Genomic DNA, 71,301 nt, shown 5'->3' with positions numbered 1-71,301 from the left:
GCAAGAGTGAGACTGTGCAATTCAAGATATGAGACAGGTGAAACCTACAGAAATAAGTAGGGTAAGATACTTGCTGTTGATTATTTTGACATTAGTTGTGTGTAATACAGTCAGTATCTCATTGTCTAATAAGATTTTGGTTTTAAATAGTTTGGTTTAAAACATATTCTTAAGAGTTGCTATTTTCTGGAAATTCTGTAAGACTTATCCATGAGAATTGTGCATAGTTCCAGTTCCAGTAGAAATGGGCATACTTAGGGCTAAGAACTGCACTGTTATATTAACATCAATAGCAGCTGTGCTTGAGCATCCAAGGACAGACTTTTTTTCGTCAGGGTATGTTCTACTTTGATGTTCCTAGAGTCTATAACCCTTTGAAGTTAATGGGAGTTACATACTATAGTATGCATCAAGGAAAAAGATATACCCTGCAGTTAAATATGATAACACTCACCTTCATAGACCAGTACTGGGCACTGTGTTCCCATTGCTGAAAAACATACCTTGAACGAGGCTCTGAACTAGCGATTTGTGTAGTCATTTGCATCTGTCAATGTAAACAGAAATAGATATATTGAGTTTGTCATGGCAATCGGTAGACTAACAATAAGTTCTTACTGCGCCATGACAAATCTTTAGCATGGCAAATCAGCAGTTCTTCAGCCTGCAACTACCAGCTCCCTAGCAGAGTCCTGTCGGAGACAGGGACTAAACCAGAAAGTGCTTACCTTCCCTCATGATTCTGGAGGCATGTGTGTGTCTAGGACTCCTCTTGCCACTATATAGTGTGCAGACAAGACTAGATTTTCTATTTTTATATTATTACGTATGTCCCTGGAATAGAATTTCTTCATAATTTTCCATCATTCCTTTTAGCACTGCCTAAGCATGCATGTGTGTGTTTGTGCACACTTCTCAATGAGTTCCTATGCCTTTGTCAAACCTCTTTGCCTGGCTGCGAGACCAGCTAGTTCTTACTCTCATTACTTGTGAAGCTCGCCACCTATCTTCTTCGAGCTGCTGCTGCATAAGCACTTTGGTTTGGTGTGATTCTTTGTTTTGTTATAAGACACAATATCAATAATTATTTAACAACATAACCAGGCAGTGCCCCAGAAATGAGAATATGATGTTTACCTTTGAGTATATAGTATCATTTTATCTGCTTGCTCTGAATGACACCTTTTGTATTCAACACGTTTTATATTGATGAAGCAATGCCACACCAGCTTCCTGCATCTGCTCTCTCTGCTGCCTGAAAGTGGCTGTAATTATTAAGATGATAGCTAATAAAAAAAAAAGCTGCCAGACACTATTTAATGGCCTCAAATTTCTTTTCTCCAGAAACTGAGGACATGAAAGAGAAAATGAGTGTGCAATATGTTCACTGATTGCAATATGTTCATTCTTCTCTCTTACGCATTATGTGTTGAAATCCAGCAGCATTGTTCCACTGGAGTCTGAGCCATGATATTGAACAAGAACCTGTTCTACAGTACTTGTTAAAAGGAGAATTAAAACAAAGCCTGCGGATACCACTAACTTGTGATTATCTTCCTTAAAAATATCCATCTTACACTGTAGTTGTAAACAAGTGGTATGCATGCTATCTGCTATGAATGGTCATAACGCTATTGTTTCAGTTGAGTGAGCTTTATATTTTAAACAGTATTGCCATCTTGTGGTTCTGACAAGTTTTATCATTCTGTTTCTTTTTTCAACCCTTTTTTTTTCCATTGTGTTGGCAAGAATTCCTGAAATGCCATGGCACATACAACAGAATTGGTATTGCCCCAGTTGCAAAACATTCACAGAAAAAAATTAAAGCCTATATCTGTCATAAATTATTTCAACAGTCTTTCAACAAGATAATTTATCTCCTTCCACTGAAAGGAAGGGAATAGATAGTTAAGGTTTTTATTAGAAAGGTCATTGTGAGACACCTGATTGTAAGAGCTGCCTTATTAATTATTGCCCACTTTTGAAATGGAGTTTGTTCCAGACACATATCCTTCAGCAAGTGTCTGCACTCTTCATCTGTGGCTCCTGCACCACTGATAGTCCACAAGATCATCCACAAGACCATCCGCAGTCCAAAAAGTGACCTGTACTATCTTAAGAGTACTTTTATTTCAGACATTAATGATAAGAGTTCAGAAAAATGTCTGAATTCACAGTAGCAGCAGTCCAATTTTTACTTTTTATTTCTCAAAAAAAAAATTGTTTTCTGTGTTTGCAAAGTGCTAGTGTTAAGGGACCATGCTCTCATTCACTTGTGGACAATGTTAATCAATAATAATGTCCCACTGTCACTGGCCTCAGAGGACTCCCTGTCAGAGTTTGAGACATACAGCCCATTTGGCAATGGACGGGACCCCTCAGTACTTCAGAGTGAATGTAATTAGCCTCCTGATCCAGAAGACTGAAGATACAATGCCTTTGTCACTTTTGGTGACAGGAAAGGCTCAAGCCTTTTTACTGTATCAGTCATTTATCAGATAACTCAAGAGCTCTGCCTTGTCAGATGAGTTGCTGAGCACTTGATGTTACATGGTCCCACTGAAAGAAAGAGGCTGTGACTTCTGCTGGAGTTTAAGAGACAAGCAGGATTTTTTTCCCCCTCCTTTCTATGAAAAATGTCAAGCTGCTTATTGTCTGCTCAAACTTTTATAGAAAATAGCAAGTCTCATATCAGAACTACCTACATTATTGGTATTAAATCTTTTGGTGACCCCAAGTGAGTGCCACCCATCATGCCCAGAGCCAGGGCTTTCCATATCTGAAGCCAAGGCCCTGCAAAAAAGCGATGGTTTCCCTGGGGCTTTGCACTTTCCCACTCATCTTGGAATTGTTCTGCCTGGTATAAGATCAGTAGTTTTCAATATTCTGGATTTGAGGTCCTGTAGAAATCTGCCAGGTACTGAGCAGGTACCTCTGAAAATCCCACCTATGTAAAACACTGTAGTGAACATGAACTCACGAACTCGCCAATTTTCTTTCAGGACACTGTTTCTGGTTGAGCCTATGAACAAGGATTTCCTGTTTTGCAGGTAGATTTGAGGGACACCACATTGTCAGGGAAGTTTATTGACAAAGAGCTTTTCTTGATAAACCAAGGATTCCTGACAAACTTTCTCCATATTAAAGCTTATCAAAGCTGTACCTGTCTGTGAAGTATTTTGCTCTTCTCATGAAAAATCCCCATAACCTCCTTGATTTACAGTATGATGTGAGAAGAGATATGTATATTTGGCATCCATGCACTTCACAAGATTATGCTCTAGAAGTCTATGCTGAATATTTTGTATTGCTAGTAAAAGACAACACACATCCCCCATCTCCCCCGCAGGCGCTAGGAGTCTACGACAGGTGCTGTGACATGGTGGTGACTTCTCAGGCTGTACTATAAATCCTACACCATACTGGTAGTCACTTTACTCTCACCGTGTTGATTTTTGGTCAAGTTGGTCCAAGCTGAAGTATTCTGTTTTAACTTTCCTGGCAATAAATCTAAAAAAGATGAGTTTGTGGAAGTACTATCTTCAGACTGGAAAGTCCCAAGATGAGTAGCCTTCTAATGGAAGTAAGCTAAACACAAACAATAGGATCTGTGTTTACACATGAGTTTCAGGGCTGAGTTATAATACTTATTGACATGCATTTTTTGTGCTTGAGCAGCGAGCACTGCTAGAGGACCTGTGCTACATAGTTCCTATGTTTACTCCTAAGATGAGCAGCCTATCCTGAAAATACCATTTTGATTGGTAAGAAGCTTTGTCTCTGTAATAAACCATAAAGCAAATATATGAAAATAAATTGAGATTTTAATAATCTTTATGTCTTCTGATGGATAAAAACAGACGACATCATTCTTTCACTGTACTGATACTAGAAAATGAAGAGTTATCATGGTTCAGGTTTCAGAACACACTACACGTGACGTACTGCACATCCTTTACACTTTGAATCCAGATTGCGGAGAAAAAGGATAAGGATTATGTTTATTTATGCATGAATGTAGTGAACATCTGCCAAAATCTATCTAGTTATTTTAATTCTCCATTTCAACAAAGTTGACCATCTGCTCTGTCATCAGCAAAGATCTTGTTCTAAAAGCTAAATCAAAGATCACCTGTCTTGTGCACCTTGTTCTCGCTTAACACAAACAAAATTTTAATGGTATCCATCTGTAGGTATGGTGACCTGAAGCAGGTACATGCTCATTGAGTCAAAATTAGCAGCTGGAGTTGTAGTAAGCAGAATGACAATTAAAATGTTTAAACTCTATCAATAACTAAAAGGCATGAAATTAGGCGTACTGCTTAAAACAGTCACTCTGTATAATTGTAATCTTCAGACACCTACAAAAGCCAGTGACACAGAAATTAAAATATATAAATTTTCCTCAAGATGATGCTAAAGTCTGCAATGAAACTGTTGAACTTGTATTCTCTTTATGTTTTAGGGTACACATTTAATAACACAGAAAGATTCTATCACTGCATAAATATAAAATATAACATAATAATACAACAAATTGCCAAATTAGTGTTTAATAGAAGAAACTGAGTTTTTTAATTTTCTGATTTCTAATATAATTGCTCAAATTACAAAATAGTACGTTCCATTTGTTACTTTTTTTCTTGTTTCCTTCCCTGCCAAAATGACAGAAAATAAGAGGCAGGTGTTAGAACCTTTACATGACTTCAGTGCTCACTAACAGAAAAGAAAAAAGTTAGAGAAGAGGATATTATCATATAATTTGAGTTAGTTAATGGGCTTTTATATTGCTTGCACAGCCGTCACTGGCCTTGCAGAATTTTATTGTGTTCGTTTTAACAAGAAGAAGGTGGAAGCTTTGCAGGTCCATAAAGTCTTTAATAAAGTGTTAGTTTCTCAGAGGAGGAAATCTGCCAGAGTCAGCAATCATTAGGGACCCTACCTGAGGAGCTGCACTAGCAGGAAACTCCGTGTGTTATTGCAGCCCAGGCCAGCTGAACCTGGGCCTCCAGACTTCTGCCAACACTTACAATGTTTTGTTACTGTTGTCAAAACCTGAACTTTTCTCTAATTGAGGCTGCAGATAACAGTGCATTGTTGATGCTTAGCACTTAGCAAAAAGGCAGCATTTATGTTATCAGCTTATTTTCAATTCACTAGAATTGTTTTGTCTAGCATTGCAGTAAACGTGTTTCTGTCCACTAAGTACAGTACTATCAGCAAGAATTACATGACTTCATCAATCTCTCTCAATACCAATTAGTGGTTATTTTCCAGAACAGTCCAATTTAGACTAAAGCTAAACTATTACATTATTAGTACTTACATTATCCTGATGATCATGATCCGCCTTCTTTAATTAGGCACATCAGCATATCTATATAAGATTGCTCTTTTGTAGACAGTCATTTCAAATTATTTTGTTAGAGACTCATTAGCCTTACTGACACATCACATCATTGTGTTCCAAGAAACACCTCGCAATTGGACCTTATCTCTGAATGACACATGATCTTTTTGAAATATTTTTTAATTGAACAATCACAGGATTGCATTCAAGGAGTAGAGATGATTTGAAATAAAAAACAAATTCTAGTTATGTTTTACTACATGCAAACTTAGGCTGTAGATTAGTAGAGGTAAGACTAAAGCATGATATTTACCCGTGATGAAAGTCATTTTCTTTTCTCTCATACGAATTTACCATGTCTCTTTCAAAATACTTTTCACCACAGCACATTCACCGGGTCCACCTGCAGGACCGCATGTCACGGCAAGGCCACGTGGGGCCCATCCGGCACAAGGCAGGCAGGGCAGGGCTGGCCAGGGAAGCAGCCGCAGCCACCACCACAGCCCAGTATGGCCAGGCAGGTCCTTGGAGAGGCGGCCAGGCTGCGGCCAAGGCAGGCAGGCCAGGCGGTTGGGGTGAGGCTCATTGAGGTGCAGGGCCGGTCAGGTGTGTGGCTGGGACACAGCTCAGGCAGGGAGTGAGCTGGAGGGCATCTCTACCTGCTCCAGCGTGGAGTCCTCCATGGGCTGCAGTGTGGATGTCTGCTCCACCCTGGTCCTCTCCACGGGCTGCAGAGGAATCTCTGCTCTGGCACCTGGAGCACCTCCACCTCCCCTTCCTTGTCTGACTTTGGTGGGCACAGGGCTGTTCCTCACACTTTTTTACCCACTCCTCTGCCTGTACAGCATTTTTGTCCTTTCTTACATACGCTCTCACAGAGGCGCCACAGTTTTCACTGAGGGGCTCAGCTGTGCCCTGTTGTGGGGCCGTTGTGGAACCGGCTGGAACCGGCTGCGCCTGGCACGGGGCAGCCTCTGGCCTTGCTCACGGAGGCCGCCCCTGCAGCCCCCCACTGCCAGCACCTCAGCACAGACACTTGATAAAGTCCTTTTAAGTGATATACCCTAAAATACACACTCTAAGGCATTGCTTTCTTGTCCATGATAACAACATCTATGTTTTAATATTTAGGTTTGCCAGGTCATGGTACTGACTGCCTTCAGCGACCGAAGGATAGCAGATCCAGTATTTAGCTTTAAAGAGTTTTAGGCCTTCCACATTTTCAAACACAGAATAGGGATGACTGCTTAATAATGCATGTGAAATAAATATAGGTGTTGACTGACCGTCATCAGCAACTGTTACAGGGGCAGTTACTCACGTGACGTTAATCTGGTAAGGCCCAATGCACAGGACTGTTTCCGACCAGAGTCCATGGTGAGAGGCAGACGATGAGAGACCATCCAAGGCAGGGTGAGGCAGAAATCCTAGGTGTTTTTTTCAGGTAGTGTTTTAATAACCTGTTTTTCTCTTAAGTTTTCTAGAGACTGGAGCCACGGCCAAGTGACAAAGAAGAGGTAGTTCCTGGTGTACGAGGTCCATGCGTACTCCCTGGGGACCAAGCTCTGTCACAGCAGCAGGGGTTTCCCCAGGATTCAGCCCGTCCTCCTCAGCCTCTGGCCGAGTCACTGTAGTTAACTGCTCAGATGGATAATACTGGGGAAAAAGGCCAACGATATTTAATATATACTTGATGCAATTTTTTTCCTCTATACAGAATGGCTTGTTTGACTATATAGATGTTCAACTAGATGACATTAGCATACTATCTCTGAACAAAGCACTTCCCTCTGTACTAAAGTTGTCCAGGTAATGGTAAAAAGTAATTTTGAAGGTTGATATTAAGTATAATTGAATGCATTCAGGGCACAACTGCAAATCTCTTGAAGCTGTCATAAACCATGCAAAACTACTTCCTTAGTGGCAGTTTGTTGAGCATAAAAATGGAATTTGAAGAGCCTAAGCTATTTATTTCAATTCAGTGGGATACTCAGTAAACCTTACAATTCTGTTACATTCCATAGAAACGCAGTGTCTCCTGAACATACAGATGGTGCCATCCATATTATAAATATAGATACAACACTGCCTTTGTGTATATGTCTGTGTATATACAATATATACACATCAGTAGCTAGAGTAAGAATATATCTATTATTTTGCACAATTTAAATACTTTCAAAATTAGAGAGCAGCAGAATTGTGGTTTTATACACTCTCTCTCTCTGGTTTAATGCATATTGTTTCTAAAGTAAATAGCAGCATGGTTTAAAATACCAGAATTATGACCATGACCTCAATGGCAGCACAGATGGCTTCTCTAGAATCTATAGATATTTGTTTTAGAAAATTTGTTCATTCCCACATATTTAAAGTTTGGGAATTCCTCAGTTTTGCTGATACAAGCATTTGTGGATCTGTGTGGTATGGCTCCAAGTTAAAAATAAGCAAAAAATGTCATGAATGTAAAGAGTATCTTTTTTTCTCTTTTTACATATTGTAGCACTAAGAAAATTCAGTTCACATCTGAGATCATAGAATCATAGAATCATTAAGGTTGGAAAAGACCTCTAAGATCTTTGAGTCCAACCATCAACCCAACACCACCATACCCATTACACCATGTCCCTAAGCGCCTCATCTACACGTCTTTTAAATATAGAATCATAGAACAGAGATACTGTAGATGATTGGAAATCCCACGCAGATTTAATTTCATGTAATCACTGTCATTACAGCAATAATTAAACATAGTTGTGAAGAAAATAGTTTTCTCATGACATGACACAAGGAAGTTGTTTTTTGATGGTTTGTTTTTTTGAGAGGAGACTGCCTATTATTTTTCAAGAATTATAGAATATGTATGGAACCATAGACTGAAGAGATGTTGCCAAGGTGCTCTACAGCAGCACATTCCTAAAACTCCAAAATAATTTTAATTAGTAGCAGCACAAATGTTTTTTGAACAGCTGAACAATATTATTGTGAGTCTGCAAATACTAATTAGTGGTCACTTTGTTCACATACAAACTAAATGAGTAGTGTTTCCTAGGAATTGCTTGAGGACAAAATACTTCACCTAGCTCATTTATAAAACATAATTGTAAAATAATAGATTTATTAATTATCCATTTTCTGGTGGGCAAAGATGCCAATAAAATATCTTTATTTTCAATCAGAAGACAGCTTTTCAATAACAGAAAATTGAGCTGTAGATTTCCTTGAAATTTTTTCATTAGGTCTACTCTAAATCTGGCTTGAAAACGTACACTTTATTGCACAACAGTTAAAGCATAAAAAGGCACAGTGTTTTGAAGCATTATTAAGAACCTGAGAACAAGAATAAGAGGTTATATATATAGTTAATCAAGTAGTCAAAAAGCAATAAAGTCATGAGAATAGACCATTGTGACAAAATAACTATCTCATTCTCATAAGATTAATTTCTTGATGTTGAGTTGATGTTTATTTTTTATTGCTGTCTTTGGCATTTAGACTGCAGCTTTATCCATCACTGTGATCAACTTACAGAACATTTATTCCCTAAAAATAAAGCACATTTTGTTGAAATGGATATGGCTAATATCTTGCCATTGAGGATGTAAAATATTTTACATTATTTATCATTCCATTGTTTTAAAATGGGGTACATGCACAGTTGAAAACCTTTCTATCAAATATCTTCTCTTCCACATATTGCATGAGAGCAGTGGGTTCAGTATAAGAAAGGAAAATTAATACAATAAAATTAATGTTATCTTACACTCCTAATTCTTAACAATTTCCAAAAGGGAACATGCGAATCAGGCCTCCAACATTGTTTGTTCTCAGGTATACAGTCTAGGCATGACTCAGACTGTCTGTTTTAAGTGCCCCAAATAGATGTTACAGCACCTAAACAAACAGTAGACGACATTCAACAAAAAAGACTTAGGTGGTCCAGAAAGCCACAGACTAAGCATAGTTACAACTTAGCCACCAAGATGGACTGAAAACAGACTGGTTTGTGTTCCTGTCCTCCATTTTGAGCTTAGATTCATTCAACCTGAGGTCCTCTTCTGAATGCAGGAAATACCAGCAGAGTTGCCATGTGCCTTTGGTACATGAGATGAGTGGTTAGAGGACCCATCCGGAGTGGGGGGGGGGGGGGGGGGGAGAGAGAGAGTTTGGGGGGTAGCCCTATCTAAGGCTTATTTCAGACTTGGAGGGGTGTCAGTGCTCTGCTCCTATATTTTAAGACATTGCTCTACCAGGCTGCAGATTATTTGGGAGGGGCAGGAAAGGTGTCCTTTATCTTTTGTTGAAGCCATGCCACTGACTGGCCAAAGTTCAGCGACAGAGAGAGAGACTAAGCAAGAGTAAGACTGATTGTGGGCCTAAATGAGCTAAAGAGCAGTTTCCTTTAGGAGGAGGAATGCCAGGACTCTGGCTTCACATAGGGCATTCCCTTGAAATACTTTTTGGCCTAGTGTTTCCTCCTGGGAAGAGATGTGTGGCTTCCAGTTTCATGTTTGGAGCATGGGACTGTCCTACAGAAACACCCATGGCTCCTGTACAGGTCATGATTTTCTGGGCCTTAGTGAGCTGTTCTAAGGCTTTCATGACACTGCCCTATTCCTTCCTGAGTCTGTCCTGACCAAGTCTTTAATTTGACAGGCTGAAGACCCGGCAGGTCCAGGCTGTTTATGCCTATTACCCTTCTGTAACACAAAGCCTTCCCCAACACAAGTTGCCGTGATGATAAATTCGTTCATATTTTTCAGATATTTATGTATTAGGAGGAAAAGGAAGGGATAAGACATAAATACAGAGATAAATAGAAGTGGCTTTATTCCACTCTCAGCCTTAAACTGAACTCAGTTTAGGCCAAGTATTACTTTAATTAAAGTAATTATTTCATTCCGTGTGACCGCCTTGTAATCAGACACACCTGTCAGCTCCCATGCTTGCTTTATGAGACTCTTCCACATGGGCTGTTCCCCAACCACAGTATTGGCATTATAAGCACTTGCAAAGTAACTCCCTGGCTCCAGGCTGCACACCAGAATGAGCCATGATGCTGCTTAGTGCTACAGTAGTGGTGTTGTTTCCTGCTGCGATCCCTGAACTCAAAAGCATCCTGCAGCACAGTCTACGGCACCTGACAAGTCTCATGATACCATAGCTTCATCATCAGATCCTTAAGTGTCTGCCATCAGAGTTTACAGAAGGTGAGAAAAATCATCTGTCTGTTCTCTTTTCCTTCTTCCAACCTGAAGTCACCTCCCACCACAGTAAATATTTCAAGTAGCCTTATAGAAACAGACTGTACACTGGCAAAATAGTGAAGGCAGAAGGACAGAAGTCAGGTTTGCTTAAAGGACCCATAAATACAAGTTTGAAAAAGAACTGCCATTTCTGTCATTTTTGAGGAATAGAAGAGGGAGTAGGGAAAGTTCAGACTGCAGGTATTTTACTGTGTAAAGGGTGTTGGGCTTCAGTAAAAAGTTCTCCATTTATTCACTCATTTGTTAGGATAAGGGTGAATTAAAATACCATCTCGCTGCAAAATCATACAAGCATCTTAAAAGTTGAGATTAGAACTCAATATAAAAATAAGACTCATTATTTCAAAAAGATTACTGTATCTGCTCATTCTGGTCTCAGTGCTATTTTTTTTCCCCCATACTGATGTCTACTTGATCTCAATGAAAAGTATGGATGCACAAGAAGTATCAGACTGGACCATTGATTATCCCAGAAATAAAATCTTATTTGCTAATTCAGATCCCTAAACAGTTACAGCAGAAATTGAACATAATGGGATCTATAAATATTTCATATAATTTCCAGCTAAGTGCATAAGAGATGTCCTGCAGACATAAGGAATGAAAAAATATATATTCATATACATGTAGATGTGTATATATATATATCTATGGATACACACACACATATATATATATACACACATATGCTTTTGTGCTTGATTTTTTACATTAGTCAGACCACTAGTTTCCTGATCTTTTCAGGGTAGACAAATACATTGAAACAAGGGTATACCTGCAATAATTACAGGTTAATTAACAAAGTTTATAAGTGTATAAGTATCAGATCATGTGAGGCCAAAAATCTACTGAATCATGCATGATTAGAAAAATTCTATTACCAGATTTTTATGTCTACCTAGATAAAAACGAGGAAAGGAAAAATGAAAGTGGCTTTCATTTTGTGACTGTGGACTTAATTCTCATTAATCTACACATCACTGACATACACTGACATTCAGCATACACTTAGTTTCTTGGCTACTGATAGGAAATATTGTCAGGGGAAAGGCAAGGCATTATTTAAGGTGATTAAAGTGTAATGAACTATAATATAAAAATACAAATTTTAGCTTACTGATAAAAGGAAATCTGCCCATAAAGTCCATTAGGCAGTAGAGTAGCTTTTCAATAGATTTCACTGATGCATCCACAAAGCTATGTTCAAAGTAGACCAGGTAAAACACTTAAGAAAGAAGTGGAGAGGATCATCTTGCAATTACAGTGCAACAGAAATGGCCCCAATGGTCTTATTCAACCTTCTGATCTCTAAATGTGGAATAAACTGCATTTGAGTGTGAAGATCAAGTGAACAGAAAGCCACCTGTGACACACAAATATTTTTCCAAAGTCAGCAGACATGGAAAGAGCAATTGTATTGCCTCCACAACAAATGGGAAGATAGTAGTAGTAATTCAGGGCTGGATTATGTGATGTTTTCTTCTTTTAGAAAAACACTTCCCTCCATAGTGAAGTTACATCACTTCTCCAGTTTGTCAGCTTTGTAAATAAGCTGCAGACTTGTTGAGACAAACCTTCTCCAATCTCATGTGAGGTGAAAAAAAAAGACTTGACTGGTTGTACAATGAGTTTATGATACTCACACAGTGCCACAAGGGAATATCGGCAGAGACCATACGTGTCTTTCCTCATGAAGAGGGGTAGAAGGCATTTTCCCACAATGTAGAAAATCAGGAAAGTGATTTTTTTGCAGCTATTTTGACTTCTATTTTTGCATATATAGGGGCTTCTTACGCGGAACCGTCATGTTCACTTCTCTTGGCAAGCAACAGGGTACTTTTCTAGAGGCCACAACTTAATTTGTGATATCGAGGCTGGCGATGAATGTGGCAGCTTTTATATGCAAAAGATGGGTAATTTTAAAAAATCTGTAGAAGCAGATAGTGAAATGGATTCCAAATAAAAGTAGAAAACTAGATCCAAATCCACTGCTCAAATTTTTCTGCCACATTTCTTTCAGTCTTGTATCATCTGAGGTCTCCTATTAAGAGGTTTTAACATCCCATTCCTCTTACAGAGCATACAATCCTGACACCAAAATGTGGCAGTCTATTTGTCAGCACAAGGTCATTACTTTTATTTTCATAACGTAAACAGACAATTTGCTATAGGTTACAGCATGATAAAGTTCTATCAACCACAGCTGTTTTGAGATATAATTTCCCAGTTAAAGCATGAAAGTCCTATCTACAATACATAAACTTGGTGCTTGCTGATCCACTTGCTTTAGTCCTATTTTTCTGTTGTTTCAATCATCTGCAATTCTTACCCATGGATACAGAGTTTGGTGCTCTAGGCTAGTCATCCAGGAGTTTGCCTATTCTCTGTTTGCATTCTATCATCTTGTTATCTATCATTTGTGTATATTCATCTTGTCAATATCGTATTTGTCAACATTGGTATTCATTCTAGCTTACCACCTATCTAATTGTTCTGCCATGTTTTCTGTCCATCACTGACTACTCTGTCCTGTCACTGTCATCACTGTGCATATCAGCTGTCCGTCGCTAACTGCACTGTCTAGTAAAGGGTAGATTCAAGGAGTATATTCAAGGCAGAAATGTGCACAGAACCCAGATCAGAAAAGCTAATTTTTTTTCCTTATGTGATATTAGCTTTTATTACCGCTATACTCCTTATCTGTCCTGATAGGGTTGAGAGGAACTTGTTTGAGTTGCAGTGAGATTAGTTCATAGAAATCCACATTCACTCTATGCCACTTTAGCCATCCTAGGGTCTATCTCGACAGGAAGGTTCCGATGTGTTATTGATCTTGCTGCAGCTTCACAGTAAGATACTGTCCTGCCATTTTCTACCAGACTATGCAAATTATATATGTTTAAATACAATCAAAATGGCAGTTACAAACGCTGAAAAGCAGGAAAGTAAAAGACAAATGTAGAGATATTCAGGTGTCCATACAGAGGTGTGGATATATGTTTGTGCAGCTACCATCATTTCCAAGAAACTTCCATTTAGGAAAATGCTATTCTTGCAATTGTATTGCTTTGTGGGAAGCATTCGTATGTCTACAGACCAATGCTCCTGCTGCATCTGTTGTGCTTTTAACAGTGGTATCTGACCCCATGACTTTTTAACAAATGCTTGTCTACTTCACTTTTCTTGCTAACTAAGGCTGTACAAGAGGCTTTTTACATTCAGTTTGGTTTTAGTGCCAGAAAAGGAGACCCAGGAAAAAACAAGAAGAAAAGACCTGGAGAAAAAAAAAAAAAAGAAGCCAAAATTACTCTTTTTGCACTGGTGTTAATCAATGTTCTTTTCCTCTTCTTTTTGTTGTTGCTAAACATTCTGACTGGTGAGATTCAACTTGATTAATATCTAAATGACCTAAATTCAGTCAATGGCTATTCTGCAAGTGAATGTTTTTATCCTATGAGCTCAGGCAGCAATTATTTGAGCTTAGTCTTGACAATTTCCAAGAATGCTTACAAAATCTTAAAGACAGAAGACTTTGGACAATAATGGTGTAACAAACAGTTATTTTAAATACAGATGAATTCCAATACTTAAAATATACCACGAGGTCCTGCAAGATAATGAATCAAAAATTTAGCGACTGCCTGCCACATAAGCTATAAAGGAACAGCTCAGGAATAATACTAATATAAATTAGGCCAATATCTGAATGTTCATTATTGTAAACATAATGAGCTCCCTGTAGTCATCTTGCCCAAATTCTAAAGGTTAACTTTCTTCAAGAGTCTTCTGACTGAATTCATGCTCCACAGAGTATTCAGAACATTGCAGAAATTAGCATCCACAGTTATTACCATTTGTCAACTATGAACACACAGAAATTGCTAAGCTTCCAAAGGCTTTCTTCACAACTGGAATGAAAAATAAAATATGATGGTAGTGGTGTATATTTACCATGACATCACCATTTCTTTTTTTCTGGGAGGGGGAGAAAAAAAAAAGAAGAAAAAAAAATCCTTGGAATAATAAGGAAGTATAATGCAGTTAATTAAGCTGGCTACTTCTCAGTCTTGGTAGCTGGATGATGCAATCTAATTCTTAGTTTAGGACTAAGGAACACAATGGAACTTCATTCTCTGACAAATGTTTGGTATTTCCATTTTCAACCCACAAGTGCCACAGAATCTCTCACACTTTACTGCTCTCCTACAGGGTGTAAGTCACTTTCTTAATCCTACATTAAATCCTCTGGTTATTTATCCCAGAGGACTTGGTGTGCCAACTGGGTGAAAACCCAAGCACTTTGACTCTAGTAACTGGAGATAATTCACCACTATCATCTCAAACAGTGTCACCGAAATATTTATGACCAAGACCTTTGTATTAAATGTCATCTGAAAGGCAACATATTTAGTAGCATTATTTCTAGTAGCATTCTTTCTTACCACCATTCTGATTTAACATTAAGGCAAAGTGAAAATTGCCATGGCATGAAAACATTTGCGAAGGAAATGTCTCTATAGCATTCAGAACACGTTGTGCAGTGAGACTAATAGACTAAAGACTGTTAAAAACACAGATTGCAAATAAAGGAACCAAACACACGATCAGCAATTAAAAAGTTAGTGTTATGTGTTGAGTTTTTCATTTGTTTCCTTTTAAAACATAATGATAACTTGAATAAAATTTTCACAGTCTCTATAAAAAAGACAATAGACTGCTAGCTTCCCTTTACAGAACTCTTTCTTCTGCAAGAAAAATAACAGTGATTCAGGGAAATAATAAGCTGACACAGAGGCATGCAAGGCTGAACAAAAGTTTACATTTTTGCTGTTGTATTGAGCTGAGAAAATAAATTTCCATGAATAATTCAGTAAACTTAACCTTCTGGTCCACTCGTAGACAATCCACTAGAAGTTCATGTTTTTTCTAAATACACTGTTTATTTCTCCTTATCTGACAAATACATAATTTTAACTCTGTGGATTAAAACCACTAAAAGTACAAATAATCTTGTGATTTATGAGACCCATCATTTCTCTTTTCTGATCGGGTGACTGTGAAAGTGTTTACTGCCTGAATGTGTCTATATATATAACTTAAGTATTCATGAGCAGTTTCACATACAACGTATCCATTCACTTTGCTTTATTGTGCATCACTTCCATTAAATTCTGATCACTATTATGCTGAAAGCTACATATAGAGACAGAACTACGGTGAGAAATGAAAAAAGAAAAAGGAAAAGGAAAAGAGGAAGAAAAAGAAAAAAAAAGAAAGAAAAAGAAAAAGAGAAAGAGAAAGAGAAAAAAAAGAAAAAGAAAAAGGAAAAGGAAAAGGAAAAGGAAAAGGAAAAGGAAAAGGAAAAGGAAAAGGAAAAGGAAAAGGAAAAGAAAGAAGAAAAAAAGAAAAAGGAAAAAGTACGAACAAATTTACGAACTTACTATGATTTATACAATCAGAGATCAATTTAGACTGAGACAACCATTCCTCCCGTTTATCAGCTTACTTGCTTAACTCCTTTAATCTCTTCTCAGTGACTGCTACTTATGGGCCATAACAGTTATGCTCTGAGAAGGCATCCTCATATGTTGCATAGAAATCAGCTCCAAATAAGTTACTTAAAACTGAAAAGTTGGAGCAAAAAAAATTCAACTACAAAGCCAGTGATTTTTATTGTGACTTACATAAGATAAAAGATATCATCAGAAAACTCTTATTGCCTGGAGTCAGTCCCTTAATGTGTGAGCTTTCACACTACCAGTATGGTCTGTGATTACAACAATCTGATTTTTGTGTGCAGAATTATACTAGATACGAATAAAACCACTAGTAAAAAGTTATGCAAGAAACAACTATGTTCAATGCACAGGGTAAGAAACGAAGCAATGAAATACATATTATTTGAAATAAATAATGCTTATGAATTTGTATTTTATGGTATTACTTGGAATATATTTTTGAATGAACAAAGAAACTGGTCATCTCCATCTCTGAGATCCTGCCATGGTCAAACGGCTACTTAAACTGAAGACCTCTTGGTTAAATATAGCAAGTGGCATTTTTTCACTGACTTTTACTTCAAGAATGTAACATTTCACTTGGTTCAAAGTAGGTGAAATTTCTGACAGGATATATTTTTTCAAGAGCTATTCATTTTCTTGCGTTTGGGTGAATAGATATGCAGAAGGTTAATAAAATGTCACACCATGTTTTTAACAGGCCTTTTAGCCAGTCTCATTTTGGGAGGTAGTTGAGGCCACTAAGATGCTAACTCTGCTGGGTTTATTAGTTTTGCATTTCTCAGTTACAAAAAAGGAATAGGAAACATGCTTTTAAGTTTTTTTAATTATATGGATATAAACAATGCCATAGTAGCCAAATAGAGAAAGGTGAAATATTACACCACATTTTCTTTGAATCCCATCATTGTCTTTGAGCCACTTGGAATACTTTGCTTTGCTTTCCCTTGTAGTCAGACAAAATATGGGATTTGACACCAATTCATTAAAACTGACCTTATTGAGAACATGTTTAGCTGATATTCATGGAAAGCTACACAGGTAGTTCAGAAAAGTTGCACAGCTCAGTAGTGAATTATTGTTCCTTGTTCTAAAGGAAGTGCTTGCTGAAGTCTTCAATTTGATTACTATTGTTTTAGTCTGCACAAGTAAAAGTATTATACCATAAATATTCACCAAAAATATAATACTGCTGTGACCAGATCAGGCAACCCAATAGCTGACAATTTATAGCATAATAGGTCATATAGCTCTAGGCTCAACATTTCATGTTAGATTCTAAGCGGACTGAGGAACTTTCCTTTTGTGAGGACATTTCTATACTTTACTTTCCTCACATAATCTACTGATAACATTAAAGATGTCCAATTTATAACTTACCTAGATAGCTTCTCCACTAGTAAAACACTGTGTTCTGCTTCATTCAGTGCAGTGTGCTTTGTTTACACATATTCAGAGAACACACGGACAAAACAAATGGACATAACAAGAAAATGACATTTATTGCTATGCTTCATTTTTTTGTTCTTTTTCTGTGTTTTGTTAGAAGTTTAAGTGAACAGTAAGTGTTTTATACTTACAAAACTGACAACATTCCATTGCCTTTCCCACCCCACTACAATTAAAACACCTCATCACAGCATTTATTTAGAAAGCAAAATACATTCTTTCTTTATCACCCAATTAAACACAAGTACAATTAATTAAATGAGAAAAATATAAATTATTCCTCATTGCTTTTGCTAGTGTTAACTGTTCAGGATCTAACACTAGCCCCAAAACTCTCCTAGTGTAGAAATGACAGAAGTTAAGATGGTCAACTAGAAGACCATAATAAAGTTTACAACAAGAATCAGTAAAGTCTTAAAATTTCTCTGTAAAACTATTTAACTATTGTCCCCAAAATGTTCTCTAAGGGATATCATTGCCAATAACGGATACTTACAGACCATCTAGGTGAAATAAGTCAAGGAATTTTTCTCATACCTACACTGCACATTAATTATCTCTTCATTGATCTTCCTTCTGTTCCAATCTACTTCCCTTAAATGCCTCCGTATGTTGTATGGCACAAAACAAACCACGCTTGAATAACATGTTGATATATACAAAGTTTTTCTTAGTTTGAATTATGGTACCTATGAAATGTAGCTATTCCAAATCATACCATTATAGGCTTCATATTGCTTGAAGAAGGTATTTACAGGACAGTAGTTACAGTCTCATTCCATTCTTGCTCCAGCACAGTATAAAGAAAATATCCAGCTTATTCTTTATTTAAAGGTTTCCTCAACACTCTCCATTGGTAGCTAAGTTACTTTACCATTTGGTGCACCATAAATGCAAAAGCTTCCATAAAATCGTCATTGCTTTGGGCGTTGTTTGTTTTCTATATTATCCAAGAGGACACTATATTTCTATCAAAAAATCAAATTGCTCAAACAGTGGAGGTGAAAATGCCCCTTATATGGGCTGCAACGTTTCATATGTGTTTCCTGTCTCACAAACTAAACAAATATGAAGAGCATTCCCTCTTCATGGCTGCCTGAATCTAACACAGTTCCTCTGAGCTTTCCAAAGAGCACAAAGGAAGAGCTGACTAAGATTGAAATGGTTTGAAATGGATTGAAATGTCACTCGGCACATGACAGAAAAGGCAGAAGAGCAGGAAAAGCAAAACTGTGGCAAAGGTGTGGAGGAAAGAAAGGCAGATTTCTCAGATACACTATTATCTTATTTCTCATAAGTTAAGATAGACAGATTCACCTTCTGCCCCACAAATGTCAACTGAGTGGTTCGTCATGACCCAGCAACTGCATTCATGCTCTTCTGCAGTGAAGGAACTGAAAAGGAAATTGTATAACAGAGCTGCTCTCTGGAAGAGAAATCTCACAGATCCCAAAGGAAAAATAATCTATTACTATGCATCATCTTTGATTCGCTTTAAACAGTCTGATAACCTGTTAGTATGTGAAAAAGGTAACAGTATTTACCTTTGCTTGGAGTCAAGTTTCTTCCAGTCAGCTACATGGCATATCCTTAAAAATGGAAATATTTATTTCTATGTGCTTAATGCCAGCTGGTTAGGTTTGGGGGCTTTTTCCATGTTTAAATTCTAGAACAAATTTCAAAATAAAATATAAAAACAAGAAGAGAGTGTACCTGGAAAACTCAAAATTTGGAGTGAAAATAAAAAACAACTCCAAACCATTACTTTCTTTCAAATCTCAGAATTTCTAGGGTTTGAGATATTATTTTGGAAGGCTTCAGACTGGCAATATTGCAACAAAATTTAGAATATCAGCCTATAACAGGTTTTGACATTACTCAATTAAACTTACTGTTTAGCCAATGAAAGTCAGGACTACTTTGCAACAGAAAATGAAATATTGCATGATGCCCACAAAATTCTAAAATCTTACACTTCAGCAAAGTTAGACATCTGTTGTGCCCCAGCAAATACCTTACTTTAAACTTGATAAATTTCATAACAGGATTTCAAATTTCCACTCATTACTGGCATAGAAAATTAAGGCCTTAGTGCCATTACTTTACATATAGAAGAGTAGCAATAGAAATGATAAAAATAATGATAAAAATTTCTTAGTGCTAATAATTTTTGGAAAAACTTAAAGATCATCAGTAAAGCTGTAACTCTGGGTTTCATGACTCATCTGAAAGACTTGGTGTTGCTCTGGATGACACCGTTGCTTTCTTCATCTTCTTTGTGTTCAAATTATAAGGCAATGTGCCAAAAAGCTTGAAATAAAAGGAACAAAAAACAAAGTCTGGATGCAGGTCTGGTCCTTTCAAAGCAGTGAACATCTGGCCCACAAAGTTTTACTTACATCTAAGGAAACTGTCTCATTATTTCTTTTTTCTCCATGTTGTGTTTAATTCCACTGTTAATGCAGAGCTAAGACTCAATCTACATCAGGCAAAACATTCACTGCACTCCAATGTAATTGAAAAGTGGATCCACATATGTTCACAGGCAGAGACAATCTTCTCCATATTCAGCACCTCCTGTTTATTTATGGACACCTCAGATCAATGTGTGTCATTTCAATCATTTGGCACAATAGCTGGGGGGCTTGGTGGTGGATTTGTAATTTCAAGGGTAGACTGACTATTACATTTGGGATTAGGTGATGTCTGAATAATTGCTAGCATAGCATAGAATCATACAGTTTCTGAGGAACAGAGCTGAATGCATGGCTTAAACAAACAAGGGTACAGTAACCAGTAACAGCAGGCAGGGCCAATCTATTGCAAAGAGACAGGAGGGCTCTCTGACCTGACCCTGGGGGCAAACGACAGGTTTGCAATGGCTATCAACGTCCTGCCACACGGGTCTCCCAATCTTTGACACCGCTCCAGTGAGCAGATCCAGGGGCTGCGTTTTGCCAGCAGGACCCTTCTCCTCAGCAAGGCGGTGCTGGCCACAGTGAGCAAGGGAGACAGACGGTAGGTCCAGCCTCTGGGCCAGGGACACTACCCGGCCCCTTCCTCCCACACCATGATGGCCTTGCCAGACACTCCGAGCCCTTGGGCACGCTGAGAGCCAATATCCGCCCCCAACACCCGTGCACTCTCTCTCCTGCCACAAAAGGGAAACAGCCCTTAAAAGTACACTGACCTCAAAAATAATAAATCTGGGCATTCCTCTTCCATTTGCCCATCCGGACTGCGTCGCAACAAGTACTTTTGGCCAAGCAGACATTCTGACTTAAAGCAAGGGCTGCACTCTCACATTTACCTCGGCATTTTCTCACGACTGACAACGAAATTGGGAGAGCCGCCAAATCTGTGCTGCATCTGTGTAATTCTCTGAGATACTACAGAATAAGCGAGCCTCGTGCACCACGGAGACAAGAATATGCCGTGCTTCAGCCACTGTCACGAGGTCTAAGCGATGCTTGGACATACAGCTCGCTTCTCAGACACCTTCGGAACAGCCACAGTGAACGTTCGTTTGCAGCAAGCCACTGGGGCTAACGATGGAAGACCTGTGTTTTTGATCTGTGACTGACTGTGAACCAGGCAACCTGCTGGCTTGACTGATGTCATGGGCTGGAATAATTGATTGGCACGGCCCAGCTTCCTCTGCTGACCCAGACCCCAGGTTTGGTTTGTTCAAGAAACGGATAAACTGTCTGCGTGCGTAGGCACCGCTCCTAGCTGACTGCCCACAATGTGGCTGCTCTGGGATACAGATGTGTGTGTATGTATCGGCCTTGGAAATACTGCATTTTAACTTACCCAGGTGTTGGTTTGGGGTTTTCTTATTCGTTTTATTTTCTCCCGTGTTTCTGTGATGTGGGAAATGGAGTGCTGCGTTGCCTTAAAGCCCACCACCGCATTGCCGCTAGTTATGACGTGTTAAAGTTACAATCCAATTCACTAAGGGGAAAAGCATTACTTTTCCATTTGATTGCCATTTATTATTCACTAGTTACAGAGAATCACTCATGCTCGAATACCAGGGAATCACATATGGGGGAAACAGTAATGCGCAGACCAAACGGAGAAGGACATTTCTCCTGAGTTATAACTTGGCATTAACGTGAATTGCAACAAATGGATCTTCAGCATTGTTACTAATCTGGAAATCAGCCATTCCATCACCAGAAACATACACCTGTTTTCCAGTACATTTGTTGCCCTCCTTTTGTCCAGAAATAACATCACAGTAGGTACCAGCAGGCAGTCCAGTTTGCAAATGGACGTTCATATTCCTATGTGAAAATAAGTGAACGCTATTTATCCGTTGTTTTCAAAACAGGTATTTCAAACTGCGTATAGGATTTTTGAACCTGATGCTACTCCCTTACTTTGAAGGGCAATGTGAAGTGTGAGCTTTCTGATCCTATCCCTGCTTCGCTCCCTACGCTCCCATTTTGGCTCTCTAGACCTGGCATGCAACCAGATGACTCCAGCTCAGGCCGTAGTGATCGCTCTCGTCAGGAGAAGAGGACATTCCCCTTCCCATCAGTATTGCTGATGAGGGGTGCTATGCTTCTCCCTGGGGACACGGTCTCTCCCACTGACTTACCAGTCGTCATTATTGAAAACGATGAAGCCTTTATTACCACGGCCAAAAGCTACTTGGTTGCTGCCGTTGTCCCACCAGTTGGAGAAAGGCTGACCGTCTACCACATTACGGAAGATAACCATGTTCCTGAAAATGCAAGGAACAGCTGTCACTGTGGCTGCAAGAGCTCTAAAACCATGAGGAACATGAAGCAAAAGCAACCGCTTTTACTTATTTTTCCTCCAGTGTCCTACTTTATTTGACGCCAGCGATGTTCACAAACCCAGTCGTTGCCACAGGTAGTGTCTGCATTGATTGTAACAGGCTTTGTTGATCCATCCGAGTTACTTGGTGGTCCAATCCAGTCATTGACGTCCTGTAATTAAAAAGAGAAGTTTAAAACTTCTTGCTGAAAAGGCAGAGAGCCGATGTGGAGAGAAAAGCTAGATGGAGCATCAAATTTCCACCTGCTAGATTCAACATGGGACAGAGAAATCACTTAACAAATTTAAATGCGCTGGACAGTTTCTCTGGCACTGTTCTGGTCCTTATTCACCGCGATTTTATCTTGTGCATTACGAGCTTACCCGTCCATTTACAAAAGATCTTGGCCAGCGAAAACTTGACATCACACGTGTGAACCCATATGGATGAGCAAGCATGAAACCAACTGCCATTTTATAAAGCCTGTTCGTTAGACAAAAAAAGTAATGAGACGTGGAAAGAGAAACCGTGCCAGGGAACCGATAGACAAACAAGCAAAAGGAAGAAGCATCACCCAGAGAAGAGCAAGCCCTTACCTGGGGTCCCAGAAGGTTAAAATGGAAGCTCCACCGGCCCCGTGGCCCCGCTGGTTGTCGTGATTATCCACAAAGACCAGGGCTCTGTCGGAAGGCACAAAGCCCCAGCCTTCTCCCCAGTTCCTAGCCAAAAACACAAAGACTTGAAGCTACCTTGTCAGCTGGCACATCCAGCATATCCCGAGTAAGTCACGGGATGTTCATCCTTACTTTAAGTAGGCCATCTTTTCTCCGTTCCACTTGCGGATCACTGTCCCCAGTTTTGCCCCGTATTTGAATTCTGTCACTCGGCCATTTCCAAAGTAGTCACTGCCTTTGATCGGCTCTCCGCCCAAGTCAATTACCTGGTACAGGAAAGAGAGAGCATTCCTTTCTACTTAAAAAAACAAACAAGTAAAAGGCATTGCCCTAGGCATTGTTTTTATGAAGAAGCACTGCTTGAGCTAAGTATATTATTTGGCTGACTCGCAAAATCGTATTTAAAGCTATTTTCTTCATTTTATCTCAGCCTAGCTGTGAATTTGTTTTCCATCTCCATCCTAAGTCTCCTTACCCTGATTAATCGCTACCGCATAATTAAGGCTTGGGCCATACCAACTTTATATTTACTCTAGTCACCAGTGCCTCTGCTTCCAGCACGTGGGCAACCTCATTTCACTATGTAGCTAAAGAACGTTTCGCTATTTGCCCTAGACCTTGCAGGCAACATACTGATTTAATAAAACGTGTCTAGCAACTTTAGCTTCTGCTGACTGAAACCAACAATTACCTGCTTCTGAGGTCTTGTTAGGGTTTGTTACTCAAACGTAAAACACAAATTCAGAACGTCAAGTAACACTGGTTATGCCATTGGAAAACAAGGTTTCAGAGCGTAACCACCATTTATATCTTCCGTTGCAATTTATTATCCAGAATTTGAAATTCAGGGAGTGAAATCTCTTTTTTAAGCCCATAGAATTTTTACACTAACTTCGATGCAATAAATTTCATCTCAAGTGAAATTTCCAGGTTACCTAGTTCCAGAAGGTCCAAACAGCTGGGGTGTTTTGCATGCCAATGACCATTTGCGGGCAGATTAGATATTTGTAAGTTATGGTTATTAGATCTCGATGACGATTTCTATAGATCTTGAGTCTGAAAGCTGCTCGGGCACAGCTCAAGCAAAGCATCGCTTCCAGTGTGGGACTGAGTCTGTACTGTGCCTGCAAGAAATATGTTTTTCAAGTACAATTAAAAAAAAAAAAAAAGATTACCTCCTGGTAAATGAAAGGTTTAGTTCCTGCAGAAAACCATTTAGTATTTAGATCCTTCAGCTTGTCTAAAATCGCCTTCACATCTCCAGGCCACATGTGCTTGGCAGCATCAATCCGGAAGCCTGCTACGCCAATATCAATGAGGTAGTTCATGTACTCAGCAACTTTTGAGCGTACATAGTCCTTCTCCAAGGCCAGATCAAGAAGGCTAACCAAGCGGCAGTCTCGCACCTATATAAAAATTCTGAAATGAAACATTTTTCACCTAATAAACTAAATGCAGTGTTCTACGTACATTTTCAATTTTGTTATCTACATTACAATGCTAAAATAAAACCTTCACGAGCCACTATTCAACACACATATCTTTGCCTTGGACAGTTATCTTGGACAGTCATTTACACAGAAGGAGCGTTAAGAAGTCTGCACACACCCAGCTTACACAGCTGTAGGTGCTGAAGCATTATAACAGAGAGTCAAACCATTAAATCTAGAATCGACTTCTTAATGCACGTATAGGGCAAAAATATGATAATTTATTTTTACTCCGGTGTACTAAGGAACAGATTCATTACTATTTCAAGTGCACTCAATTATTCTCTGATGGAGGAAAGATTTCTAGAAATCATATTTCCAAATCTTTTAAAAACCTGGAGTTATTATAGCCTTACGAAACATTAAACTCTTGTTTTCTGTCCCCTTTTTGCCTTTGTTTCCTGTAAATAGAAAACGATGGGCATCGATTTTCATCAAAAGAATACTTTGAACATACACTGAATATACCAAAATGTTTTTTCTTAATAACTCTTATGAAGGGTTTCCATGGCTATGCACATCTGCCCAGAGAGAGCAAGGTGCATCAGCCTGTGTTGCAAACTGCACTAAAGAAGTGGCTATAAAGATGCTCCTTTAGAACTGCTCAAGAATTCAGGGACCTTTAAAGTCTCCCCTTCTTCTGCCATTTCTCCAAAACCCCTCTCCCCTCAACTTAGATTCAGGAAAGATCAAATGCATTTGAAAGGCGTAAGACATTTTTCAAGGAAGATAGGTATTCATCTTTATAAAATAATTTTTCATTCTGTGGTAGTTGTAAAGTCCTGACCTCGTAATCTGATAGAGAGGAACAGACAGACTCCTAGGAAGAGAAATCTCTAAACAGACGGTTGAGTCTCAAGATTTTAGCATTACTGTTTTTCTTTATGAAATCCTAATCTCTCTCTTCCAAAATTGAGACCAAAGAAAACTTCCAAATTACAATAAAAGGCAAAAAATAACTCTTACTTTTCTTTTTAAACACAAAAAAACCACACAAGATAATCCCTAAATAGGTTTTAGGAGCTTTAAAACTGTCTTTATAAAGTACCTAAGCACATTTGTCTAAATCTGAAATTGAGCCATTGGCTCAAGTAGAGCTATCCCGTTAAGAAGTGGTGTTCCTGACAGCAACGCTAACCTCTATTATCAATTTGGATTGTTTTCCATGAGGGGTTTTGTTTTGTTTTTAAAAAATGTCTGACAGTAAAGGGGAGCAAAAAAACCACAGCCCAGGAACGGATGTACATGAAAAATATATTTATAGTTCTAGGTTTACCTGAGATATATCATGATAATTCTCAATGTCTCACTCTCAATGCCACACATTCCATCTACAAAAAAAGAATAAGTCGCTCAACCAGGGTACCACCTTGCACTGCTGTCAATTTTCCAAGGGGGGTCCTTATCAAGATCAGCTGAGTTTAAAGCTATAAGAAAGAGCTCACCGGCTGAGCTGTGTACACTGGGCTCAGTTCAGGAGCAAACTCCTGCACATGCCCACATGAGACACGTGGGGAGGGTTCTTGATTTCTCAGTACTTAGAGTGCCTTTCCTGTACTTATGGTCACTACTTCATTCACTTGTCAGGTTACTAAGCACAAGTTTTGTGAGAAACTACTCCCTTTGTTTGGCCTTACTGTAATGTTTACACAACAGGTTAAAAAAAAAAGGAAAAAGATTTCAAACTTTTGCCAGAGAAAGTTACCTGATACATATCACCATAATTTTCAATTTCTCCACTTCCAGTTCGACATTTGCCATCATTGAAATCCCAGCCAGAGTATGGCACGGCTGGAAAATCTCTGTTCCCAGCATTAAAATAGCTTCCACAGGTAGAATGGGTGCCTGAGCCACCCGCAGCCCCACACATGTGGTTGACAACAGCATCCACATAAATATGAACCTGGAAAAGCAGTAAGTGCATTTCAGTATCTTTTGTAATGATGGTGAAGTGATAGCCAGAGCTTTACCACATCCCAGTTAATTTGATCTTTTTTTCCCCTTCAATTTATTCTCAGTTTATGCCTCCTTTGAGGACAGCAGTAGTAACTTCCCTCAGCTGAAACAGCACTTCTTGCCGTATCAGATACAGATTTTCAAGGCACTTACTCCAGCGTTGTTGCACCTGGTCACCATGTCTCTGAATTCATTTTCGTTTCCTGATCGAGTGCAGAGCTTGTAGCTGATGGGCTGGTATCTTTCCCACCAGGGTCTGTTCGGGTTAGTAATGACAATATTTTCATTTGGAGGTGAAACCTGCAGGTGAAATTATGTACTTTGATAAGAAAACAATTGGTTTTATTTCAATGTTTTAAGGGCAAAATCTGCGCTCGGCACCTCTGCCCTCAGGCAGCGCCCAACCCGGTCTCTCTCTCCCACAGCATATGCTCAGGTCTGTGAGATGTCCATCTTGTAGACTGGCAAGAAAGACATTTTCTTTTGTTCCTGTGGGCTGCCCAGGTCCAGCACGGGCCTGCTTTCAAGGACACGCACATGGGAGGGCTGAAGCCACAGGAATTATTTTTACCTGGAACAGTGACATCCTTAGAAAAGCCAAAACTCAATGCTTATGCACTTCCCTCAGAACAAGGTAAAGAGGAAAACTTAACGTTTCAGAGGAAAGCGTGCCCCTTTGTAACTGATCTGCTAGAGATACAGTATCGTTCATTGGCCGTGCAGGATCTAGGGTTGCATCTGACAGCAGTTACTACTTCCATCCCCCTCTTTCCAACACCAGAGTTACTTGGACCTGGCTGTCTCCGATTCAAGTATTTTGATTTATTAATTGAATGCTACAATACCATTTTCCTACCTACTCACAGGAAACAACTTACCTGAACTCCTCCAAATCCATTAGGAGCTAAATAACGTTCACACTCAAGAGCAATATCGGCCCAGCGCCATTCAAAGAGATGTACAATAGATGTCCTCCCAGCCTGAGTGTTGGGGTTGTACTGCCCGCAGCAAAACCCTACAGCTGCGAGCAGGAGGAGGACTTGCATGATGCCTTCAGTATAAGGCTGTGGTCTCTCCACTGGCAATTTATACTCCTGCAAGATGACAAAGTTCCTATTGCAGCTGTCAAAATTCACTCAGATCAATGCTATCAGTTATTATTTGGCTAGCTAGCTCGATATCATTCTTCTGATTTGTTTTTTCCTGGATTGCCCAACAACTGAAGATAAAATACCTTTTCACAATGATTATACATTATCATAAACCAAGCGGTCTGTGAACAGTGCACCTAAGTTCAGAATTGTACTCTTTCCTATCATGTAAACAAAGATATTTTTGATAAAGTATTCCAAAACAACACATAACCCGCAAAGGGGGCTCTGGAAGGCAAAAGGAAAAGGAGGTGATTAAAAGACAACTGGAAATCTAACAGCTCTAGGAGAATCAATGTGTTTGCCAGCATTCAGAGGCGTCTAGCTCTCAGGATTGGTCTGAGCTCAAACCAAGGTACCTGATCAGCCACTCTCAGTCAGTAACAGATGTACCACACCACACGTCATGGGTCTTCACCAGGTGAATCACACTGGTAACTGGAAACTGACCCCTTTTCATGCCTGAAGTTTTTCTAGCCTCATTGTCCAGTCCCTGCTAGGAACTGTTCCTGGTTTTCCTCATACGGTCATGCAGAGCAACTGTTGATCTACCTGACTGAAAGTGATCAGAGCTGCAAGTGTTTTCCTCTCCAACAGAGACTCTGCATAAGGTTTCATCTTACTTTAAATGGCCAATGATTCATCTGAGTCAAGGAAGGAGACCCAAAATCAGATGATCAGTAAAGTGATACTACAGATGAATTTTAGCTGCCCGACACAAAACTGAATTTGAAAGCGTGGAGTCATGCCAATGATAAAACAATACTCTCAGAGAATACGAAGACCAGAAAATCGCTGACATTTGATGAATATCTGTGAGAAAAAGAAAAAGGCCACAAAATGGCACACCCACTCCAAGAGAAAAAAAACCTCAGTGCACTTTGTACCTGAACTGCCTCTACTATGTTCCTTCTGAAACTAGCCATGCCATTGAATATGTCACATGCATCCTTCTCTTTCCCAGAATTTGTCTTCAAGGACAAAATGTAGAAGCAGGTCCCATTTGTCCACCTGTTCATTTTCATATCACAGACCTTATCAAAGGTCTCTTTTTCCACTACAACAATGAAATAGAAAATTACTGCGAATGACCTTGCCTACTCGCTAACAGCAAAGAACCAGTGAGATGATTGCACCTTGTGATTACCAATTCAGTGAGCACAGCCCCCGCCATTCCTCAATATTACTGAGAGCAACCAAATGTGCCCGAGGTTAATTTTTACACCACCATTCCCTGTGCAGTTCCATTGATGTGATGGCATGTCACTGCATAACATTCAGTTTCCAATGACATGCGTTTTCCACTGAAATACACTGCTATCAGCCAAGGAGAGTAAGGACCCACCCTTGACAGCCCGACGCAATGGATGGCCAACCCACTGGCAAGGGGACTGGGAGCCCTGACGTGACAGGCTATTCAGCAGCTCAAGCTGAACAGGCTGCAGTATTTTAGCATGCTGAGGAAATGCATGAGGGCAGGAAAGAAGGTGGCCATCCAGCATGGACCATTTATGAGTCTTCCTGAAGTATAACACCAAGTAGAAAGTATTTAATGCAGTTTCAAACATAGCATCACTTTTGGTATGGTAAAAACATCAGGTGCCTAACAAATTGTCTGTGATTTTCAGGGGAGTTTTAGGGGAGTTGAAGCTTTGGGCAGACGAGACATTGGAGGTGTTTGGCTTTGTTTTGAAATCCTGTGTTTTAATCCACTTGATTCCCCCAGTATCATTGGAAACCTGGTTGTGATGAACTGGAGGATGCGGGTTCTAGACATTGAAATGAGACCATCTTATTTGCAAAATTTTACACTGCAAAACTAAAAAAGCAGGCCTGCTCTTATATGTCCCTATGTGGTCATAGCACAGCTCTAACAATTGAAAGCACAATTGATACTATGCTGCAAGGGCAGCGTTTTCCCAATACACTGCTGCAGTGTCAATGCGTACACAAGACCTACCAGCATGTGACTGACCAATAAACCCCTCCAAAGCAAGAAGGCTCAGAGGAGAGAGGCAAGAGTGACTTGCCCATGAAGCTCAGGGAATAATGCAGGCTGTAACTGTCCACAGGTATTGCAAAGAATGCTGACTTTATCTCAACACCAAGAGGGCTGGAGGGTGACCTTTATTTGAGATAAACAGCTATGTCAGTTGAGTGCATCAGCTGGCAGTGTAACTGAGTTAACTAAAAGAGTGTGAATGTCTCCCTGGTTTAGCCAGACCAGCATGGGGAGGACACATGGCTCAGCACAACAGAGATTATAAAAAATAAACAACTAACAAGGAGTAAATAAACAACTAAAAAGGAGTAGGGAGGTGATTGTGCCCCTGTACTCAGCACTGGTGAGGCCGCACCTCGAATACTGTGTTCAGTTTTGGGCCCCTCACTACGAGAAGGACATGGAGGTGCTGGAGCGTGTCCAGAGAAGGGCAACGAAGCTGGTGAAGGGCCTGGAGCACAAGTCTGATGAGGAGCGGTTGAGGGAACTGGGGTTGTTTAGCCTGGAGAAGAGGAGGCTGAGGGGAGACCTCATCGCACTCTACAACTACCTGAAAGGAGGTTGTAGTGAGGTGGGTGTTGGTCTCTTCTCCCAAGTAACAAGTGACAGGACGAGAGGAAATGGCCTCAAGTTGCGCCAAGGGAGGTTTAGATTGGACATTAGGAAAAATTTCTTTACTGAAAGAGTGGTCAGGCCTTGGAACAGGCTGCCCAGGGAAGTGGTTGAGTCACCATCCCTGGAAGTATTTAAAAGACGTGTAGATGAGGCGCTTAGGGACATGGTTTAGCGGGCATGGTGGTGTTATGTTGACGGTAGGACTCGATGATCTTAGAGGTCTTTTCCAACCTTAATGATTCTATGAAAAGATTTTCAAAGATAGCAATGGGCTTTAGCTGGTTTCAACCCACATATTCCTTTCCAGTGACTGGGGTCGCCCAGCATCCTGATGGTAAGTGTATTATAGACATCAGTAACGGAGATCATGTCCATATTGTGATTGAACTGTATATTGCAATTGTTGTAATTTGCTAAGTGTAACTTACATTTGTATTGTGATTTCGATATATTTTGTACCACTCTGCTAGAAAAAGTATCTATCATCAATTATCTTCAAATAAGTAAATTTGTTATTAAACATTATACCCTCCACATGTAGAATATCTAAAAGAAGCTGGTCAGAGAGTATTGGACTCTAACACAGTCAGAGCAATCTCAATGCAGTTGTCCGCCTCGCTGCTATTTAGCTTGATCAAATGAATAATCAATATTGTTGTGCTTTGTCATAACAATGGCTTGAAGGATATGAAAAGGTGGTTAAGTGTGCTTGTGTATTAAATGCAGCATTCAACCATTCCCAGACAGGTTATTAAAAACAACATAAAAGACTAAGGGAGATGACACTTTTTAAGATGCTCAGTTAGAGATATTAGACTTGAATTATCATCTTTAAAAAAAAGAACATGTCTACATTTATTGCTACTCACCAGACAGGTGAGTATCATAACATGCTACAAAGTTGAGATTGTCCTCCTCTCAGGAAAGAAACAGTTCCCAGTTCTCAACTTTCAGTGGTATCTGCCATAGCAAGTCCACTGCAAATCCCAGGAAGGGTGGCAAACAGTGGTTTCAGAGAAGCAGAGAAAGAGCCAGTACAAGAAAAGATTAAGCTGTCAAAGCTGTAGGACCTAAAAAATCACGCCAGTTTCCACAGCAGAGATATATTCATCATCTTGATTGTAAGTTTTCAGCTGCCAGGATACTGCCACTATCACACACTACATGAGATGTTATGCTTTTAAACCAGCTTTCCTGAAAATTGACTTCAGGGATGTTTGAGCACAACATGGATGTGAATCCATCCCTTTGCCACCCGTTTGCACAAACAAGTGGAGACAGTCTGTTTCAAAGGGGCAGGAGGGCTCTCTGACCTGACCCTGGGGGCAAACGACAGGTTTGCAATGGCTATCAACGTCCTGCCACACGGGTCTCCCAATCTTTGACACCGCTCCAGTGAGCAGATCCAGGGGCTGCATTTTGCCAGCAGGACCCTTCTCCTCAGCAAGGCGGTGCTGGCCACAGTGAGCAAGGGAGACAGACGGTAGGTCCAGCCTCTGGGCCAGGGACACTACCCGGCCCCTTCCTCCCACACCATGATGGCCTTGCCAGACACTCCGAGCCCTTGGGCACGCTGAGAGCCAATATCCGCCCCCAACACCCGTGCACTCTCTCTCCTGCCACAAAAGGGAAACAGCCCTTAAAAGTACACTGACCTCAAAAATAATAAATCTGGGCATTCCTCTTCCATTTGCCCATCCGGACTGCGTCGCAACAAGTACTTTTGGCCAAGCAGACATTCTGACTTAAAGCAAGGGCTGCACTCTCACATTTACCTCGGCATTTTCTCACGACTGACAACGAAATTGGGAGAGCCGCCAAATCTGTGCTGCATCTGTGTAATTCTCTGAGATACTACAGAATAAGCGAGCCTCGTGCACCACGGAGACAAGAATATGCCGTGCTTCAGCCACTGTCACGAGGTCTAAGCGATGCTTGGACATACAGCTCGCTTCTCAGACACCTTCGGAACAGCCACAGTGAACGTTCGTTTGCAGCAAGCCACTGGGGCTAACGATGGAAGACCTGTGTTTTTGATCTGTGACTGACTGTGAACCAGGCAACCTGCTGGCTTGACTGATGTCATGGGCTGGAATAATTGATTGGCACGGCCCAGCTTCCTCTGCTGACCCAGACCCCAGGTTTGGTTTGTTCAAGAAACGGATAAACTGTCTGCGTGCGTAGGCACCGCTCCTAGCTGACTGCCCACAATGTGGCTGCTCTGGGATACAGATGTGTGTGTATGTATCGGCCTTGGAAATACTGCATTTTAACTTACCCAGGTGTTGGTTTGGGGTTTTCTTATTCGTTTTATTTTCTCCCGTGTTTCTGTGATGTGGGAAATGGAGTGCTGCGTTGCCTTAAAGCCCACCACCGCATTGCCGCTAGTTATGACGTGTTAAAGTTACAATCCAATTCACTAAGGGGAAAAGCATTACTTTTCCATTTGATTGCCATTTATTATTCACTAGTTACAGAGAATCACTCATGCTCGAATACCAGGGAATCACATATGGGGGAAACAGTAATGCGCAGACCAAACGGAGAAGGACATTTCTCCTGAGTTATAACTTGGCATTAACGTGAATTGCAACAAATGGATCTTCAGCATTGTTACTAATCTGGAAATCAGCCATTCCATCACCAGAAACATACACCTGTTTTCCAGTACATTTGTTGCCCTCCTTTTGTCCAGAAATAACATCACAGTAGGTACCAGCAGGCAGTCCAGTTTGCAAATGGACGTTCATATTCCTATGTGAAAATAAGTGAACGCTATTTATCCGTTGTTTTCAAAACAGGTATTTCAAACTGCGTATAGGATTTTTGAACCTGATGCTACTCCCTTACTTTGAAGGGCAATGTGAAGTGTGAGCTTTCTGATCCTATCCCTGCTTCGCTCCCTACACTCCCATTTTGGCTCTCTAGACCTGGCATGCAACCAGATGACTCCAGCTCAGGCCGTAGTGATCGCTCTCGTCAGGAGAAGAGGACATTCCCCTTCCCATCAGTATTGCTGATGAGGGGTGCTATGCTTCTCCCTGGGGACACGGTCTCTCCCACTGACTTACCAGTCGTCATTATTGAAAACGATGAAGCCTTTATTACCACGGCCAAAAGCTACTTGGTTGCTGCCGTTGTCCCACCAGTTGGAGAAAGGCTGACCGTCTACCACATTACGGAAGATAACCATGTTCCTGAAAATGCAAGGAACAGCTGTCACTGTGGCTGCAAGAGCTCTAAAACCATGAGGAACATGAAGCAAAAGCAACCGCTTTTACTTATTTTTCCTCCAGTGTCCTACTTTATTTGACGCCAGCGATGTTCACAAACCCAGTCGTTGCCACAGGTAGTGTCTGCATTGATTGTAACAGGCTTTGTTGATCCATCCGAGTTACTTGGTGGTCCAATCCAGTCATTGACGTCCTGTAATTAAAAAGAGAAGTTTAAAACTTCTTGCTGAAAAGGCAGAGAGCCGATGTGGAGAGAAAAGCTAGATGGAGCATCAAATTTCCACCTGCTAGATTCAACATGGGACAGAGAAATCACTTAACAAATTTAAATGCGCTGGACAGTTTCTCTGGCACTGTTCTGGTCCTTATTCACCGCGATTTTATCTTGTGCATTACGAGCTTACCCGTCCATTTACAAAAGATCTTGGCCAGCGAAAACTTGACATCACACGTGTGAACCCATATGGATGAGCAAGCATGAAACCAACTGCCATTTTATAAAGCCTGTTCGTTAGACAAAAAAAGTAATGAGACGTGGAAAGAGAAACCGTGCCAGGGAACCGATAGACAAACAAGCAAAAGGAAGAAGCATCACCCAGAGAAGAGCAAGCCCTTACCTGGGGTCCCAGAAGGTTAAAATGGAAGCTCCACCGGCCCCGTGGCCCCGCTGGTTGTCGTGATTATCCACAAAGACCAGGGCTCTGTCGGAAGGCACAAAGCCCCAGCCTTCTCCCCAGTTCCTAGCCAAAAACACAAAGACTTGAAGCTACCTTGTCAGCTGGCACATCCAGCATATCCCGAGTAAGTCACGGGATGTTCATCCTTACTTTAAGTAGGCCATCTTTTCTCCGTTCCACTTGCGGATCACTGTCCCCAGTTTTGCCCCGTATTTGAATTCTGTCACTCGGCCATTTCCAAAGTAGTCACTGCCTTTGATCGGCTCTCCGCCCAAGTCAATTACCTGGTACAGGAAAGAGAGAGCATTCCTTTCTACTTAAAAAAACAAACAAGTAAAAGGCATTGCCCTAGGCATTGTTTTTATGAAGAAGCACTGCTTGAGCTAAGTATATTATTTGGCTGACTCGCAAAATCGTATTTAAAGCTATTTTCTTCATTTTATCTCAGCCTAGCTGTGAATTTGTTTTCCATCTCCATCCTAAGTCTCCTTACCCTGATTAATCGCTACCGCATAATTAAGGCTTGGGCCATACCAACTTTATATTTACTCTAGTCACCAGTGCCTCTGCTTCCAGCACGTGGGCAACCTCATTTCACTATGTAGCTAAAGAACGTTTCGCTATTTGCCCTAGACCTTGCAGGCAACATACTGATTTAATAAAACGTGTCTAGCAACTTTAGCTTCTGCTGACTGAAACCAACAATTACCTGCTTCTGAGGTCTTGTTAGGGTTTGTTACTCAAACGTAAAACACAAATTCAGAACGTCAAGTAACACTGGTTATGCCATTGGAAAACAAGGTTTCAGAGCGTAACCACCATTTATATCTTCCGTTGCAATTTATTATCCAGAATTTGAAATTCAGGGAGTGAAATCTCTTTTTTAAGCCCATAGAATTTTTACACTAACTTCGATGCAATAAATTTCATCTCAAGTGAAATTTCCAGGTTACCTAGTTCCAGAAGGTCCAAACAGCTGGGGTGTTTTGCATGCCAATGACCATTTGCGGGCAGATTAGATATTTGTAAGTTATGGTTATTAGATCTCGATGACGATTTCTATAGATCTTGAGTCTGAAAGCTGCTCGGGCACAGCTCAAGCAAAGCATCGCTTCCAGTGTGGGACTGAGTCTGTACTGTGCCTGCAAGAAATATGTTTTTCAAGTACAATTAAAAAAAAAAAAAAAAGATTACCTCCTGGTAAATGAAAGGTTTAGTTCCTGCAGAAAACCATTTAGTATTTAGATCCTTCAGCTTGTCTAAAATCGCCTTCACATCTCCAGGCCACATGTGCTTGGCAGCATCAATCCGGAAGCCTGCTACGCCAATATCAATGAGGTAGTTCATGTACTCAGCAACTTTTGAGCGTACATAGTCCTTCTCCAAGGCCAGATCAAGAAGGCTAACCAAGCGGCAGTCTCGCACCTATATAAAAATTCTGAAATGAAACATTTTTCACCTAATAAACTAAATGCAGTGTTCTACGTACATTTTCAATTTTGTTATCTACATTAAAATGCTAAAATAAAACCTTCACGAGCCACTATTCAACACACATATCTTTGCCTTGGACAGTTATCTTGGACAGTCATTTACACAGAAGGAGCGTTAAGAAGTCTGCACACACCCAGCTTACACAGCTGTAGGTGCTGAAGCATTATAACAGAGAGTCAAACCATTAAATCTAGAATCGACTTCTTAATGCACGTATAGGGCAAAAATATGATAATTTATTTTTACTCCGGTGTACTAAGGAACAGATTCATTACTATTTCAAGTGCACTCAATTATTCTCTGATGGAGGAAAGATTTCTAGAAATCATATTTCCAAATCCTTTAAAAACCTGGAGTTATTATAGCCTTACGAAACATTAAACTCTTGTTTTCTGTCCCCTTTTTGCCTTTGTTTCCTGTAAATAGAAAACGATGGGCATCGATTTTCATCAAAAGAATACTTTGAACATACACTGAATATACCAAAATGTTTTTTCTTAATAACTCTTATGAAGGGTTTCCATGGCTATGCACATCTGCCCAGAGAGAGCAAGGTGCATCAGCCTGTGTTGCAAACTGCACTAAAGAAGTGGCTATAAAGATGCTCCTTTAGAACTGCTCAAGAATTCAGGGACCTTTAAAGTCTCCCCTTCTTCTGCCATTTCTCCAAAACCCCTCTCCCCTCAACTTAGATTCAGGAAAGATCAAATGCATTTGAAAGGCGTAAGACATTTTTCAAGGAAGATAGGTATTCATCTTTATAAAATAATTTTTCATTCTGTGGTAGTTGTAAAGTCCTGACCTCGTAATCTGATAGAGAGGAACAGACAGACTCCTAGGAAGAGAAATCTCTAAACAGACGGTTGAGTCTCAAGATTTTAGCATTACTGTTTTTCTTTATGAAATCCTAATCTCTCTCTTCCAAAATTGAGACCAAAGAAAACTTCCAAATTACAATAAAAGGCAAAAAATAACTCTTACTTTTCTTTTTAAACACAAAAAAACCACACAAGATAATCCCTAAATAGGTTTTAGGAGCTTTAAAACTGTCTTTATAAAGTACCTAAGCACATTTGTCTAAATCTGAAATTGAGCCATTGGCTCAAGTAGAGCTATCCCGTTAAGAAGTGGTGTTCCTGACAGCAACGCTAACCTCTATTATCAATTTGGATTGTTTTCCATGAGGGGTTTTGTTTTGTTTTTAAAAAATGTCTGACAGTAAAGGGGAGCAAAAAAACCACAGCCCAGGAACGGATGTACATGAAAAATATATTTATAGTTCTAGGTTTACCTGAGATATATCATGATAATTCTCAATGTCTCCACTTCTAGATTTACATTTGCCATCATTAAAGTCCCAGCCAGAATATGGCACAGCTGGAAAATCTTTAGTCTTTGCATTGAAATAGCTTCCACAAGTAGCATGCTTGCCAGCACCAGCATTAGCTCCGCACATGTGGTTGATTACTGCATCCACATAAATATGTACCTAGAGAATAGTATTCACATTTCAATTTGAGAAAGCTACTTCCCACAGCACCAATAATTAACGTTCTCTCTCTCTTACCTCCTGCCCTATCCCCCTATTTCTGCTTGCTTGCAATTATTTAAAATATTTCTCTTTTATTAACATTTGGCAATGGTGATACAACGCGCATCTCAACCGATAGGCAGGAAAAAAACCCCGCATCTTCACTCTAGTGTTACCATGTCTTCCCTTCTAAATTATCGGTTGTCTATATTCTTTCATTGTTAACATCAGAAGGTTTTCAAAGCACTTACTCCAACATTGTTGCACCTGGTCACCATGTCTCTAAATTCAGTTTCATTTCCAGATCGTGTGCATAGCTTGTAGCTGACAGGCTGGTATCTTTCCCACCATGGTTGCCAGGAGTCAGTAATGATAACATTTTCATTTGGAGGTGAAATCTGTGAATAAGTTGGTGTCTCTTGGTAACAGGATACTGATAATGGTTTATTTGTTTGCCCAGTATTGTTAGAGAAAGAACATAAAAATAGAAGATCAGGTCCCTTTAATGGAAGACACTCACAATACGTAACCCATGGAGAGCCTCAGTATCCTCTTCTTCCACTGTAGTGGGTTGGAAATAAAAAACTTAGGCCTGGACCTTCAGTAGGTAGAAACATACTATAAGAATGATGTCCATGGACACAGTGTCCTAATTATCTTCATGAATGCAGGCCTCAAAGATCAAAAGAAGGGTCTGAAGGACTAGGTCAATAGAGAGAGCACAGAATCAGGAAGGAACTGACTGCAGAACAACTGACCTAACATCCTGCCCTTAAAATTGACCTGACTTCCCATTTTTGTAATGTTTTGGATAAAAGCGTTCTTGACATGAGACTTGTCACAGTTTCCAGATAAGCTATACCTCTTCCTTTTATAGACTCTTTCCAGGATACTTTTCAGGCAACAAACTTTTGCTGCTACCTCCAAGTCTCTGGGCATAACCACCTGATTGCATGTCTGCATCTGAAAAAATCTTTCTTTCTGAGAAAAGAAACTTTCTTTCTGTCAGAGCATGGATTAAAAAGATATCCAAGCCTATACCATAGTCTCAGAAATCAGTTTAAAATCAATCAGGCCTGTGTGCCTGATGTATTATTTGAAAATTATGGGAAAGTTCTCACTCAGGCCAACTTGCAAACTCCTGAGCTACAAGAGACAGGCAGAATTCTCTCACCAATTTTTCCTGAGCAATCTGACAAGCAATCTGAAATAGTTTACTAGGTGACTGCTCTCCAGCCATACTACCCCACCCATCTGACACTACTAGTTCCTCAGGAGCACATGTCTGTTGTTCAGACGGAACAGATTCACATCGACACACCTCCACCAGAACCTGTGTTCAGTTCCTTTCTGCCTGCTCAGCCCAGGTTCCTGCAAAGAAGGGTCTCTTAGTGGCTTACTCTGACACTAGGCTTTACAGACAGAAACTTGCCAGTTTGCGTGAACACAATTAGCAGCCTTTTATATTTATTTATTTAAAACCTTCAGCACTTTGGTATTCTCTTTGGGAGCCCTTTTTTTCAATCATTTTATGTTTATCTAGCTTTTAAGAGCTCCCCTTGATTTAAATAATATCAAGCAGATAAACATAGGTTACTCTTCACAGCAGTAAAAAAAAGATTTAGCCAGTGATACGCAATTCTAATTCATCTAAATATAATAGCACAGAGCACAAAACATGTACTTTGGAGCGATGAAATAAATTCACGCTTACACGATGATGGCTGAAGAATATATTTGTCAGCATTTACTACTTCCATTACCAATTTCTATTTTTCTTTCTCGGTACCTGACCTTTGGTGAATTGAACATTTTCTCTGTAAAACAAATTATCGTCTATGTAGCAATTTTACTACCTACTGATAGGAACAGACATACCTGAACTCCTCCAAATCCATTAGGAGCTAAAGAGCGTTCACACTCAAGAGCAATATCCGCCCAGCGCCATTCAAAGAGATGTACAATAGATGTCCTCCCAGAGAGAGTATTAGGGTTGTACTGTGCCCAGCAAAACCCTACAATTAACAGAAGAAAATAGATACCCATCCTGTGTTCTGTGATCAGTTGCGCTCTTCTTACTGCCTATTTATGTTCCTGCAAGAGGGTAAAGTACACATTACAAAATACACATTTAAAAGTAAATGCCCATCTCTGGCATCAGATTTATTTAACTTTATTTGACTGTCATTTTGTTTCAGATTTGGATTCTATCTAAGCTATATCAACCCCCCATACTAATGGTAACTTTGTTTTTCTGAAATTAAAATTCATGCATTGTCTAATACAGGCTGCCTCTAGTGTCCAAAAGTTATATTTTTATTAGTATAAAGCCAAAAACAACCCCAAAAGGCAAAGGAGTACTTATATACACATTTATCCTTGAGAGGCATCTTTTTTTTCAATCTGTGTTACTATGGCTTGTGCATATTTAGACAAGGCCTGGGAGAAGCAGCATGTTTCTTATCATGAGTTGCCATGAAACCCCAGATATTTTGGAGATCAAACATATGTGAGTCTGGTGTTTGTGATACACAAGACATCATCATTCAAACAACAGCCCTAATCTTGGAAGATCTCTCAGATACAGAAGTGACCGTATTGACTCAAAACCAGAAACACTAAATGTTTAATCTCTGTACAATTTGTGTGGAGATATTCTTCTCCCAGAGAAGATAACGCAATGGCATGCAGAGGTTAGAAGTGCTGTGAAGCTCCTTCTCAGTGCCCAGGTACAGAGTTCTGCAAATGAACTGAAGGAGCTTTCCAGAGGAGGAAAACCAGCTGCATTGCCTTCGGATAAGCTAGGCTAAGAACTATACTTCCCAATTCATATCGTATTTGTATGTACTTATATAAGAACACAGATGACAAGCCTATTAAAATTGCCTCTCCTTTTTCTCATCTAAAGAGAGATACAACTTAGAAGAAGTTAAACAGTGATCACGGTTTATGTTTCACTACGTAGTATCTCATTTTGCACTCGTCATGTTTAGAAGTTGATTTAGAGAGTCTGAGATACAAAGAAGTCCTAGAAGGAGATCCTTTGCAAACAAAAGGCTGAACTACTACTTCCCTTAAATAACAAAACACAGAATCTTGTTACTTTCCTTTAAGTATCTATTCTTTGTAAATAGCTATCTTAACACAGAAACAATACAGGGCAAAGAGGGAATAAGGTGATTCCTGGGTGCTGTCATAGGGGACACCAAACATTTCAGTGAAGTTTTAAACATGAATACAAGGGCCTTCAGGTTTGCTACATGAAAGAAACCTGCACCCTGTCCTGATTTAATACACATTTGGGAATGCACTGCTGAAAACTCCAACCTGCTATGATACAGGTACCCAAACAAAAGTTTATATAAAATCTTACATGATTTCTACAAAACGACCCTCATTTTTATTTCAAGGAAAGGACGATCCATATCTCTCAGTCAGTGGAGCTGCACTCTTTGGCACAAATTCAAGCACAAAATACGCCAGTTTATAAAGTGTAGAACCTGCCTTCCAGAGCCTGCAGCTGTCACCGCACTTCACAGGCAGTTATTTAGAATGAATCATTTGGTAAATTTAGCTTGTTTTTCTGCTTGTGAACAAAATATTTTTAATGACATTATTTACTTGAAGATCTTTAGTAGAGTACACAGATAAATTTCAGCCATAAGCAGTTGTTCTGTGTGCTTCCATTTTCATGAAAGAATGCTTCTTTGCCCTGATAGGAAGAACATACATTAACAGAAAACGAGCTAAGAAATTTCGATCTTCTCTGATAAGAGAAGCATTTATCAGATTGGCAATTTTTACTTACAGCAGTAAGTACACAAAGCAGTAAATTACACAAAGCAGTAAGAATAACATATTGTGACCCAACCAGCTCCAAGGCCTAGTGCTTGCAGAGAAGACAACGTAGTTTTTCATTTCTTTGAAATAGGTTTATGGCTGCTCTGGCAAGCAATGATAAGGGAATAGAGATGTTGAAATCCCCAACACACTCTGAAGGCTCTAGCTTCAAAATGCTTTTGAAACTTGGAAAAAAGAAAGAGGCCTGTATTCCTTTATGGAAGAAAAGAGAGCACAACTGATTGCAATTCAAAGAACATGGGAGAGAATTGTTTCTGAAAAGTACTATTGCTGTCTTGGACAACCTGAGAACTCAGGTCAGCTTGTCTCCTGCTGGGTTAAAGTCTGTGGTATGAAACTCAGCTGCTATCTCCAAAATACTACCAACAATATTTAAATTTGCAGGAGGTTTGACGCAGGCCTGCTGAAGCTTCAGATGTTAAAGGCTGTTACAGGAAAGTAGTTTCCGTGTGAACTTCTAGCCACTCCCCACAGAACTTCCCTCAGCAGCTGCATGTTTCATACAGACAAAGCAACTCCTCTTCGGCACCTCCTTTAGAGACACAGCACCGCCCCTTACCCAACTCTCCTCAGGAGCAGCTCCACCGGCCACCGACCCGCCGAGCCTCTGCAGCACGCACAGGCCACAAACACACCGAAAGCAAGCAGCAGAACTCAATACGTACATTTTGGGGCTAGCCTCCGTCATTTTCAGCGGACTGCAGCCGCACCGTGCCGCCAGCCGAGCGCCGCCGGGGCAGCAGCGAGGGGAGCCCAGCCCCTTCCGCGGGGGCGGAGCGGCGGCCGCCGCAGGGCCGCCCCCAGCACTCCCGCCTGCGCGCCGCTCGCCGCCCCGCGCCAGGCTTGCCGGTCAGCTGTCTCACTGTGAGGAATTGTTACATGGCTAAATAAACTGGTTTATCTAAGAGCTTTATATTACACGGGATAAAATTACATGCTGGAATGTATTTTTCTCGAGATTTGAGAAAGGAAGTATCTGCATATACACTTATCTCACTTCTTTGTCTTGGAGTATAGCACCACCTTGCTGTTATCCTACTTCATTGCTTTGAAAATTTACTTAGCTGGCCTTTGATGCAGTATTTTAATAGCTTGGTTCTGTGCTTGTAACTCAACGTGGGTGTTAGGACATATTGCGTATTTCCTCTATTATATACCTTTTTATGTGCAATACACTGAGTCACAAAGCTTTGTGAAGTGGCGCCATGCAGATACAGACTAAAAGCGTGGAAGCACAAGGAAGGGTTCCACATCTTTGAAGGCTACAGTGGATTAACTAAAATTTTCTACTTTAATGTTGCCACAGTGGCTTTGCCATACAAAGTAACAAATGGAGCTTGTCATTATCAGAATAATGTTTCTTTTCTCTGGGAACAGTCCAAACCACAACTAGAGTAAATATTTGTCTGTATATAACATAAAAAGATCTCATGCCAGAAGCTGCTTGCTAGGCTGGAGTAAAAGACTCAGGTAGAAGTTGCAGGACTCAAGTGTTTGTCCTACAATAGGAACAGTAGCAACGTAAGCTTCTTAAAACAAAAGTATTTACAATGGCAAATGTATTCTCTTCAGTCTTGTATCAAATAGGAAGATACATTTAAGGAATAAACTGGAAGCAGTTGGAAGTGTCCTCGAAAATAATAAAGGAAAAGTGATTCTCAGTTTGACATTAAGTCCTCTCTTAGCAGTCAACTTCCAAAGATATGAAGGGATAACAAAGATGCAAACTATGTAACATGTGAAATGTCTTAGTGAATTTTCTAAGTTACTGTTGTCATAAGGATAATTCAGCTAGAAACCATTCATTTCTGAATGCATTTAACTCCACTTTGCAGATGACATTATTATTTCTACCTTCTCAAAACCAAAATTTCTTTTCACTACCATATAGTGAAATCCCTAAAATTCAAAGTTTTTGAGGAAAAAGCACTCAAAAGACAAACTGAAGATGAGCCATATATATCAAACTCACACTAAGGACTCGTGAGAAGTGTGCATGCTTTTTAAAAATCCATCTCTTTAGAATTAAAAGCATATTAGAATGACCTTCTGAATTTGGCTTTCAAAGAAAATTCTGACAAGGCACACAACTCATATTTATATAGAGAAAATAAACCTAATTTATCTTCTGCTATCACAAGATCTTTGCTATATCAAGGAATCAATTTATACAAGAGCACTATAGTAAAATTCATGATTGATAGATTATCTGAGTCAGCCTCACCTTGAAAATTATAGTCATATGAGTATATTCAAAAGTTTAATTAAATAAGAAATGTTGCTGTGTCTATATGTCATTAGCTGATGAAGAAAAATTGTGAAATAAGCCTGCATTCACTGCGTATGTGCGATCTTGGAAGCCGGCCCTAATGACTTGTTAAAAAAAATAGAGGTCATTTGACCTGAAATATCAGATCAAATGGAACAAACCTTCTGAGGGAAAAAAAACAACAAACACCAAAAAAACCCCCAAAAAAAACAAACAAAAAAAACCAAACGAAAAAAAAAAGGCGACAAAAACCAACCAGTAGAAATGGGTATACAAAAAACCAGTTGATTTAAGGGAATGAAAGCTTTGCCTTCCGACTTTGTTTTTTAAGCCACTTTTTTCTCTCTTCTAAGCATCATAAATCCTTCAGAAGTTCTCAAAACTTCCTTTCTTAGTGTATTTTTCCTGGCCTACTACTCCAAATACAGGTAAGATAAACTAACGAACAACTACAGGGTCCACATGGGAACACAGCTCATAAGCTAAGAAGAATTTCAGTAAAAGCATTTTAAAGTAATCTGCTAAGCCAGTTCATATTGAAAAAACAGCAAAGATACACTTATTTTGGTCCAGCAGTCAATACTAGTGATTTAGGCTGTTTGCAGCTGGAATGAAGACAAAAGTCTCTACACCAGCCTGTTACCACACCATCAACTATGAATTAGTATTTTATGGAATAATTTTCTCCTTAAATCCATTGGACTCTCTTGCCAAGTAAATGTCATTGCAATGTTTCCCACGTGGTTTTAGAAAGTTATGCTAGTCTTCCTAGTATGTAATAAATCTTAGTATGTGACCTCCACCGCATTGATTTTTATTAACACAGTTCAACAGGGCAAGGACCACACCTACACTGGTTTTACAGTGTTTTAACTGCTGGTCTTGTTTTAATGACTTTAGTCTAACTAGTGATATTTTTCAAGATGTGGATGAAAGTTAATTACTGAGGAAAAAACAGTACAAATTCATGCCAGTGCACTAGTCCTCCTGCTTAGTCTCCAAGAGAGGAAAGAGATTCACACTAAAATGAGATTATCCTTAGATTTTCTTACCTTTTTACCCTAACAGCTAAACATCACACTCAAGGAGGTGCATATGAATATATACTCTGAATCATCTAGAACATGCTGCACAGTTACAATTGGACAATTCACCTTTTCCAAAAAAATAGTCTTCCTCCTCCTTCTCACTCCCAAACCCCACAACAAAACAAAAGTCAAAATGAAGAGAAAGGAAATAATTTATTAGAGATTTCACAAGAAAACTAACATACATTTATCAGTTAAATCTTGTGACAGTTTAAAGATATCTGGAATCTTTAAGATAAGAAAATTTATACTCTGCCTTAAATACTTTAGAAATGCTACTACGCACAGTTCAAGAGTCCTGATGATTACATTGCTTCTTCCCCCAGCTTGATAATACTTGAAAGAGATGGAACACAAAAGGGACCTGGAACATCACAAAGGCATGTTAAAAGTAAGAATGACCAGAAAACAGTAGTGTTATGCTTTCGACAACTAAATTGAAAGATGTTTAGTATTTAGAAAAGTGCTGAATGTCTGAAAAAAATCTGACTAATAGATACAGGCTGTATTAATTTTATATTACAGTAAGTTAAACAATAATGTAATATGAAAACCACAAGAAAAAGTCACTGGCAACAACACTACCTCAGTGCAGAGAACAATCTAAAAAAAAAAAAAAACACCAGCAAAAAAGGTAGCAGTGATTAATAGTTGATTAATGGTTCAATTCCAAATACTTCATTGCGAGATACTGTTAGATTTTCTTCTCTGCTCAAAAAAGAAAAAGTAAGGAATGTACAAACTAAGTCAACTACAGATTGTATCTTGTATACCAGGACAACAGTAATCATCAAATGATCTAAAATACTGGTCAACCCTTTAATATTATTAAGAAGTGCAACGTATTTTAACCAACATAATATTATTATAATAATATTTAAAGAAAAACAAGAAGAATTCCTCAGTGCGAGCTCAGCACAGCTCCACGCACATGGAGTGGAACACTTCTAGCTCATGCAAGCTAAGGAATTGGACCACAAATTAGCAAATTGTATGACCTTTGAGGAAGAAGGTGGAGGCCACCTTTTAAGACTAGGAACCTTCATTGTGTCTATTCACTCAACACAGACAACTCATTGATTTTTTTTTTTTTCCCCTGAAAAAGTGCCCTTTGCTTTTAAAATTACAAGATTAGTTCAAGCTCTAAGACACAAACTCCTCCCCACACCTACTCTATATGAAAACTTAGATGTAGTTGAGTGCTACGGGAAACATTGCACAAAAAAAGGATACAACAAGAAAGGATACACTCTGCATGACAGTATTACTGCAGTATTTACGCAGGAATGTTTCTAAAGAAGAACAGCAGAATGTGGTTTAATTTTACTTGATTCTCAGTATTGCATACACATAACTTTATGCTACCTATCAAAAGCAAATATGCCTCCTTGATAAAACACAGTTTTGACCCCTGATGAGATTTAATAAAGGGCTGATGAGTCCACCAACACTAAACTCCACACTCAAAAGTAAATACATTTTTTGATAACTTGAACTACTAGGACCACACCAGATTCTTCTGTCTCATTAATTCTCCTTCAAGTCTTTGCCATTTTACAGACTCACTTTTTCCATCAGGTCCAAAACCCAATCATGTTTCCATTCAATGCAGGCTTTCAAGTCACTTCTTCCCTATGAAGAAGCTGGAGACCTCTCAACATCAGTTTCTTCTACATAAATTTTATCCCAAAAAGCTGTATTTTAGCTACAGAAAAAATAATCACCCCGAGTACTAACTGAAATTTTTGCCAGTCCATCAAGAAAAGGACATTTCAGTCAGCAAGGAGTTACACAGTATTTTTATAAACTGTATGTATTATTTTCTCTACAAAGGGTAAAACCTTTGCAGAGAAAATACTAAAAAATAATAAAAATATTTGCAATAACATTAATGAATTTAACACAGCTTCTTCCTGTTTAAAAATAATCAGAAGTTTAATTTATGTCAATTTAGTTGTTAAAAAACCTCAAAAAACAAACAACAACATTGAGACACAGGATACAGATCAAATTTGAAGTCCCTCAAATGTTTGCATAAACTTGTTTAAATGCATATTTATGTTTCAAATGAGATTCTGACACTGTTCTTCCTTATAGGCTCAGATTTTATCATGGAATTTTGCATCATAAATCAGCATCCATCAGAATATTCCAGCAGGAACAGGAAAACATAGTCATGCAGAAATAGGGTTCAGTTTCATCATTAGTTGTGAAATAAATATTTTTAATTAAAACTCATGGATCCCTAGAAATCTGTATTAGTCCATGGCATATTCTGTGATCTTTACATATAAATGGTCAAGGTAAGGAAGTTCTGCCTGAGATACATTAAACCAATGACACCAAGGAAACTCATATAAGACTTTCAGGTGTACAAATAAGTCTTGCATAAGTGTTTGCTCACTCTAAAAAAAGCTTCCGAGTTGACCATCAACATGATTAATAACCAAATAAGCACCTCATTATTTTCTTTACGTAATTCAAGTATTATTTAGCACGTTTAGTGAAGTCAGAATCAGATTTAATGTACAAAATTAGTTGGAAAGACATGGAAGTCCTAAAAGAATAAAAGTGTTCAGACTTCTTTTATAAGGCTTTCCAATAGCTAAAATACTTCAAGTTTCTTTTTTACATTTAAAGAAACCTTAGTCATTTTCTTCTTATTAGGCACTGGATGAAATAATCTAAATATAAGTTTTTTTCTAACAAGGAAGGAGTAAGAAACAAGACTGAAACATTCCCATAAACCCTTGTTCCTAATAGAATACTTTAGCCAAGGCTCATTTGTCTCTTTTCAATGACCAATACAGAAGAATGCCTGTAAAAAAGTGATCTTTAATTTGATAAAATAAAATACAGATTTTGCAAACCACAAATCAGTAACTCAGAATAGGAACTGGTAAGACCAAATAGCATCTCAGAAATGAGGGAAACAAGCTCAAATATAATCTGATGAAAAAATCCTTAGACAACTGACAGAAGAAAAAACCTAAAATTGAAGTAACTTATAAATAGAAATACTACCCTCACGATAACCATACTACAGGGTCTCCAACCAATTTTTAAAAATCAGAAAAAAGCTGTTCACATCCTTTATTTCCAACTTCACAGTTTTTTCCAAAGTAACAATGATCAAAACATCCAGATTAAAAACACATCATGGATTAAGTAGAATGTTTCAGAAGCACTGAGTTCATTTGGTCTTGGGTGGAGACATAACCAGAGTGATGCCCAACTGTAATCTGTAATTAAGTTAAATGCCCTTTATATTTGAGCTAGCTGATCTATTGGAGGGTGCAGATTGAGAAATAAGTGCTTCTAATTCTTGCACCAGTTACTTCACATGCTAATTTGAGACAGTTCACTACTCAAATGTTTTTAGGCCATGAAACCCCTCACAGTTAAATTAGAGCTGATTTTGCTTAAGTTACTCTCATATAAAGCAAATACTTAGAGTAAGCAGTAGTGAAGTAAAGCTATATGATAGGAAATAAAGTTAAATACTGATTACTTTCTGCTAAAAGTTACTTCCCCATCAAGTTTAGACAATAATGCCAAAAATGTTGTGCATTCCACAACAAAGGAAGCCTTGATCAATGCAACATTAAATAGCACTTTCTGACACAATATCCTAAATCAGACAAGTTTAAAGGATGCTGCAACAGCACTAAGATCTCATTTTCCAAAGTTAGCAAAGCCAAAGGTCCTTTACAGACCTAGCAGAAGTGAGTTTATCGCTGGAAACAGTTCTTCAGGATCACTTTACAATGGCAGGGATGGAAGGGAAGGAGAAAAGAGGCAACTCTCTTCAAAGCCAAAACCCCAGAAGATTACTAAAAGGCAAGTGGTCCGATTCCACAGAATTATTCTCCTTAGCTCCCCAGATTAAGGATTAGAGAAACTGACAACTACACTAGGATATCAGGATTAGGGAAACGGCAGTCTCTGAATTTCTAAACGGAGGAAGAAGCAACATTTTAAACCTATACCACTATATACCTTGCATTCTGGTTTTCTGATATAAGTGCACATTTGAGAAAAGAAAATTGTATGAAACATTTCCCCTCCACCATCACTATTCCTAACAAAGCCATTAAAAACATAATAAATAAAACCAAACAAAAAACCCCCAACAAAAAAAATGAACAAAGAAACCCAGCCTATTTCTTTATTTTTATTTTCAGGCAGAGAATCCATACCTTGCGCAGTGTTCTATTTTTTTCTTTTCCCTTCATTGGAATCCTGTTTTGGTCTAGCTGAACGAGCAAATTGCTGAGATTCTGTTAAGGACTACAAGTGTCAATGATAAATGGAAGCCAATCAAGAAGGAAAAAAGAAGTATTATTTCAGCAAAAGATAGTTTAAAAAGTGGCCTTTATCTGTGAATCAATTCTACTACAGTATTAAATATTATAACAATAGTGTCTATTAGTCAAAGATTAGGATGTCACTGATCTGCAATACAAAAAAATTTTAAGAGAGCCTGTCCAAGAATTTACAATACTAAGTAAATAAGGCGGACTAACCGGGAATGGGTTAGGTGCCAACAGAATAACTACAGCAGGATAAATGCTTGATATTTACAATCCTCCATCCCAGCATGTTAATTCCATAACTTTGATGTCTCAGTAGGTATTTCGGAGGAAAAAAGCTAAAAGGAACAGAGGTTGGGATGAACAAGAGTACAAAGAAAAGGAAATAAACTGTGAAACATTTAAGTGAAAAATAAGAAAGGACTTACAGACAAAAAACAGGGCAATGCAATCAAAAAGTCTAGAAATCCCAGTATGTTACACAGGCCCCAAAAGTAACTGACAGTTCCAGCTGGGGAAGCAGTCTAAATAGAGACCACTGACCCTGAAAGGAACATTTCTTTATGTTCTTAATTCTGTAAACACAGGCTTAACCAAATCAAAAAGCCTACTTACTTTAAATACAATGGTCATACAAGCTAAATTATCTTTTGTACTGTGTTTGCAGGATCAAAGAGCTAAGACCAGAGAAGACAATTTTATTGTCTTAAATAAAGCACATTTACTTTCCTATTTCAGAAGAGGTGCCTCTATATATTTTTCAGTTATCATAAAATTAACAATATTACACTATACTATGCTGCCTGGTTTTCTTAAGGTATTTCCTCTTTCCATAAATTTCTAAGTAGAACACTATGACAGCAAAACTAGATATTGACGGACAGATTACAAAGAATATAACAAATGTTTGAAGAAAAAGATACAACCACCATGGGTTTTTCAAATAAGACATATCCATTTGCTTCTTTTAAAGCTTTAGCAGCTGCTTTTTCATTAGGAAGTCCAATGAAAGCCTGTCCCTTCATACGGCCTTCTTTCATCAAACGTATATCAAACCTAGAGGCAAAATTGAGAGTTGGGAATTACTCATGTTTAACCACACTTTCATATTTCACAGTACAAACATAATTCTCATGCTTCAAGACGAAGAAATAGCAGTAACGGGAGCAGAGCTTACAAGCAGGAATTATGTCATTGGAGACCATTTTGCCTGGGGGAACCATTTAGTAAAAAGTGACATTAGACTGCAGGATGGCAAATTGGTGTGCAACTGTAGTAAACATGACATACACAAAATGATCGGATACACACAATCATCTACACTGTTCATTCTGTGTCGCTCAGCCAATAAACAGTAAATTTGGTAACGAAAATATGAAGGCAAAATAGTAGGGTCTTCAGATACTGTTCAAAAAATAATTCTATTTCTGTACTTGTGATAAATGAAGATTTTCAGATGAAACGCATTTTTTCTTTATGCAGAAGCATAAAGAAAAAAGTAAAGATGACTAGTTTTTAAATCACAGTTTTCACCAGTATTATAGAAGTTAAAATAAAAGGCTTAATTTTAACAAAGTACCAAATTAACTTACATATTTCGTTCCACTTCTGACTGGAAGTCAATGTATCTTCCAAAAATGAACTTGAGATCCTGAAATTAAAGGGTAGGTGTAAGAGGAAAGCTTATAAAAAGCCCTTTTGATAAATATTCAATTTGCTTGTTTACCTACCTTTTCTTGAACTTGTTTAGCTAAATTCTTCACATATATCCTGCAATTTGGATCACCTGGCTCATAGTTTTTGAAAACAGAAAATTTTTCCATTTCTTGAAGAAGACAGAAAAACAGACTGGTTTAGCTCTCTTAGTTTGTATTTTTGCTCAGTATAAAATAACTGAACTTAATATATGATCAATTAATAAAGGAAATACTTATTTAAACTATTCGTTACAACAAATCAAAGAGTTATTGTTATCTAATTTATTCCTCACAGTTATACCTTCTCTAGAAAGTCTGTTTTTTTCTAGATCCCTTCTAGAAATAAATTCTGATGGTATTTCATCATCCTCCTCTTCAGTTTCCATTTTATCATTTGAGCTGGGAGCTGGGAAAATCCTTCCAAAGCCTGTATTATTGATTTCTTCTGTGGTTGCATAAAGGTCTGAAATTTCAACACATTATGTAAGTGGTTTGTATGTTTATTCACAAGAGGATCAATAACAAGCAAAAAAGTATACTTTCAGTAACATTTTAATATAGTAGACTTTGTAAAGCAATTTGAACACATCCTTAAAGAAATGTGTCTTAATCCCTGGTTTGACAAACACACCTGCTCTATATGGTCCTACAAAATCAACCATACTACAAATAAAAGCCATGGCACATGCCAGTTAAGGTAAAACTAGCCTTGCTGTTCAAGCCTGTATCCATTTCAACGGTTTATCTAATTTCCATTCAAAGAAACTGTATATTGCTGTAAAGTACCAAGAAACACAGACTGACCATAAGCCTATAGAAACCATCACACCTCATTGCTATTATCACCCAGCATTTTTATAGCAGATAATCAGTGCACCACAGAGAAGGAGTTGGCAAGCACTTGAATGCTGCTCTCTAAGAGCTGGAGAAGGAAAATCTGAAAGTAGCCTGATGTATTCAATTACACTATATAATATTGAGAATGCATTTGTAACATTTGCTAGAAACACCTTAACATTTAAAAGAGAGTGCAATTCACCATAAACCCACAGATCACATAGGCAAGAAAGAGACCTTTAAAATCCTCTAGATACTTTACTGTACCAAAGCACATAGTTCTGTGCTTTAACATGGGAAAAACAGCAAATGCAAACAAGACGCAAGTTGGTGTTCTTAAGCAAATCCTATTGTATACTATTTATGAAAGCTCCAACACAAAAGAAGAAAAGAATTCCCTGGCCTAAATTTCAGCAGCCTTCTACACACTGAAACCACATGAATTTAATATTAAAAACATTTGAAGTATGAACTCTCTTACCATTTTTTTCTTCTTTTTCCAAGTTTATCTGAAGAACAGCTGGGATGTCAGTAGTAATATGGAACTCAATTTTTTTATGACCTACATGCTGTGGCTGTTCAAAGACATCTGAAGGTGACAGTGTAGGGTGCAGATTACTGTTTAAAACAACAACATGTTAATTAAAGATTCAGACACTTATGAATGCACAGTCAAACACAAGATTTCTTTCAGATAGATTTTATGCTGCTGTGTACCACAAATACATGAGTTCTCCATTTCATAAATTTCACCCAATACAGTTCAAGTTGATTAAAACACTGCAAATACAGTAGGTTTGGCTGGCAGTGAGAACAAAAGCAAGAATTACATACCACGTTACAGTATAGACAGGCACTTACAAAAACTTTACCAGTAACTTAAATACAAAAAATAACTGGCCTTGCTGATGCTCTCACATAGTGTATAAAATATACCAAATTTTCAAAAAATGTAGCAAATCACTTGGAGGAAGAAGGCGGCTATTAGTAAAAATGCATTCACAATTGATCATCGCTACACAGAAATACTACACTGGTGTCTACTGTGCCATAGTACTGCAGTATCAAAAACCAAACTTATTTTAAACCAAATCAGTTTTTATTCTCCCAGTATCGTCCTTTTATTAAATTTTATTTTATATTTTTATTTTAAGAAGTATCCCAAACAATAAATCCAGATTCCTTCTGTCAGGGCTGTGATATGAAATTGTTTTTCTTTTTTATGAAAAAGGGATTTTTATTAGTTTGATAGCAAGAGAAACACAGAGCTTGAACCAGGCACACTTTACAGATTAAGGTTGTTGAGTAGACTGGAGTTCAAATTACACAAAAATCTGGACCTTTAGAGCAATAAAACCAAGCATGAAGATAAGGGAAGACCAACTCCACTACCAAATTTACATACCAGTGAAGAATGCTTATTTTAAAACAGCAACACTACAGCAAACACGATACAGAGAACATTATTTAGTAAAAGGAATAATCTTCTGAAAAAGTGCAAAAACCACAGAAATAATACAAACCTGTGGGGAGTACACACAGGAACATTCAATAAGTCTTTAATTCTTTGCTTTTTTCTAAGACCACGCCTCTTTGTGTTTATTGGTCTTTTAGGCTGAAGGGTTGCTAATTCCATCAACTTGGTCATTCTATTTTAAACAAAATTTAAAAGAGAACCAAAGTGGTTTACAGTTGATTTGAAAATACTCATTTTGAAAACCCTCCTCCCTTCCTTAAAGCCCTTGAAATACATCTTTTCAGAATATGGTTATAAATCTAGCTACCTTAAGACCAAAACTACATTAATAAACTATAACACATACCAAATTGATATACACAGTGCACTTAAGTGACCGATCAAAATCGTAATGAGCTCAATGATGACCTTTCCTTCCCCAAGCATGCACCTAATTAGGACACTGAAGCTGTAGAAATGCTAAGAAGCCCCAAGCTGAACCCTTTTTTACAATACTATTTCCACTCAACAGGAATCCCTTTTTCCAAATGCAAGTATTTTTTTTTCCGAATATAGCATAAGGACTTTCTGATTTACTTTTCAGTTTAAATAGCAACTAAAGAAAATTGCTTCTTCATTTAGTGTTAAAGATCAAAAAAAAATAGCTATGATGTAATTCAGTCCCAAAAGTGCAAGAGAATCCTCAGCACACACAACCTCCCATTATTATTACTCCTAGCAATACACACTGATGTACAAAGAACATTTTGCAAGTCAGAATGCACATACGATGCAGGCTGAGTAGTTTACTCAGTAAAGATGTGGAAAAATGAAGAATCCAGAAAACAAACTAATTATTGCTTCCTTATATCTGCACTCTCCCTTCATTCTGAGTTTTTGTTTTGTTGGGTTTTTGTTTTTTGGACATGGGAACAAATGATAACTTGCATACCATTTTGCCATTTTCCTTCTCTTACTGTGATTCAAAACAGCACTGTCCTTCTGTTTTTAAGTCACTCTGGAGCTTCCTTAAGCATCTGGAAAGCTTATCTATACACTGCAAATGTTAACAGATTCCACCATTTGCTGAACTAGAAGCTAGAAAAGTAAACACACCACTTTAAAAGAGCCCAAAAGCTTGCAAATGACTGTAAAATGCATACCTCTCCTTTTCCTCCTCATTATCACTTTCATATTCTGATTCATCTCCACTAGATAGGTGCTCTTCTTCCTCTTCAGGCAAAGGAGGCTCTTCAGGAGGCAGAGGTGGGATTGGGGGAGGTGGCACAGGCACTGGTAAATACTCTTCATACTAATTATGGAGAAAAAGTAAAAAAAAAAGTAACTAAACATTTCAAGAAAAAAATTTGCACATCTTGTTTTCCTTTACATAATAAAAACAGTCAAAGCAAAAAATCAGAGGATGACAAGAAGCATTTTTTAAAATTATGTTTATTTCGCTAAACTATATTACTAATTAAAATTTTCCACAAGAAAAAGAATTTGCTATTTTCTGAAGCGTAACAGTGAATGTTTTCATTCTTTTAATTTGAGGAGTTAAAAAAGAACAGCAACCACAACCCTGGGTTTTTACTTTGCACTCGGCTTTAAGGACTTTCCTGAGAAGAATATGGTCAAAACATATTCTCCCCAAGCCATCTCAGTTTCTACACTGAACCTTCCACCACCTATCAAAGTTATATTTCTATTTCTGTAAGGAGTGAGGATTTCACAAAAGGAATCAGTTTTTTTCATTGAGACTGCAAAACCCACATATAAGAAATTCCCTATGTACAAAATCATCTCCAGCCCCACTTTCAACAATCTTACTACACTTAACAGCTACTTTTATGTACCATCAATTCCATGAGGCACTGATGTCTTCTGGCATTAGAAATACTCTGTGCCCTTTAGAAACTACTCTAGGAATTTCAAGGACTGGCTTCCCACCTTACTACTCTTTTTTCCACAACCAGTAAGTTCACGGTGCTTAACCTGGCCCAATACCAGGCAATGAATAAAATTATTCCCATAAAATCAGTGTGAATTCATTTATTTAATAGATTTATTTCACAGTTTTCTTTACCAGTTAGCTCCCCTGTTATTAGAAGCAGGTGTTCTCTTAGGGCAAACACAAAATGTAGTGGAGCACAACTTCACTATATCCAAATACTGTGGCTATCACTATTAATGCAAGTCCTCACTTGCTGTATCTTCCACTGGCAGTCAAACTACTCCACCACAGCAACAGAGAACTGAGACCACAGAGCTGGCATTTCTATTCCCCTTCAGAAACGGCTCCCCCTAAGCCTCTGCCAGTTTCCCTCAACCCCTCCTCTTTCAAAAAACATCCTGGAGACAGAGCAAGTAAAATCAAAAGCAATGTATAATCTCACTAACAATCTGAATCTAATCAGAACTCTAAAGAAACACACAGATCAAAGAACTTAACACATCTTTGTAAGGCAACGGGCTAATGGTATTCTTTATTTCCTGTATCTGTAACATGATGCTATAACCTCCCTTTTTTTTTTTCTTACACTCAACAGTTTGAAATATTCCGGTGCTACTGTCATAGATGTATATTTCTTTGTTCTAAGTGTAGTTAAAAAGATTTCTTTAGAAGAGTAACATGCACATCTTATCCAATGAAATGCAGGAGTATTTGCTATCCTCTATAGATTTCTCCAACTTCTAGAAGTTTGAACTTAGATCTCCTACCATGTTGCTAACATTTTAAATTGTGAATCTGTTTTACAGTACTTAAAACATATATTAAAAAAGTTACCATGGGAGGGCGAGCAGTAATTGGTCCAAAAGGTGGAGGAAGATTCATTTTATTCATAAGATGAAGTACCTGAAATGATTCAAGATAAGTAAGATTTCCTTTAAATAAATAAATAAATAAATAAATGAAAATAGTTCATTGCTAGGTACCATAGCTGATAACTTTTGGCAGGTGTAAATCAGCATAGTTTTAATGAAGACACAACTACATTGGTTATTAAACAATATGAAAGCCTGCGCTTGAGATCCAACATTAATGGTAAATATGAGCAACACCCTAAAAAGGCTAATCAAAAAACAGCAAAGCACCTTCTCAGAATGAAAGTCCAAGTACTCAAGTCATATCTAACTAGGAAGATCATATCCAGTTAAGTCTTCAGCGTCAATGAAGTAAGTTACTTCTGGTCAACAAAATCTTACCATCTCAACATAGTAAAAAATTAACATTGGTTAACACTATCACAAGAAAACTAACTTAATATTTACTATGACAAAAATTATTTCTGTGGATAATTAAAAGAGGAAAAAAGGAGATGTTTTTACTTTTATACTTTCTTTTTTTGCCGTTTTTACTTACCTGGACATAAAATTTGGGCACGCTTGCCAAGGCATTTGCTATATTTGCTAAAATTGTACTTGAAGGTGGTGGATACAAATACTTGAGGCAAGAATTGATGGGAAAGGTGAGGCTGAGGAAAAAAGATTAAAACCAAGACATCTTAGCACCATTGCCACATAATGACTGATAACAATTAATGATTGCTAGAGGTTTAACTATTCATTACATGTGAAGTATCACCGAAATATTATTATTTCCTTTAAAACAGTTTTGGGCTGCTTACATGTCATCTTTAACATCAGGGAGCAGTCCCCTAATGCATGACGGACTTACTGGCCGTGGGCACAATTAAAGAACCAACACATCCAGAAAGCCTAAAGCACACAGAAAAAATCAACATGTCCAAAACCAAAAGCACAGCATAGTACGCTGTACAAACATCATAAACTCAATGCTCAAAGTGCTGGATCTATTAGTCCAAAAATAAATTTATTCTTTATGTATGCGAAAATGCAAATGGGGGAAAAAAAAGAACAAGAAACCCCTGGGAAAAACAAAAGTCAACAGTATTCTGCTGTTAACACTAGGACAACCTACCCAGTCCTCAAACTCTTCCTGAGGAAGCAATGCATAGTGCTAGAAGGCTATTATGGAATCCACAACTTCATGGCTCAAAGCATCTGTAACTCAACTGTGAGGGTTCTAAACCTGAAGAACTAAAATTTCATCTTTATGACAATTTCTACAGCTATGCATGTAGAACAGGAGCATACTATGAAACAAAACAAGTGCATAAAACTTATTTCAAAATAAACTATAACAAAGTAGAATAATTAAGATCCAAAAAACCACTAACCCATGGTTGGGTGCAATTCCATTCTCTATTTTAACACAGCTTGGTTCTTTCTTCTCTTCTTCTTTCACTGGTTCTTCTGAACTGAAAATTAATTTAGCATTAATTAAAACCGGGCAAAATTTAAGTGCCTTACATAATATATGAAATATGTTTAATCTCATCTATCAAAAAATATAAGAAATAGATTAGTATAGTATTTTTAACATCTTTTATCAATGGCATTACTACAGCCATTATTAATTCTTAAGAATTAATACATGTGGATAATTATAGTAGTCAGATTTCTAAAATAAATATTTATACAGATTTAAGTACATATCCCTATGTTCAAACTCTTCTGACTTAAATCTACTCACAGGAAAAAAGCTAAAATTATTTCACGTTAGTCGCTGTTTAGAGACTGTATAAAATCAAAGGTATTAAGTTACTGATCTGTTCATATTCAGAGAGTGGAATAAATAACTTAAAACCTCTATAGTTGATTTTAATTAAGAACTATCACATAGCTTCTATCATTTAGTCACATATTACACAGGTAAACTTGAAAGCCTAACTATGCAACTTATTTTTTTAATTAAGTACTTGACAGACAATTGAAACCCAAACTATCACAGTTCTTGGTCACACTAGCATTAGGATTCATTGATTTTTTTTATTTTTAATTTTAAATATTACACATTCTTTAACTATTTGAAGAGGTACTCAGACAGTTTTATGTTTGTTCTGCTCATGCTTCAAGCTAGATACATGCAAATCAGCTCCAGCTTAGAAGCCAGCAGCTATAATAGTATAGCCTTATACAGTTATGCTGTATAGCAGGTGTCAATTCTGCCTGACTCTTGACTAGATTAGAAAGAAACATTAGGAAAGTATTGCATGCACTGTTCAGCATGCAAAGAAAGCATGTTGTTCAAAGTTCAACAGCAAAAGAAAATGATAATCCTGACAGAAAAAAAACAGTAGAAGAGTCTTTTTTAAACACAGGGAACCTGTGCAACACAGAGGTCAGCTTACGCAGACTGGAGTCTTGCTCTGTAAATGAGAACAAACAGGACCATCTGCTGATTAAAGATATCAATAATTATAGAAATAAGGATGGGAATTATTTCATGATGATACTGAATGAAACAATAGTAATGGGAGGAATGCAGTCACTTACCTATAGATCTGAACCTGCCTGTTAACACTTCTAAACAGTTACAATGTATCCTTTGACTTAACACTACTATGAAAGTATCATGAACATGGAATTTCCTTTCCTTGACCACAAACATAGAAACTAAAGTATTACGCACATACCTTTTACACTTCTCTGAGACAGAAGGCTGGCTAAGTACCTGCACACTATCTTGCTCCTTTGCAAATTCAACAACTAAGGTGTGACCTAAAAGTTTCAGCTGATGCAGTCTTGACAAAGCCTTCAAATAATTATAATGGAGAAAAGAAAGGGAAGAGGAAAAACATTAGAATTCTTTCAAAGCATAACTGTTTTTAATTTGGTTGGTAAACTAGCCATAGCATGCAGTCCCAACTGCTTTAAGCTAAGTCTGTGCCACTACAGACACAGGTAGTTCTGCACCGTTCCTGCCTTCGCAGCCCTGCTTTTAGCAGCCTCTTTCCTGCTGGCAGGAAGGAAAAAGACGAGGTTGCACAGCTAGAACCATTGCAGAGACTTAGGTCATCTGAACCCAGTAGCAAGACTGCAGCCTTAACAAAGATACTTATTACACAGCCTAGTAAATCTCTGTGATTTCAAGCAACCAACCTCTTGCTCGTGAACTACAAACATGCTGAAGTCCACTAGTAACACCTGGGAATTTTAAAATCAAGATTCTTAACAGTGACACTAAGAAGCTCCAGCATTCTGCAAGTCCAGATCCTGATAGGCTGCTAACAATTGACACAAAGCAACCTAAATTCACCACTGTTCACCTCACATAATATTTGTAACTTTTTTCAGTAGTACTTTACAGCATGGCCTAAAAAAAATAAAAGCAACACCAAAAAAAACAGGGCATAAGAGGGAAATTCAGGACACAGCCTTTCACCAGATTCATTTTTAAAAAGCCTTTAAAAAGCCTAAAAAGTATTACCTTTTTGGCATCCATGTCCCCCACTAACACAGTAGTTTTCTTTTTCCTATCAAAGTTGGGCATTCAAGGCAGTCTTGAATTGTATACATCACTATGTCTAAATTTTATGGCAAATATGCAATTATGCAGGAGACAAATTACGTTTGGTTTATAGTTTATATATAAATGCACACACACCCTAGACAAGGCCCTGATCAGCCTCAACTTGTGTAAGTTTGCCATGCTTTAAGTGACAGGTTGGATCAGAGGACTTCCACAAGCCCCTTCCAACCCACCTTTCTTACGACCCTACAGAAGTGTTTGTTTTATCAAATCCTCCAAGCACCTCCTGAAACAGAAGTCTCATATTACATTGCTCTGCATTTTTTTCCCCAACACTGAGTACTAGATGATATGTAAAACATTTTAGAGCACAACTGGCAGTTCAGAAATGTGCTTTGCTAAAACATTCAATAACAAACTCAATACAAACCTTCACAGCTGCATTTTCACTGGGAAAGGTAGCAAAAGCGGTATGTTTCTAGAAAACAAACAAACAAAAAATTGTCATACTGAATTCAAACCAAAAAGGTAAAACATATGCCCACAAGTAATTCTTAAGTTCAAGTTTACATATTTGAAAGCTTCCAAATAGTAGTCATCTAAATCCCATGCGGGGCAAAGGTAAAGGACTAGAGAACATTCTTCTTAAGAATTTAGGACAAGCACCTCCTGCAGTCAAAAATTAAGATAGGAACTCAGCAGTTTGAGCAATACAGGAAAACAATATTTTTTTTCTAGTGAGCAAAAGCCATCCTAAACTGCAAGAAAGCAGTGATAAAGAAGTTTAATCCTCTTTTCAAAAAAGGAAATTTATTTCAGCACCTCTTAGCAGAACATTTTCAACAAAGCAACTCCTAAAAGTAATAGTTTTCCTGCTACAAAAGTCGTAACTATTGTTGTGCTCTGAAAGTTTGGATGGTTTCTAACTAACATTTTCCCTTACTTTTTAAATTTAAAAAAACCTTAAGCTTTCCAAATTAGGTCAAATCCTCACAGAATACACAGTTCATATTAAACTTAAATTTGTTTTAACAAACTTTATTACTTCATCTTGCCACTACATGATTCGGTATTAAAAACCCAAAACATTAATACTGTTATAAGAGCAGCTATCAGGAAAACCATTGTAACAAAGTCAGTATTTTTAATATCCTATAAAAGAAACTATGACCCTGACCCAGGATGCGGACATCATTTATCTGCAGTTCTGCAGGTATACAAGGATCTTTCCAAACCACATTGGTCACCAGACAGATACTCCTATGTTTTTGTAATTTGGGGGAAGAAAAAAGTAAAATAAAATAAAGATTTCAAGAGACAGACCTGTAAAACTGCATCCCCACACTTACCAACAGACCCTTCTGCACTGCTTTTCCACAGCCTTATTCCTAACAACAAGCGAGGCCAAAGCTGCGGCCAAGGGCACAGTACTTGCAGCCGGCGGGGAGACGGGACCCCCCGTCCCAGACGCCCTCCCGGCCGCCCCGCCTCGGCCCAGCGGCGCTCCGCGGCGCGCAGGGCCACCGCGCCGCTGCCCGCTGCGCCCCCGTTCCGGCCCGAGCGGGGAGGGGGAAGAACCCTGACGCGGCAACCACGCTCACCCCTCCCTGAGGCGCGAGAAACGGCCCAGGGCGGCGGCAGGTCTCTCCTCCCGCCCCCGCCGCCCGGAGCCGGCCCAGGCCCCGGCCCTCACCAGCCGCCCGTGGTCCGACAGGACGCGCACAGACACTGCCCCGAAGTGCTTCAGCAGATCCTCTTTCTCCGCTGCCGTCAGCTCGGCGGGCAGGTGCCGCACCAGCAACGTCCGGCCCCGCCGCCGCGCCACGCCGGGGTGAGGCGGGACGCCGGGGTGAGGCGGGCCGGCACCCAGCCCCACGCCGGCCGCCCGCGCCTCCTCACAGCCCGGCGCCGCCATCGCAGCGCGCAAGGCCGGGGCGACAGCCGCTCCCACCCGGAAGCAAGGCGACAAATCTCGCGAGAGCTGAGGCGGGGGCTTGGGCCTCCAGTCTCGCGAGGCTGGCGGAGCACTGGGATGGGTTGTCGCTAGCGGGAAGGGCGGGAAGCGCGCGCCGCGGGGGCCTGCGGGTTCGGGGCCTGCTGCCCCGGGCCGGCCCTGGCGCCGTGCTGGGGACCCGCTAGTAGCTAGGGGGGGCGCGGAGAGGGGCGCCGCGGTAAGCGGCTGTGGCTGGCTGTGCGGTTCCTCTGGCCCGTGTGCTGCTGGCGGGACGGAGCAGCAGCCTGAGCCACCCGTCGGGGTCTGCCCGCCCCCTCGGCCCCGCTTGCCCTAAGCGCTGTGGTGGGATGCGCGGGAGCCAGGGCGATGTCTCAGCCAGGTGGTGCCTTAGATGATATAGAAAATCTGCCTTGGTCAAATCTGAAATAATGCTCCAAAGGGAGAGATGACCCTTGTCCTCTTCCCCTCCTTTAACAGTTAAGAGCTTGTCTTCAGAGTAAATTGTAAGAAGTTGTATTGCTTTCAAAATACCATTCTCATTAGCCTTTAGCTGAAGAGACTTCTCTTTTCCTCCTTCACCTGAACAGCAAGGTATTAAGATCTGTCTGGCATAGACAATAAGCTGCTTCAGGATAGCGGCTGCTGAGTGCCTGGCAAAGGCAAGCCGCATGAGTGAAGCACAGCCGTAATTACAACCTGTAGTTATGGGCATCAGAGGGGATTCTGCAGCATGAGTAGTGAGCACAGAGACAGCTACCAGCCAGCTCTGGCTGAAACCAGACAGGCTGATCCAGAGCCAGCCTTTTTTTTCTGAGGCCAGAGGCTGTGACCTCAAAAGGCGGGGGGAAATCCCTAAACTTGACTGATGAAATCTCAGGTCTTGCCATATCTAACTAGCTGGTTGCTGGCTGGCAAAAGCGCCCCCTGCCTAGATCACTATTGCCGCTGGTTCTGGGTCGGACAGAGCCATAGCGCCTGATGCCACTGTGCAGAGCCTGAAGGACTTGCCCTGCCACTGGGCAGCAAGAGCACTGAAGGAGACCCAAGCTCTGGGACTGGTGTTCGGGGTGCACTGAAGCCAGCCACAGAGAAAAAATGTTTTGTAGACTGTGCGGTGTACCTGGTGAATAGGGGATGATTGTTTATTGCATCTTTGAATAGAACAAATAAGGCCTTCAGTCCATAAAGTCCTCAAGCCCTTCTTTTCCTTGAAGAGTCATGATGGACCTGGCAATGTATGTGCAGTACACCTGAAGGGTAGATCAGATGACAGTCCAAGTTCATCCAGATGCGTTTGGGAAGGAGTTGGGAAAAAAGACTGGGGAAGCGCAGGATGTTCAAAAGGGATCTAGGAGAAAAGTAGAAATTTAGCAGCAATTTCTTACAGGATCCCGTGCTGCATTTTTGTTGCTGTCATTAGTATAAGCTAGGAAATATCTATAAACTTGGAAACAGGTGGAAGAATTGGCACAGTATGCAAATACGGCAGTGTACTTTCTTTCTTGATGATACCAGCAGTACTGTTTTTTCTGAGGCTGTTGAAACTTTAAAAGTAACACTGGCCAGCCTAGTATGTTCCATATGTGGCCTGTGGTTTGTATAAAGTCCAGATGACTTTTTGCAATATGCTGGTCAACATGCAATTGTAGCAGATGGGAGATTGCAAAAGCAAGTATGTGGTGGCTGTGCTGCTGCATCCTGTTTAAATTGGCCTGACTTCTAGTTCACTCCTGGGTAATGACATAGGAGAACATTTTATGCAGCAGGTCTGTGAAACTTGTAGGCAAACCAAACTTCCCTGTTTCCCTTGTAGCTCTCTAGTACATTCCAATGATTAATCTGCACATCAATCACCAGATGGTGAAATAATGATACAACTTCAAATATGTTTTCCCCTCAGAACTAAGAAACACTGTTCTTGGTTCCAGTCAGGGTAGGCTGAGAAAAATACATATTTTCTAGGGACGTTGAACACAAAAGTGACAAGAAAAATTACAATGGAAACAACTAATATCTCATGGCTGTTCAGCCCACCTGTCCCTCTCAGCACAGAATCCATCTGAAAGAAAGAGAAAAACTTTTTTAAAGTCTGTTCACCCTGATGGACCGGGCATCTGAAGCTGAACATCTCTAAAGCAGAGGTTTAACAGAGTATCGTGCAAGTCAAGGTGATAAAAATGTGCAGGTTTTCTTTTCTAAGATGCAGAAAGCAAAAAATATTAATTTTTTCCTTTCCCTCCCCCACATCCCCACATTCAAAACAGATGACTAATGTGTTATTTTTTTTTACTTTCCAAGATGTTAAATTTGTAGATACTTGAACAATAGGGTTCCTCAACACAAATGCATCATGCTTTTGTGTTGAAATTCTAGGTTTAGGAGTTCTTTGCTTATACAGAGAGAAATTTCAATGCAAGTGCAAGTGTTTTCGTAATACCAGTATGAGTCAGAACTACAGACTCATTCAGGTCAGAAAGGAAGGAGATCCTTTTGTGGAGATCTCTAGTCCAGCCTCCTACTCAAAGCAGGGTCAGCACTGAATTCCAACCACATCACTCAGGACTTTCTCCAGCCTGGCGTCAAAAGGCCCTAAGGGTGAAGATTCTACAGCCTCCACAGACAAGCTTTTCTACTCCTTAAATAACCTCCTGGTGATTTTTTTTTCTCCCCTTTTATCCAGTTGGAAGTGACTGTATAAATGTCTGGTAACTTCATAAAGACAAAATTTCAAATTCCCAATTAAAATTTATTGAGTTGGTAAGAAATACAAGTTTGGAAAAAAACAAGAAAGCTAGCTTTGCGGAATACCCTGCAATAGTTTTGCACACCATTCATTACCCACCCCATAAAGTTGTCCATTAGTGACATCAAATCAGCAGTAGCCAGGGGCAGATATAGTTGTCCAAAGCAATAGAAGTCCAACTCAGCCTGGCCTTTACAGTTTTTTATGAAAGCAGCAAATCAGTGACACATTGAATGATAAACTGGTTTATTTAAATTTATTAAAAAAAAATATGTAAGGGTCCACTTGAAATAGATGAGTTACTTTTGGATGGTATGAGTAGCAGGCTCACAATTTTTTGGAAAGTACTTATCTGCATCCTTAAACAGGGAAAGGTGAGAATTATTATGAGAGCAGCAATGCTACTGTTTCTTGGAGCAATTAAGATACACAAAGATGCTGTTAGATCATCATCCTGATAAAGTCAGACCAGAAAGAGGCTAAATGTTAAAGAAAAGCCACAGTGTGGGATTTCTAGACCCTGCTGTTACCATTATTGATCATGTCTTTTTTTTTTTTTTTAGTATGCCTCTAGGTATTTTCTGTTGTCTCCAGTAGATGTTCCAGTTGGCTGGACACAAGCAAGCTCTGAGTGAGGAGACAAGCAGCTGTGTTAGCATGAAGATAAGCCTAAGGTAGTATGGCTTGTTTTACCTTGTCTACAAACTACTGTATACCCATGTACTTAAATGAATCTCCAAGGGCAACCTAACATTTTGAAACTCTCTTGTATGGCTAGGACCAGAAAGGCAACCAGATGCAGAGTTTCAGATGGCCCCCAAAACTGGTTGCACAATCCACAGAATAAATAACACTGTATAATGGGGTCACATTCTTTCATTAATGAAATTGCATATTAGAGTTAGCGCTACAGAAAGACTGTGCGATTGAATTTACTGACTCTTCTGGTTTTGCATTCATCCTTTACTGAGCACAAGAAAAAAACCTTCAGATTACAATAGCAGCAACTCCAAATAACCTTAATTCAAGTTCCTTTCCCCAGAAAGAACAGTGAGAACTTTTAATACAATTTGAGAGGCTGTCAGAAAAGGCTTTTTTAAAGAAAACACTCTCTTCACTAAAGGGAAGAAAAAAATGCTTTGCTCAGTTATTTTTTTCAAATGATACAATTGTTTTTCTTGGGCTTTTTTCTGCCTTTAATGAAACACACGAAAGACTTTTGGTACTCTATATTCTGTACATTATTCAGACTGGAATTCCAGTACCAGAATAAGGAAGGAGTTGTCCCTGCACACTGGGAAGGCCTCAGCAGCAAGTTCTAATAATTTATTTACTTTTTAAACAAAGTTCACAGAGTTTGTTCTAACAGTGGTGCCTCTCTTTCCCTATGCAGTTGTGTTCTGGTTGCTTTTCCTCCAAGCCTCTGTTTGAATAAAAATTTTTGTAACAGCATCTGCATGTTTAAGCATGTCTTGCAGCATAGGAGTAAGAAACCATTTAGTGTAACACTTTCTCTTTATTAAAAAGTGCTGCATTTTAACAGTGAAGTGTCAATCAAAACAAATTACCTTTCACTCAATATGTTGAGGGGAAGAACTACATGCTGCATTTCATCAGTTTTCAAAGTCAGTTCTCAGGTTACATGTCTAATGTTAAGGTGATGTATTTCATATCTTAAAGCAAGTGTCAACAGCCTTTCATGTGAAAGCATAAAATACACCTCTGCATAAGTTGAGTGCCTGTTTTTTTTACCCACGTGGGATCAGGTTCAGGACCAATGCCTTATTGTGTGTTATACTTCTATGTAAGACGCTTAGTAAGATGCTTAGTGTCTTTTTCCACTAAATACGATCAATACTTTATATGCAAGTACAACTTCATTCAAGATCATTGGGCTATGAGTTTTCAGACATGCTGCCTTGTATTGAAATAGAGAGCCTATACACTCAGTTATACACTGCCATTCCAGAAGTAATTGACGTTTTAATTTCAGCAAGCTGTTCGACACCACAAGATCTGGCAGTTACAATCTGCAGTTTCCCTTCTTTCTGTCCCTCCTGCCTTGTGGAATGATATCTATAGCTATGTGAGAAATATTTATAGGTGACAAAAAATAGCTGAGGGAGGGGGAATCTTTGTTTTCCTTCAGAAAGAGGAATGTATAACAAGCAAATGGCTTTTAGAATTATAACATCCACAGGAATATCATTTTAGTTCTAGAGAGTTGCAAATTTGGCACTTGTCAAAATTCATTCTTTCACTCTTACCCTGTTTTTTTAATTCATATATTTCCTGCCTTATTTCAAAAGTCATCAAAAGAGACTTGGTTTAATCAAAGACTGTCTAGTATAGGACATTTATTACCTGTGAATCAGACTTAATTCATCGTATAGGATTTAGTGACATCATTACTCTGACTTCAGTGTTAGAAGTGTCTAGTGCCTTTAATATTTGTATACCAAGTGTTTGGCACAAGAAACCAAAGACATTCAAAGCTATTCATAAATTTCATTGCATTCCAATTGTATGTTGAATGTGGATTTTCTCAAAATATTAAAAATGTTGACCTGTTCAGCATTAGCTGTTCTTTAGGATGGTTTAATTGACTGATAAGTAAATGTATTTCCTCTGTGGAAGAGCATGAGTGCCTCATGGGAAAATAAACCGTATAGTTCTCAAATATGCCTTCATCGCAAGTAGAAGTCTCTGTATCAAACCATATCCAACACTAGAGTACTCAGCCTTATTCTTGGGACAAGTGTCAAAGAAAGACTAATATAATTTCAAAGTACAGGTTCCATCTTAGCGCTCAAACTCCACATGAAACAGCTGATCTGTAACTATACAAACAGTGACTTGCAGAACTGTAGAATGTGCAGCCAGGACTGTTTGACTGGTTCTGAGTGAAGTCTGCTTTTACTTTTCCTTGATAGATTCAAAATACAGGTTACAAATGCTGTGTAGCACTCCAGTTTCTACAAAGCTTCCACAACCACTCTTGTATGTTTGCATACAATTACAGACAAATTGAGAGGTTGATAAGAATGTTTCCATACACCTCATTGATTTCAAGGCTTCTGCTGTCATACTAGGCCTGTATTTCTGCATTAGATTAGAGTGATAAATATTTCATTCTATACAGAATGACTACTTGTTACTACAGTTTATATCAAATCTATTTTTCAGTACAGAGGTAAACAAAAGTAAATGAAATTAGGTATCGCCACCTGATAAGAAAAATTGGTGTTACATCTAAACAAGTTAAGACAAAGCTCCAGACAGGTCTAGATGAATTCAAGCAAAGCAAGTCTGACATGCCTCAGTCCTGAGACTTTGCAAACTCGGTGGAGACCTGTGGCTCATTATTAGTAATGGCAATACTGTATTTACTGGCTTACAGGGTAACATGCTATATTACCTGGTCATTATTGTAATAACAACTCTGTAGATCAAAAATATAGGAGGTATAGGTAGTATTACATGTTATTCAAAGTCAGTTCCCAAAAGATATTTTTTCTGCCTAATCGCTTGTGAGCTAGACAAGGCTAGCAAGGCATTTGTTAAGAGTTTTAGAAGCCTCAGGACAAAATGTTTTAATTACTAAGGAAAAAAAGAAAGCTACAAGAGCAGGTTTGAGACATAAATGGCAAAACTGCTGGCGAAAATTTGATTTTCATGTTGGCAGTTCTGTAATTTTCTTCATATTAATATGAATGGTGCAGTGTAACAAAGTAGCCTTACAAATAAGGTCACAGAAGGATCAGAATATCGCTGACAAGACAATATCTATTACTCCTAGCGTCATGTGTACATGTTACAGAAGCTTCAGGCATGGACAAGAGCTGTATTTTGTTAGGTACTATGTAAGCATATATATAACCTCAAAGAGACTGCAAAATGATTGTTAAATGTCATTTCACTTGACTTGTACATTTTGTGAAGGATTTTATTTCCATTTGGAGTCTATCTGAATACAGTTAAAGAAAAAGCGAGTAAGAGTACATGATGTCTCCTCTATTAGTGTGCTTTATTAAATTTATTTTCTGTGAAAAGAAAAGAGAAAGTAGATATTTAAAAAAGCCTTAAGTCAGGCAACTGCTTTCCTAGGTTTTGCTTACAATGCTCCCTGAAGTGTAAGTAGCCATTTTCTTTATGCTTTTAATTTTTCTGTCTGAATAAAGTACCAAAACAATGGATAATGCACTTAGAATTCTGCTTTTCATATTTGACCACTAGATGATGCTGTGACTCTTAATTGCAAATGATACTGTACTGTTAATATTTTGTTGTTATTTTTTCGTTTTATAGAAATGTGAAAAATTGGTATTTTCATATGTGAAAAATTGGTATTTTCTTTCTTATTCTTACATGCATTGTAGCTGTTACTGTATGTAGACTAGTTATATTTTATACAAATCCATATAGATCACACATCTTAGCAGTAGCTCTTTCTGCCAATATTGAGAATATCACGATTCTAGAAGCTGTGCATATATATTCTCCATAGATGCAGATGTGGACTGCTTTGAGTAAAGATTTTTACAAAAAGCAGAAAGTATACTGAGAAAAGATTTGATATATTTAATTCAGATTTATATTTGTATTTCATTCTGTTTATCTGTCCTACATAATTAGTTAGAATGGGGTTTTTGGTTTCAGTTTTAGAATTTATTTTTCTATGCTGTAACTGCATCTAGAATTAAGGGTGACATTACTATTTTGCAACTATTGCTAAAAAATGATATGATCTTACTTATTTCCATTTCATATTAAGAAGTGCAGTGGCTTGATCCACACTGAGTTGAGTCTCTTAGCCAAGAGCTCCATTAGACTTTCAAAGATGACACCATTTTACTAATGATCTTCTCAAAGTGATTTCAAAAGAACAACATTCTTTCACGTGAGCTAATTGTTTTTCACCATTTGCATTTCACTGAGCAGCCAGGGATCAGGTTAGGAAAGCTAAAGCCCTGGTAGAATTAAATCTGGCCAGGGACATCAAGGGCAACAAGAAAAGCTTCTTTAGGTACATCAAGGATAAAGAAGACTAGGGAAAGGGGAGACCGGGTTACCCAGGACATGGAGAAGGCTGAGGTACTCAATGATTTTTTTGCCTCAGTCTTCACTGGCAACTGATCAAGCCTCACCGCCAAGCCACAGAAGGCAAAGGCAGGGGCTGGGAGAATGAAGAGCCGCCCACTGTAGGAGAAGATTAGGTTCGAGACCATTCAAGGAACCTGAAGGTGCACAAGTCCATGGGACCTGATGAGATCCATCCACAGGACCTGAGGGAACTGGCGGATGAAGTTGCTAAGCCACTATCCATCATATTTGAGAAGTCATGGCAGTCTAGTGAAGTTCCCACTGACTGGGAAAGGGGAAACATAACCCCCATTTTTAAAAAGGGAAAAAAGGAAGACCCGGGGAACTACAGGCCAGTCAGTCTCACCTCTGTGCCTGGGAAGATCATGGAACAGATCCTCTTGGAAGCTATGCTAAGGCACATGGAGGACAGGGAGGGGATTCGAGACAGCCAGCATGGCTTCCCCAAGGGCAAGTCCTGCCTGACCAACCTAGTGGCCTTCTATGATGGAGTGACTACATCAGTGGACATGGGAGAAGCTACAGATGTCATCTATCTGGACCTCTGTAAGGCCTTTGACACGGTCCCCCACAACACCCTTCTCTCTAAACTAGACAGGTATGAATTTGATGAGTGGACTGTCCGGTGGATGAGGAATTGGTTGGATGGTCGCATCCAGAGGGTAGTGGTCAACGGCTCAATGTCCACATGGAGATCGGTGACAAGTTGTGTCCCACAGGGGTCCGTACTGGGACCGGTACTGTTTAATACTGTCGTGGGGGTTGAAGTAGCCACGGTGCCTGTCACAGGGGTTTGAGTAGCCACAGTAGTTGTCGTGCGGGTTGAAGTAGCTACAGTGCCTGTCGTGGGGGTTTGAGTAGCCACCGGTGTCTGTTGCCGGGGTTGATCTCTGGACAGTATTCCTGAATAGTTGTTTAACTCTAAACAAGACCTGAACCACATTCAGGAGACATAGCAATATGAACATGCTTGTTTGAACATCCCAAGGATATTCAAAGTTCTCAGGGAATATTGTGGACGTTTTCATGAAGAGGATAGAAGAAAAAGGAGTTTCTGAAGATATGGAAGGGAAGATGAACAAGTGGGAGAAAGTGTCCCATCCTGTCTCCCCGCTAAATTCATCCTCTGAGGTGAAGAGGTAAAAAGCATAATTATTAATAGTTTCCAAAAGATAGCTCCTGAAGAACAGGAATGATGGCAGTGCTGAGTACAGGCTCGTGACCAATAATTTTATCATAACATAAACCAGTGTCACACAGTATAGCAAAGCAATGACTTTAATCCATTTCCCAGAGATGACCAACCACATAAAAACTGATAATCAGCAGTATAGACAGCCAGTAAGGTGCTATATACTACAACTCCAAGAACAGATCCAACAACTCTGAGAGCAAATAAACCAACATTGTGAACAGTGAGTACTAAACTGATATAATGAATGCTTATAACAAATTTGTTTTAACCCGTTCAGGTCAGATGTGTCGTTATCTCAACCCTTTGTGCCCCACCTTGGGCGCAATCAATGGCATAGACAGTGGGATCGAGTGCACCCTCAGCAAGTCTGCAGACGACACCAAGCTGAGTGGTGTGGTCGACGCCTGAGGGACGGGATGCCATCCAGAAGGACCTGGACAAGCTCAAGAAGTGGGCTCATGTGAACCTCATGAGGTTCAACAAGGCCAAGTGCAGGGTCCTGCACCTGGGTCGGGGCAACCCCCAGTATCACTACAGGCTGGGGGATGAAGGGAATGAGAGCAGCCCTGCCGAGAAGACTTGAAGGGTACTGGAGGATGAAAAGCTGGACGTGAGCTGACAATGTGCGCTCGCAGCCCACAAGGCCAACCGTATCCTGGGCTGCATCAAAAGAAGCGTGGCCAGCAGGTCGAGGGAGGTGATTCTGCCCCTCTGCTCTAGTGAGACCTCACCTGCAGTATTGTGTCCAGCTCTGGAGCCCTCAGCACAAGAAAGGCATGGACCTGTTGGAGCATGTCCAGAGGAGGGTCACGAAAATGATCAGGGGGATAGAATGCCTCTCTGATGAAGGAAGGCTGAGAGAGTTGAGGTTATTCAGCCTGGAGAAGAGAAGGCTTCGGGGAGACCTTATTGCAGCCTTTGAGTACTTAAAGGGGGCTTATAAGAAAGATGGGGACAAACTTTTTAGCAGGGCCTGTTGTGACAGGACAAGGGGTAATGGTTTTAAACTACAGGAGGGTAGATTTAGACTAGATATAAGGAAGAAATTTTTTACAATGAGGGTGGTGAAACACTGGACAGGTTGCCCAGAGAGGTGGTAGATGCCCCATGCCTGGAAACATTCAAGGTCAGGTTGGGCGGGGCTCTGAGCAACCTGATCTAGTTGAAGATGTCCCTGCCCACGGCAGGGGGGTTGGATTAGATGACCTTTAAAGGTCCCATCCAATGATTTGCCATTTCTGTGAACTCCTA

The 71,301-nt window shown here is 39.2% G+C and overlaps 3 protein-coding genes across 9 annotated transcripts; all 3 read right to left on the bottom strand.

Moving 5' to 3' along the window:
• Positions 1-21,554: 21,554 nt before the first annotated feature.
• LOC142085011 (pancreatic alpha-amylase) lies at positions 21,555-27,540 on the bottom strand. Its single transcript, XM_075156458.1, has 10 exons — positions 27,373-27,540; positions 26,648-26,794; positions 26,244-26,441; positions 24,224-24,454; positions 23,181-23,314; positions 22,971-23,093; positions 22,758-22,857; positions 22,425-22,546; positions 22,192-22,317; positions 21,555-21,874 (listed from the first exon to the last, which is right to left on the bottom strand). Exons 1-10 carry the CDS (start codon positions 27,538-27,540, stop codon positions 21,685-21,687), a joined length of 1,539 nt encoding a protein of 512 aa, XP_075012559.1. The 3' UTR covers positions 21,555-21,684.
• On the bottom strand, positions 21,555-44,786 carry LOC142085009 (pancreatic alpha-amylase-like). 4 transcript variants are annotated; one of them, XR_012674521.1, is made up of 20 exons: positions 41,724-41,832; positions 39,076-39,291; positions 37,449-37,595; positions 36,958-37,155; positions 35,367-35,597; positions 34,323-34,456; positions 34,113-34,235; positions 33,900-33,999; positions 33,567-33,688; positions 33,334-33,459; positions 27,373-27,588; positions 26,648-26,794; positions 26,244-26,441; positions 25,815-25,869; positions 24,224-24,454; positions 23,181-23,314; positions 22,971-23,093; positions 22,425-22,546; positions 22,192-22,317; positions 21,555-21,874 (listed from the first exon to the last, which is right to left on the bottom strand). XR_012674521.1 is itself a non-coding variant. In XM_075156456.1 (11 exons), the coding sequence occupies exons 2-11, from the start codon at positions 39,241-39,243 to the stop codon at positions 32,827-32,829; spliced, it is 1,539 nt and encodes a 512-aa protein (XP_075012557.1). In that variant the 5' UTR covers positions 39,244-39,291; positions 44,702-44,786; the 3' UTR covers positions 32,697-32,826. The 4 variants fall into 4 exon arrangements, 3 of the variants coding, with proteins under 3 accessions (XP_075012557.1, XP_075012556.1, XP_075012558.1); XM_075156456.1 differs by lacking the exons at positions 21,555-21,874; positions 22,192-22,317; positions 22,425-22,546; ... (6 more) ...; positions 27,373-27,588; positions 41,724-41,832 and adding exons at positions 32,697-33,016; positions 44,702-44,786; XM_075156455.1 differs by lacking the exons at positions 21,555-21,874; positions 22,192-22,317; positions 22,425-22,546; ... (5 more) ...; positions 26,648-26,794; positions 27,373-27,588 and adding an exon at positions 32,697-33,016 and having other exon boundaries at positions 41,724-41,827.
• Positions 39,145-61,002, bottom strand: RNPC3 (RNA binding region (RNP1, RRM) containing 3). Of its 4 annotated transcripts, none has more exons than XM_075156454.1 (15): positions 60,749-61,002; positions 59,486-59,533; positions 58,220-58,338; positions 56,921-57,001; positions 56,083-56,194; positions 55,507-55,575; positions 53,882-54,030; positions 52,786-52,911; positions 51,744-51,880; positions 50,727-50,888; positions 50,459-50,553; positions 50,321-50,379; positions 49,652-49,784; positions 48,615-48,687; positions 39,145-39,212 (listed from the first exon to the last, which is right to left on the bottom strand). In XM_075156454.1, exons 1-14 carry the CDS (start codon positions 60,968-60,970, stop codon positions 48,628-48,630), a joined length of 1,572 nt encoding a protein of 523 aa, XP_075012555.1. In that variant the 5' UTR covers positions 60,971-61,002; the 3' UTR covers positions 39,145-39,212; positions 48,615-48,627. The 4 variants fall into 4 exon arrangements, with proteins under 4 accessions (XP_075012555.1, XP_075012553.1, XP_075012552.1 ...); XM_075156452.1 differs by lacking the exon at positions 39,145-39,212 and adding an exon at positions 44,550-45,707; XM_075156451.1 differs by lacking the exon at positions 39,145-39,212 and adding an exon at positions 44,550-44,779.
• Between the last annotated feature and the right edge of the window lie 10,299 nt (positions 61,003-71,301).

The sequence above is a fragment of the Calonectris borealis genome, chromosome 8 (assembly GCF_964195595.1).
Source record: "Calonectris borealis chromosome 8, bCalBor7.hap1.2, whole genome shotgun sequence".
Classification (NCBI taxonomy): Eukaryota; Metazoa; Chordata; class Aves; order Procellariiformes; family Procellariidae; genus Calonectris; species Calonectris borealis.
Note: the sequence above shows the minus strand (reverse complement) of the source record. Positions and strands in the feature narration are given on the sequence as shown.

Excerpts from the sequence above, each read along its gene's own strand:
- LOC142085011 (XM_075156458.1), bottom strand. The coding sequence starts at position 27,540 with ATGCAAGTCCTCCTCCTGCTCGCAGCTGTAGGGTTTTGCTGCGGGCAG. Across the intron at positions 23,094-23,180 it reads GAAAAGATGGCCTACTTAAA|GAACTGGGGAGAAGGCTGGG; the intron begins GTAAGGATGAAC and ends GTTTTTGGCTAG. Across the intron at positions 22,318-22,424 it reads CATCGCTGGCGTCAAATAAA|GAACATGGTTATCTTCCGTA; the intron begins GTAGGACACTGG and ends TTGCATTTTCAG.
- LOC142085009 (XM_075156456.1), bottom strand. The coding sequence starts at position 39,243 with ATGGGTATCTATTTTCTTCTGTTAATTGTAGGGTTTTGCTGGGCACAG. Across the intron at positions 37,596-39,075 it reads ATGGATTTGGAGGAGTTCAG|ATTTCACCTCCAAATGAAAA; the intron begins GTATGTCTGTTC and ends ACTTATTCACAG. Across the intron at positions 33,017-33,333 it reads GTTTTCAATAATGACGACTG|GAATATGAACGTCCATTTGC; the intron begins GTAAGTCAGTGG and ends ATTTTCACATAG.
- RNPC3 (XM_075156454.1), bottom strand. The coding sequence starts at position 60,970 with ATGGCGGCGCCGGGCTGTGAGGAGGCGCGGGCGGCCGGCGTGGGGCTG. Across the intron at positions 56,195-56,920 it reads GGAATTGCACCCAACCATGG|CCTCACCTTTCCCATCAATT; the intron begins GTTAGTGGTTTT and ends TTTTTTCCTCAG. Across the intron at positions 55,576-56,082 it reads TGCCCAAATTTTATGTCCAG|GTACTTCATCTTATGAATAA; the intron begins GTAAGTAAAAAC and ends GAATCATTTCAG.